The 57,293-nt window shown below is 43.8% G+C and overlaps 3 protein-coding genes across 11 annotated transcripts; 1 reads left to right on the top strand and 2 right to left on the bottom strand.

The window, feature by feature from the left end:
• Nucleotides 1-2,414: 2,414 nt before the first annotated feature.
• SDHAF2 (succinate dehydrogenase complex assembly factor 2) lies at nt 2,415-26,372 on the bottom strand. Of its 2 annotated transcripts, XM_064287965.1 has the most exons (5): nt 26,220-26,372; nt 25,206-25,429; nt 25,012-25,121; nt 19,302-19,446; nt 4,976-5,083 (listed from the first exon to the last, which is right to left on the bottom strand). In XM_064287965.1, exons 1-5 carry the CDS (start codon nt 26,253-26,255, stop codon nt 5,056-5,058), a joined length of 543 nt encoding a protein of 180 aa, XP_064144035.1. In that variant the 5' UTR covers nt 26,256-26,372; the 3' UTR covers nt 4,976-5,055. The 2 variants fall into 2 exon arrangements, with proteins under 2 accessions (XP_010597421.2, XP_064144035.1); XM_010599119.3 differs by lacking the exon at nt 19,302-19,446 and having other exon boundaries at nt 2,415-5,083; nt 26,220-26,364.
• Nucleotides 26,373-26,377: 5 nt separating this feature from the next.
• On the top strand, nt 26,378-52,352 carry CPSF7 (cleavage and polyadenylation specific factor 7). 6 transcript variants are annotated; one of them, XM_064287962.1, is made up of 11 exons: nt 26,378-26,480; nt 27,101-27,209; nt 32,885-33,103; nt 33,944-34,047; nt 34,410-34,582; nt 37,242-37,397; nt 37,614-37,656; nt 38,362-38,480; nt 40,682-40,850; nt 41,498-41,665; nt 45,987-52,352. In XM_064287962.1, the coding sequence occupies exons 2-10, from the start codon at nt 27,156-27,158 to the stop codon at nt 41,658-41,660; spliced, it is 1,200 nt and encodes a 399-aa protein (XP_064144032.1). In that variant the 5' UTR covers nt 26,378-26,480; nt 27,101-27,155; the 3' UTR covers nt 41,661-41,665; nt 45,987-52,352. The 6 variants fall into 6 exon arrangements, with proteins under 6 accessions (XP_064144032.1, XP_064144029.1, XP_064144031.1 ...); XM_064287959.1 differs by having other exon boundaries at nt 37,242-37,656; XM_064287961.1 differs by having other exon boundaries at nt 34,410-34,555; nt 37,242-37,656.
• On the bottom strand, nt 51,766-55,885 carry TMEM216 (transmembrane protein 216). 3 transcript variants are annotated; one of them, XM_010599122.3, is made up of 5 exons: nt 55,772-55,885; nt 55,066-55,167; nt 54,472-54,564; nt 52,150-52,351; nt 51,766-51,874 (listed from the first exon to the last, which is right to left on the bottom strand). In XM_010599122.3, the coding sequence occupies exons 1-5, from the start codon at nt 55,782-55,784 to the stop codon at nt 51,859-51,861; spliced, it is 426 nt and encodes a 141-aa protein (XP_010597424.1). In that variant the 5' UTR covers nt 55,785-55,885; the 3' UTR covers nt 51,766-51,858. The 3 variants fall into 3 exon arrangements, with proteins under 3 accessions (XP_010597424.1, XP_010597422.1, XP_010597423.1); XM_010599120.3 differs by lacking the exon at nt 51,766-51,874 and having other exon boundaries at nt 51,936-52,351; XM_010599121.3 differs by lacking the exon at nt 51,766-51,874 and having other exon boundaries at nt 51,936-52,351; nt 55,758-55,872.
• Nucleotides 55,886-57,293: the final 1,408 nt, after the last annotated feature.

Genomic DNA, 57,293 nt, shown 5'->3' on the forward strand with positions numbered 1-57,293 from the left:
AGGATAGTTTTCGTGTTTGGAGACAGTGTAGCACACCGTGCCTAAGAGCATGGGCCTTAGAGGCCCGCCCACTGCCTGGCTTCAAATTCTAGTACCACCACTTCCTGTCACTTTGAGCAAGGAACTTTCCTCATCTGTAAAATGGGAATAATAATTGTACTGATCTAATAGTGTTGCGTGAGGATTAAATGATAAACCAGTTGCCAACCGAGGTGATTCCAACTCATGGTGACCCCATGTGTTTCAGAATAGAACTGCTTTGGGTTCTACTAGGGTGTTTGGTGGCTGTTATCCTTCAAAAGTAGACTACCAGGCCTTTCTCCCAAGGTTCCTCTGGGTGGATCTGAACCACCAACCATTCATTTGAGGCACCCAAGGACTCCTTGGATTAAATGATATAATCCATGTAAAGCTCTTACAATGCTGGGCACCCAGTAAGCAAACAGTAAATGTTAGCTGTTATTCCCATGAAGGGCTACTACGGCACCAAGTACTGTGCTGGGCACTTTATATGCATTACTTAGTTGAATCCTTAAGCCCACATGTAAAGCTGGGTTTCTTTTCTTTCTACAGATGAGAAAAAGGAGCACAGAGTGATTAAATAACTTGCCCAAGATCACCCAGCCGATCAATGGTAGATCCACTATTCTAACTTAGGCCTGATTCCTCTCCATTTCTCCTAGACGTGTGTCCCAGGGTATCTCCACGCGAACATTTTTTATTAAGCACTAGCTAAATAACCTGACACAGTGGCTGCAATGACAGGCTCAAGCACAGCCAACAACTGTGAGGGTGGTGCAGGACCGGGCAGCGTTTCCTTCTGTTGTTTGTACATGGGCATCGCTAGGAGTTGGAACGGACTCGACAGCACCGAGTAACAATAATAATAACCTGAAATATCCTGGAAAACAAAGCACCGTAATGTCATAATTTGCTTTTAAGAACTACAGGTTGTAATGTACTAAAACAAAAAACAACTCAAATCCGTTGCATTGATTCCAACTCATAGTGACTCTATAGGACAGAGTAGAACTGCCCCATAGGGTTTCCAAGGAGTGGCTGGTGGATTTGAACCGCCGGCCTTTTTTGATTAGCAGCTGTAGCTCGCCGTAGATCTTAACCACTATGCCACCAGGGCTCCTTGTAATGTGCAGTTAGATAAAGTGGTATGTCACATTGCCCTTTAGAAACACAACATTCTTCTCTTTGGCAGGAGTTCCCGGATTCGGACAAGACCTGGGAGCCAGCAAGACTCTGGCTCTTTTTTTGTGATTATTGGTAGTGAGTTATTAGACTTCTCTATGTGTCTTCTCCTTTGAAGCCTGACATTGTCTTGGATAACTTAAGCTTTTCTACAATCCACCCTAAGGGACTGCTAACAGGTTTCTTAAAGCTGCAAAGAGTACTATCCACCTTAAGCCACCTGTCCCACCAGCACCATTTTACCTGGGCAGGTTCTCACAGTTCCTCATTCCCAGAGGACTCATCCGGAAACTACGGTGGCTTGACACACAGCTGATCAGCATCATCAACTTGACATTGCAGGACGGTGAGTCCACCGTTCCCAGATACTACATGTACGTGCTAATAAGGGGGGCCGTCTGCTCAAAGCCCTCCTCATTAGTACATCCATGTAGTATCTGAGGAGCCCTGGTAGCACAGTGGTTAAGGGCTCAGGCTGCTAATCAAAAGGTCAGCAGTTCAAATCCACCAGCCACTCCTTGGAAACCCTATGGGGCAGTTCTACCCTGTCCTGTAGGGTCGCTATGAGTCGGAATCAACTTGACGGCAATGGGTTTGGTTTTGGTTTGGTTTGGCCTGTTCAAAAGGCTCACAGACCTGCCTTGCCATTTAAGGCAGCTCCAGCTTCCTCATCACCAAATCCTGCTCTCCACATCTAGCCACGATAGCAGACGGACTGAAGGACAAATTCAAGAGTCTCAACTATCCCAGCGGAACCTCTTTCCCTGGTGATGTTTGAAAATATAACTAGACACGCGCTGGTGCAGCCCTGGTTGGAGCCATGAGGCCAGCCGACTTCTGGATAATGCCCAAAGCTAGTGAGGGGTGCCACTGTGATGACCCCCAAGAAAGATGCTCCACTTAGGGCACAGAGAGCTTAGGCCCACAGTTAGATTTATGATGGTGAAGAGAAGACGCGATAGGAAGAGAACAGCCGAGACTGACCCAGTTTGCTGCGTCATAAGGGCGCCTGTGCAATGGGGCTCACGAGACCACTTCGGACAGAGCAGGGCAGAACCAGACGCGTCTGCCTGGTGCGGGCTGGGAACGAGATCAGTGAGCAGTGAAGTGTCAAGGTGAAAGGAATGAGTCTAGCTTTGACTCATCATGGATCCTTGGGGGCTGCTGGCTCTCACTACATGTTTATTAATTCTAAAAAAAAAACAAAAACACTGCGGCCAGCCTAGTTTTATTTCAGGCCTAATAAAGGGAAAAACCGTTTACATTGCACCCCTGGGCCTGACACTCAGCAGCTGAAGTAAGCGAGATTCTTCACTTTCAAAGATAACACAAGCCAGCAGCCTGGGAGGAAAACATTTCCTTCAGAAGTAAGCCATTCCCAGGTGAAAGTGGCAGCCGTGGAACGTTATGTTAAATAAAGCCAAAATCAGGGTAAGAAGGGATCTAACCCTAGACCAAAAAAAAAACAAGCCCAAACTGCATACTTGGCTACGGGGACTTATTGCAACATGCTGAGAATAGAGAGGTGAGCTGTGGGCCGATTCGTGTGCCCGTCACAGAGCCAGATTTCTATATATAAACATATATATATACATATATATATATAAACCCTCTGCCTGTTTAACATCAGAGGAGGCCTGAGAGAACAGCCAGGGTGGCAGCTCGTCTGCCCTGCTTCTGCCTCCTGATTCTCACCCCATTCCTTGCTTAGGTGAGAGTGCTACGGATTTTTCCATCAAAGGTCTTGCCACCACCGTCTGTTTTCTCCCTCATCTTCAATGGCCAGTAAGACACTCCATGGTTACTTCAATGGGCTCCGTTTTCCTGTCTGCAGATGTGACTGCCCTGCATGGCTAGCATGACTTCACTGACACGCCAGGCAATGTGGGTTAGGAGGTGGGCGTTAACCTTCAGGCCAAGGCCGTGACCAAACACTGACATTCAATATTACCGAGTGCTTACCGTGTACTAGGTGCCATGTGAGAGCTGTGTGCTCTTACCTCATCTGATCTCAACTGCTTGAGAGAGGGGAGCATTCGTACCCCCATTTTATAGATGAGGAAACAGAGGCTCACATCAGCTCCAGCCGAGCCAGATCTGAACACTTAATGAGTCCCCTGCCTTGCTTCTTGACTTATGAAATCCACGCTGGGTGACCAAGTTCACACCTGCTCACTTCAGGAAGCACCTGGCAGCTTCTTACCCTCTATTTAATGCAGAGGTCATGCCTCACAACTGTCAAGTTTCCTTGCCCTAACTTTTCCCAGCATAGATTTCTACTAAATGCCCAACAATAAAGGTAGTGTGCTCCAGTAGAAAGTTCATGAGTGCTGGAGGCAGAGAGAGCTAGATTCTGGCTTTCTGACTAAACAGCTACATGGTGTTAGACAAATTAATCTCTCTGAGCCTACTTTCTCATCTATGAAGTAGGCATAACACCACTCCTCTGCAGAAGCGCTGTGAGGATACAACGAGATAATATAATAGAGGTTGGTTTTCTTTCCTTCCATCCTTAGCCAGGACCCAGGCGGAAGCTCGGTGGGAACCCTGTAGCTCAACACTTGAAATGTGCACTTCCCCATGCGTGCAGCTTCTCTTGTGATCGCCGACCCCATGCTCATCGACCTGGCCTTCCTTCATTGGTCAACACTGTTAGATGCTCCTGGCCCAGCCTGGTGCCGGACTGTTCTGACTAGGCCGGATTACAGCTCTGAGGTCTCTAGCGAGACCACCACTAGCCACACAGAAGTGTTCTGGTACTAGGGCTAAACACTTCCAACTAATTCATTCTGACATATTATTTCTTACGTGCTATTAGTTTGTCCACTTAAATAATCGTGATCAAACCCAAACCCACTACCATCAATTCCAATTCATAGTGACCCTACAGGACAGAGTAGAACTGCCCCATAGGGTTTCCAAGGAGTGGCTGGTAGGTTCAAACTGCTGACCTTTTGGCTAGCAGCTGAACTGTGAACTACTGTGCCGCAAGCGTGCCAAACAATTGTGAAGTACTACAGAAATATGGAAAAGGTTTCCTACAGTGCTATGTGGAAATAAAGCCTATGACTGTGACCTTGTAGAACTTAAAAAACATGTGACTATGGAGTCTACAAGCACAGGAAATATTAAAATAATTATGTGTGAAGGCTGGGAAATTGTGAATTTCTTTTTTTCAGTATTCTTTAACACTGTTATCTTTCAATCTGCAAAGTGAACATTTTAAAGAAAATCCGATGGTGAGGATGCTGGCTGGTAAGCAGCGTGCCCACACTGTTCCTGCTTGCTGCTCTCATTCTGCCTGCTGCGCCTTTGAGGGATTCAGCTCATGGGGGTTGGCTCGGCCTCCTTGGCAGAGAGGACTACACAGGGTTGAAGCGGGGGATTCATTTAGGCACAGCCCTGGGCTGCTTGGGGATGCTTTCCAGGCAGCACAGCAGCCAGCAGCCAGCTGCCTCATTTTCCTGAAGGAGCCAACGCGATCACTTTCCCAACAGCGCCCTCCTGTGGCAGAGGCCTGCAGAGCCCGGAGCCAGATAAGGCAGACAGGCCAAGCACGGGGGCAACACCAATAAACCACCTTTGAGGCTCAGGGGTGAACGAGAAAAGTTTTTGAATGAGTCACACTGAACATTTACGCGTCCTGGGTGGGTCGTGGGTCTAAAAAGCAGCAGTAAGCAAAGGCCAGGATCTATGAGACACAGGTAGGATCCAGGGACTGAGCCCCACGCCAGGCTGTGGTGAGCAGCTCAACGCGGCTTTTCAAAGAGGTACTCCAGATCTGGGGCACGCAGTCTCTGCTCTTTGTTTTTGTTTTTCACAAAGTCTCTCAGCAGCACCAGGACTTCATTTTCAAATATTTCCGGGGCTGGTTTTTTTTCTATAAGAGAAGAATGGGCAGAAAGAATTATGTCACAGTCAGTCAACTCTCAGTTACAAGGATCCTGAAACTTGAACTTGCAACTCTGGCCTTGGCCAAGAACCACACATGAATATATAGACCTTCTCTGTTCTTGCTGTAAATCTACATGTCAGCCTATACTGGGGTCGGCAAACTACAGCAGCCTGTTATTTGTAAATAATTTTATTGGAACACAGTCGTTCCCATTCGTTTCTGTATTGTCCACGGCTGCTTCTGTACTACAACTACAGAGCTGAGTAGTTGCTAGAAACCATGTGGAATCAGGTTTAAAATACTTACTCTTTGGTCCATTATGGACAAGCTGGCTGACCTCTAGCCTGTACAATCTTGGCTGTACTGCTTTGCTCAGCATTTGGCATTTCAGTGATTTTCCATGTTTTGTGTTTCCCTCTCTTGGTCTATAAATTTCCAGAGGAAAAGTTCTATCTCTTTTATCAGTTAGAGTTCCTTGGATATAAATGACAGAAACTCCAGTAAACTTAAGCAAAAAAGAATTTACTGGAAAGATATTAAAGGCTCACAAAACTGACAGAAACCTGGAGAACCATATTTGAAATGGACAGACAACAAAGGCCCCAGAGAGCAAGGCAAGGAGAACACCAGCCTCAGTCGAGGCGCAAGGCGTCTGGGCAGTATGCTGCTCACCTCCAACCTTTCCTTCTACCCCGAGACACTCACTTAAGATTCAAATCCCAGCATCCCAGTTAATTGGCCTAATATCCTGTTTAGTGTTTCTGTTCTACCTCCTAGTTTGTTGTGTAGTGCTTGGGGTCTTAAAAGCTTGGAAACAGCCATCCCAGGTACACTAATTAGTCCCTGTTTGCCCGGAACAACAGAGGAAGGAGAGTAAGGCTAGGAGGAAGACATGGCTAATTATCTCCATGAACAACTGCCTCCTTTGCCATCAGACCAGAAGAACTGGATGTAGACCAGCTACCATTACTGAATATTTAAAAGACTACAGAAGAATCCTGATCAAAAGGGGGAAAGTGCAGAATAGAATTTTAAATTTTCATGGAACCCAGACTTTCTGGAGTCACTGAGGATAGATGAACCCTCAAAACTACTGTTATGAGATAATCTTTCAAGCTCCAACCCAAAATACCCCCTGAAGTCTTCTTTAAACCAAACAATAGTTTAACTTAATTAGTAAAGAATGTCTGCCTTGAGCAGTATGCTCTTTTAAAAGAACTATCTATATGGGATCAAACTGACAACAGCAACTTGAAAAGTTAGACAGGAAGCTTAGAGGACTGTGAGATTACGTCAATGGGGAGGACGATTCTGAACAGGAAGGTGAGAATAGTCGTACCACCGGAAGAATGCAATCAATCTCACTGAACGGTACATATATAAATTGTTGAATTGGTGTATGTTCTGCTGTGTATATTTTCAACAACAAATAAATAAAATAAATCATTAAAATAAAAAAGGCTCATCCCAAGCAAAGCCTTCCACTGGGGAAGCTTAGGTAATGTGCTCTGGAATCACCCTGCAATCAAGACAAAATACAATACTAGCAGAGGGAATTCCTCAGAACAAAACTGGACTCTCCCTCGCTTGGCACAGGGCCTGGCATCTAGTGGGACATTCTTTTTTTTGTAAGGATCAAAATAAGATCAAGGAGATTTAGGCCTCTCCAGGGTGTAGAAAGCTAGAGAGAGCATTGTACTCACCCTACAAGAAAAAGCCAGGTAAACTACACACATCATGACTTTTCTTGAACTCATCAGAGCTGAGGTCACAGGGCAAAGGAGCAGAATGAAATCTAGGGAACGAGGCTCCTAGAGGGGAGACCAGATGTGAGCACTCGCGCATCGGTGACAGGGCACGGCAGGAAAAGCCACTGGGCACCATATACATGGGTATAAAGAATTCAGCTAAAATGTTTAGTGAATTGATAAAAGCCAAGTGCAGGCTAGCATGAGAGTGTAAAAGCCCTGGGACCCACAGATGAAAGGGGAGTTCGCCTCCCGTCCCCCAATTCTTCTCCACAAATGTGCACCAGGCATGCTATTGACAAAGTCGGGTGCAAACCAAGAGAGGAGGCTAAAGAAAGCCTCCCTCAGTGATGCAGACCAGGAGGGACCAGCCCCTGCTGCAAAAGAAGCAATAAAGCCCAGCCCAGACCCTTCTTCTCTACAGAACAAAAAGCCTCAAATATCTGGGTATGTCAGCAATCCCTGACTGCCCCTAGGGCACAGGAGAGGATCCCTTTGGGCCAGTGAGAGGGTAAGAGGAACATCTTCTCCCTCCGTGGCAGGAGAAGGAAACCATCCCAAGCAGAAACCATCAGAGGTCTCCCACCACTAGGATAAGGGGCCCTGGTGGCACAGTCGTTAAGCACTTGACTGCTAACAGAAAAGTTGGCGGTTCAAACCCACCTTCCGCTCGGTGAGAGAAAGACCTGGTGATGTTGGTACCGGCACAGTGACAGACACATAGGCCAATGGAACAGAATTGAGAACTGAGTCAGAAATCCATCCACCTGTGGACAGCTCATCTTCAACAATGGGCCAAAGTCCATTAAATGAGAGACCGTCTCTTCAATAGCTGGTGCTCGCAAAACTGGATGTCTATCCGTAGAAAAATGAACTGGACATATATTTCACACCAGACACAAAAACTAACTCAAAATGGATCCGAGACCTAAATATAAAACCCAAAACTATGAAGATCATGGAGGAAAAAATAGGGACAATGCTAGGGGCCCTAATATATGGCATAAATAGAATACCTAACATAACCAAAAATGCACACACAGCAGATGAACTAGATAAATGGAAACTCCTAAAAATTAAACACTTATGCTCAACAAAAGACTTCTCCAAAAGAATAAAAAGAGAGCCTACAGATTGGGAAAAAAAAATTTGGCTACGACATATTCGCCAAGGGTCTAATCTCTAAAATTTATAGAAAACTTCAACACCTCAACAATGAAAAGACAAACAATCCAATTAAAAAATGAGCAAAGGATATGAACAAGCACGTCACCAAAGAAGACATTCAGGCAGCTAACAAACATATGAAGAAATGCTCGCAATCATTAGCAATTAAAGAGATACAAATCAAAACTACAATGAAATACCATCTCACCCCGACATTACTGCACTAATCCATAAAAAAAAAAAACCTCAAAAATAACAAATGTTGGTGAAGTTGTGGGGAGATTGGAACTCTTATACACTGCTGGCGGGAACGTAAAATGGTATAACCACTATGAAAAATGATATGGTGCTTCCTCAAAAAACTGGAAATGGAAATAGCATATAACCCACCAATCCCACTCCTAGGTATACACTCTAAAGAAGAGCTGTGACACAAATAGACACACGCACACCCATGTTCATTGCTGCACTGTTCACAAGAGCAAAAAGATAGAAATAACCTAAGTACCCACCAACAGACGAATGGATTAACAAACTGTGGTACGTACACACAATGGAATACTAAACAATAAAGAACAATGACGAATCTGTGAAACATCTCACAACACGGATGAATTTGGAGGACAATATACTGAGTGAAATAAGTCAATCACAAAAGGACAGATATTGGATGGGACCACTATTATAAAGATAGAACAAAAGGTTTACACACAGAAAAACAACAACAACGACCCTCTTCGATGGTTACTGGGGAAATTAGAGGGGGTGGGAAGGAAAATTACCAAATAGAAAAGACACATGTTAATACTGTTGAAGGGAAGGGCACTACGTGATACGGGATAAGCCAGCACAACATGACCAAGGCAAGAGAGGACGCTGAGGGACCACAAGAATGAAGGGCAACTATACAAGGTCGCTAGGAGTCAGAATCAACTCCACAGCAAGGATTTTTGGTATCGTAACTACTATAGCATAAATAATCCTGCAACAATAGTATTAACAGTAACTTACTAACGGATGCACAGATAGATAGACATGCCAAGAGATGTGAGATGTGTGAGGGTATAAGGGACCACACCCACCGGCAGACACAGGTTTGATGCTAGATATTTCTAAATACATGACTGTAGGTGCTCCTTGGAGCCCTGGCGGCACAGCAGTAAAGAGTTCGGCTGCTAACCAAAAGGTCAGCAGTTCAAATCCAACAGCCTCTCCTTGGAAACCCTATGGGGCAGCTCTACTCTGTCCTATAGGGTCACTGTGAGTTAGAATCGACTTGACAGCAACAGATTTGGTTTTTTATAGGTGCTCCTCATATGTTACTATAGACAACAGAGCACGCAGGTGGCATAACCAACCATCTCACAGGATGAAGTTCCTTGCCTCGGAGGCAAAGGACCGTAGATTTGGGGAACATCTATGTCAACTGGCAACAACATAATTCGTAAAGACAATGTTCTGCCTCCTACTTTGGTGAGTAGCATCTGGAGTCTTAAAAGCTTGCGAGCAGCCATCTAAGATACAACTATTGGTCTCTCGCCATCCAGAGCAAAGGGGAGTGAAGAAACCAAAGCCTCAAAGAAGCAGTTAGTCCAAAAGACTAATGGACCACATGAACCACAGCCTACACAACCCCAAGATCAAAGAACTAGGTGGTGCCCAGCTACCATGACTGACCGATTGGACTGGGATCACAACAGAGTGTCCTGCACAGAGCAGGAGAAAAAACAGAGAACAGAAAACCAAATTCACAAAAAAGACCAGTTACTGGTCTGACAGAGACTGGAGGAATGCCTGAGACTATGGCTCTAAGATACTCTTCTGACCTGAAACTGAAGCCATTCCCGAAGACCACCTTCCAGCCAAACAACAGACTGGTCCATAAAATAAACTAACACCACAGAGAAACGTGTTCCTTAAAACAATCTATACGAGATCAAAAAGACATTTGAGCGTTACGCAACAACAAAGGACAACGACGAATCTGTGAAGTATCTCATAACATGGATGAATCTGGAGGGCACTATGCTGAGTGAAGTAAGTCAATCATCAAAGGACAAATATTGTATGAGACCACTACTGTGAAAACTCACAAAAATGTTTACACATAAAAAGAAACAATCTTTGATGGTTACCAGTATGGGGAGGGGTGAGGATGGAAAAACACTAAAAAGACAATAATTAAGTGGTAACTCCGGCGAAGGGTAAGACAGTACACAACACTGGGGAAGCCAGTACAACCTGGAAAAGGCAAGGTCATTGAAGCCCCATAGATACATCCAAACTCCCTGAGGGACCGAATTGCTGGGCTGAGGGCTGTGGGGACCATGGTCTTGGGGAATATCTAGCTCGACTGGCATAACACAGTTTATAAAGAAAATGTTCTACATTCTGCCGTGGTGAGTAGCATTTGGAAACCCTGGTGGCGTAGTGGTTAAGTACTACAGCCGCTAACCAAAAGGTCAGCAGTTTGAATCCACCAGGTGCTCCTTGGAAACTCTACGGGGCAGTTCTATTCTGTCCTATAGGGTCACTATGAGTCGGAATCAACTCCACGGCAGTGGGTTGGTAGTGGGAGTAGCATCTGGGGTCTTGAAAGCCTGTGAGGGGCCATCTAGGACATTCCACTGGTCTCACCCCCTCAGGAGCAAGTAATAATGAAGAAAACTAAAGATACAAAGGAAGGATTAGTCCAAGGACTAATGGACCACATCTACCATGGCCTCTACCAGCCTGAGTCCTGTACAACTAGATGGTGCCCGGCTACCACCACTGACTGCTCTGACAGGGATCACAATAGAGGGGCCCCGACAGAGCTGGAGAAAAACGTAGAACAAAATTCTAACTCAAAAAAGAAAGACCAGACTTGCTGGCCTGACAGAGACTAGAGAGTCTCTGAGAGTTATGGCCCCAGACACCCTATCAACTCCGTAACGAAGTCACTCCTGAGATTCACCCTTCAGCCAAAGATTGTACAGGCCCAAAGAACAAAATGAGACTAAAGGGGCACACCAGCCCTTGGACAAGGACTAGAAGGCAGGAGGAGACAGGAAAGCTGGTAAAAGGGAACCTAAGGTTGAGAAGGGAGAGTGTTGACAAGTTGTGGGGTGGTTAACCAATGTCATAAAACAGTATGTGTACTGTTTAATAAGAAACTACTTCTATAAACCTTCATCTAAAGTACAATTAAAAAAAAAAAAAAGGACAACATTTGCCCGAAAGCAAATATAAGAAGGCAGGAAGGGGTAGAAAATCAGGATGAAAGGAAATAGTGAACCCAGAACAGAAATGGGGAGAATGCTAACACATTGTGGGGAATGCCACTAAGGCTATGAAACACTTTACGTACAAACTAACAAATGGGAATCTAATCTGTTCTTTAAACTTTTACCTAATGCACAATTAAAAACAAAAATAAAGAAATTAAGCCTATTTTCCACTTAGCAAGCAGCATAGCACTGGGGTATTTTGCCTCAGAAAGACCCTCTGAAAACCCTTCTTTACAATTAAACGATTTCTCAACATCATCACTCAATGACTTGACCAATGTTCCTGACAGAATTTTCTTAAAAAGCCACATGCATGTCAATAATACACTAGAGGGTCTTCACAGATATTAAAAAAAAATAAACTATCTTTAAAAAAAAAAAAAAAGACCTGGTGATCTGCTTTCCATAAAGATTACTGCATAGAAAACCCGCTGGGGTGGCTCTACTCTGTCACGTGGGGTCACTCTGAGTCTGAATTGGGTCACTGGGGAAGCCTCACCTCTAAGACCCGGGGCCACAGGGCCTGCCTAAGACTGAGGCTAGACCAGGGTAACAGAATGCCCTCCCAGCCTGTACCCAGACTAACCTGAACCCAGATGAGCCAGGACTGAGTGAGAAGCAACAGGAATCTCCAAGGGAATGACAAAGGCATGGAAAGAGAGCCCCTCAGAGGCCCAGAAATACACAGAAGGTCTAAAACCAGTGAAATTATCTTTCAGAAATACAGGTTAAATAAAGACTAATACAAAAAACAAAAACCTGAAGCTATAAGAAGTATTCAAAGAAGTTCTTCAGGCAGAAGGAATGACACCAAAGAGAAACATGAATCGAAATAAACAAGGATCTACAGAAATAGTTATTTTAAGTTGCTCTAAAGATAAATGACTGCCCAGAACAAAACAGTAGTAATGCTTTATGGTTTTACGACATGGGTGGAAGGAAAAAGTCCGACAACAGCAGCACAAAAGACGGGAGGGAGGACTGGGCTATACCGTTGTATAGTCATTACATTATATGTGATGCATATAATACTACCTGAAGGTGGACAGAGACAAATTAAAGATGCGTATTCTAAACCCTAGAACAACCAGTAAAAAATAATAAAAAGAAGTATAAATTATAGGCCAATTAAAAAAACAACACTGCCATCAAGTCAATTCTGACTCATGACGAACCTACAGGACAGGTTAAGAACTGCCCTTTAGGGTTTCCAAGGTGGTAAATCGTTATGGAAGCTGACTGCCACATCTTTCTCCTGTAGAGCAGCTGGTGGGTTTGACCCACTGACCTTTTGGTTAGCAGCCACTTCGACCACTGTGCCGCCAGGGCTCCTAATAAGCCAACAGTGGGACTAAAATAATAAAAAATACTAAATTCAAAAACACACAGAAGTAGAGGAAAAAGGAACAAAAAACAGATGAAATAGAAAACAAACGCATAGTAGGTTTTAGTCCAACCACATCAATTGAAAGACTATCGGATCAGATAAAAAAAGCAAGACCCAAATAACTATATCCTGCCTCTAAGAAAGTATGTTAAATATAAAGGCACTGAGAGGGTCGAAGTAAAAGGATGATGTGTAGGCAGACTTCCTGATGGCTCCCAGTGTTTTCCACTCCCCTGGGGTACATGCTTTGCATCATTCTCAGAACTGTGAATATGACAATTCTACTCCCATGATTAGGTTACGGTATATAGCACTGCTGACCTCATGACAGGGAAATTATTCAGGTTGTCCTAACCTAATCATACGAGCTCTTTAAAATCAAAGTGTTTCTCCAGCTGGTGGCAGAAGGGAAAACCAGACAGATTTAAAGCATGAGAGGGGCTTCAGGTGACTGAGGATCTCTGTCGCTGAGATGGAGGCGACCACATGGCAAGGATCTGAGAGTGGCCTCTAAGAGCTGAGAGCGTTCGACAGCTAGCAAGACCACGGGAATCTCTGCGCCATAACTGCAAGTAAACGAATTCTACTAACAACAAAAATGAGGTTGGAAGTGAAGTGAACTCCTTCCCAGAGCCTCCACATCAGAATGCAGCCCAGCTGACATCCTGATTTCAGACTGTGAGATCTGGGCAAGGCTTCCGATATACAGAGCCATGAGCTAATATTTGGTTACCTAACACTACTAAGTTTGCGGTAATTGGTTACATAAAAATAGAACATTAATACAGATGGAAAAACACGTACTATGCAAACACTCATCAAAAGCAAGCTGGAGACACTTCAGAACAAAGAATAGTATCAAAAGAGATGGGAATTATATGATAATAAATGAGTCAATTCATCAAGAACATAGAATAATCCTAAATGTGTATTTACATAACAACAAAAATTCTAACCACATGAAGCAAAAAGGAATAATAGACAAACCCACAGTTATAGTCGGAAACTCCGATGCTTCTCTCTCGGTAACTGACAGAACAAGTACACAGAAAACCAGTAAGAATACAGAAGACATGAGGAAAAACAGCAACCAGTCTGACCTCGCTGACACGTAACAACACTTCACTGCCCACAGCGCAGAGCACAGATCATGTTCAAGTGCACAGGGAGCATTTACCAAGACAGCCCACATTTCAGGCTGGAAAACAAACTGCAGCAGATTTAAAAGAACTGAAATTACATAACATACATTCTACGATCACAGTGAAATAAAACTAAAAAACCACTAACAGAAAAATATCTGGAAAATTCCCAAATATCTGAGAATTAAACAATACACTTCTAAACTCCTGGTTCAAAGGGGAAGGCACAAGGGAAACTAGACAACATTTTAAATGGGATGAAAATGAAAACACAACATCAAAATCTGTAACATGAAGCTAAAGCATTGCTTTGTGGGAAAATTTATAGCATTAAATGCTCATAGTAGAAGAGAAGGTCTCACTCCAATCTATGATCTGAGTGTACACCTCAAAAATTTAGAAAAAGTGGAAATTAAACCCAAGGGAAGCAGAAGGAAAGAAACAAATGAATAGAAATCAATGCAATTGAAAACATAAAAATACAGAAAAGTTGGTAAAATCAAAAGCTGTATGATCACACCTATGTGACATTCTGAAAAAGGCAAAACTCCAGGCACAAAGACCAGCGGTTGCCAGGGGCTCAGGGGAGAGCCAGTGGGAGGGATAAACAGGTGCAGCACAGGCGCTTTTCAGAGCAGTGAAATTACTGTGTATGATACTGTAATAATGTATACCTCACACGTTGTTGTTGTTAGGTACCCTCGAGTGGACTTTTGACGCATAGTGATCCCACGTGACAGAGTAGGACTGCCCTGTAGGGTTTTCTAGGCTGTAACCTTTATGGAAGCAGATCGCTGCATCTTTCTCCCATGGAGCCACTGGGTGGGTTTAAACTGCCAACCTTTTCGTTAGCAATCGAGCGCTTAACTGTTGCACCTCTGGGGGTCCCTATATATGACATTATGCATTTGTTAAAACCCATAGAACTGTGTAACACAGAGTGAGCTAATGTAAACTATAAATGTTAGTTATTAATGTATCAATATTCATTCACCAATTGAAACAAACGTATCACACTAATGCAAGATCTCAACAACAGGGGAAACTGTGTACAGGAGGAGACGGATACATGGAAACTCCGTATACTTTCTGCTCAAATTTTCTGGAAACATAAAACTGCTCTAAAAAATAAAGTCTATTTGAAAAAAAGGAGGGACACGATTAACAGATTCTCAGGCCTTAAAACAATAAGGGAACATGATGAGCAATTTTATGTTCGTGTGAAATGAGCAAATTTATTGGAAGACAAACTACCAAAGCTCACCCAAGAAGGAAGAGACAACCTGAATGGTCCGATATCTATTAAAAAGCACTTGGCTATTCCAGTGAGTCTGCAAAACCTGAGTCCTCCATAAAACCACCCTTACTTCAGACATCACCCCCAAGTTTGAGAGCCCCCAAGTCATCCCATTTCTGACCAGCTGACTATAAATTGTGGGGTTCCCATGACCATCTTCAAGTTCCATAATTAGCTAGAACTCAGGGAAGCACTATACTTACAGTTTTATTATAACAAAAAGATACAAATCAGAGCCAGCCAAAAGGAGACTCACGGGTGACGTCTGAAAGGGTTCCAAACACAACACTTCTGTCCTCCTCAGGGATGCGTTACCCTTTTGGCACTGAAATGTGACAATACTCAAAAGAATACTGCCAACCTGGGGAGTTTGCTGAAGCTTCAGGTTTTTATTGTGTGGGCTTCATTAAGTAGGCAAGATGGATTGAATCGTTTGCCACATGGTATAATTTAATCTCTAGCTCCGCTCTCGTCCCTGGAAGTCAGAAGTGGCTCAAAGCCCCAACTCTCTAGTCACATGGTTGGTCTTTCTGGCCTGGCCAGCTCCCATCCTGAGTCATCCGTTTAGCATAAACTATGGAGTGACCCACCATGAGTCACCTCATGAGTCACCTGTTAGCATAAACTATCAGCTGTGGTTTGAGGGGCCCACCATGACACTCCTAACATTCCAAATTCCAAGGGTCTAGAGAGGACACCTCCCAGGCGCCAGGACAATGACCAGACCTCTTTTTGAGGTAGGCCAAATTCCTTACTACATAACTTTACAGTTAGTAACTTCCAACACAGAAAATACCAGGTCCAGATGGCTTCCCTAGCAAATTCTATCAAACGTTTAAACAAAAAATCGATACAAATTCTACACAACTCTTCCAGAAAATAGGAGAGAGTGCTTTACGACTTGTTGTATGAGGCCAACATTATCCTGATCAAAACCAGATAATAACATTACAAAACTATATACCAATTCCCTCATGACTATAGACATGAAAATCTTCCACAAAACATAGCGAATCAAATCTAGCAATATATATCAATCATGACCATGTGGTGTTTATCCTGGGAATGCAAGGTTGGTTCAATATTTGAAAATCAATCAGTTGATAATTCATCACGTCAAAAAACTAAAAAAAAAAAAAAAATTCTATCAGTAAAGAAATGGTCATCTGAACATCGGTGGTGCTGCGAGCTGCTGTCGCACGGAAAGCACTTGGCAAAATTCCACATCTGTTCAAATAAAAACTTTCAATATACTAGAAATAGAAGAAAATTTTCTCAACCTGATAACAACTAACCTATAGCTAACATTGCACTTGATGGTGAAAGAGTGAATACCTTACTCCTAACATTGGGAACAAGACTCTCACCACTGCTATTCAACATCATACTGGAGGTCCTAAACCAAAACCCAAACCCGTTGCCGTCAAGTAGATTCCGACTCACAGTGACCCTACAGGACAGAGGAGAACTGCCCTGTAGGGTTTCCAAGGAGCGCCTGGTGGACTTGAATTGCCAACCTTTAGCTTAGCAGCTGTAGCTTTTAGACAGCGCAATAAGGCCAACTTAAAGATATAAAGGGCATACAGATGAGGAAGGAAAGAATAAACCACCTTTCTTCACAGATGACACAACTGTCTATGTTGAAAGTTCAAAGAATCTATAAAAAAGCTTCTAGAACTAAGTGAGTCAAGGTCAGTATTAAAAAACTAATTGTATTTCTACATTCTAGTCATGAACAACTGGGAAATGGAAAAAAAAATTTAAGTACTATTTACGATAGCACCAAAATATATGAAACACATAGCTAAAAATCTAGCAAAATATGTTGAAAATTGTGGTAGGCAGACTTCTAGGATGGTCCCCAATGATTCTGGCCTGCTGGTATCATATCCATGTGTAATCCCCTCCCCTTGAGCATGGACTGGATTGATTCTAACCACTAGACTTTGTGAAGATGATGGGGTACCACTTCTGTGATTAGGTTATGAGACTGTGACTTACACTTGCTAGCCAACTCTCTACTGCCTTCTTGGATTATAGGCTTTGATGTCATAAGCTGTCATGTGGGAAGCCCATGTGTCAAGGAATGGAAGGTGGCCTCCAGGCAACATCCAGCAAGGAGCTGAGGCCCTTAGTCCAAGAGTCTGTGAAGAGTTGAATTCTGCCAACAGAGTGAGCTGGGAAGGCTATGCCAGCTCCCATCCTGCATCATTCAGAGTTCTTATTTTTTCAGGAAAATAGCCCTTCCCAATGTGTAGACTTGGTAAGAAGATAAATCTGTTTGCCTGTCTTTATATTACATAAACAGAAAGGTCCCTAGAAGCTTCTTTCTCCAGACAATGCTTCTTAAGTTTTTAGATGAGACTACGGCCCCTGGGCTGAAACTTTGATTGCAACCTCATGAAAGATCATGAAGCAGAGGACCCAGTTAAGCTATGCCTGGATTCTAGACCCACAGAGACAGAGGTAAGTGTACTGTTGTAAACTGATAAGTTTTGGGGAGATATGTTATACAGCAATACATAAAACACTGATATCAAAGGAGACCTAAATAAATGAAGAGATATATTCAAAGATTCAAAATTAAGAATCTTCTAAATTTGATCTATTGGTCTAACACAACTCCAACCAAAATCCAAGCAGGACTTTTTCCTTTCTTGGAGAAATCGAGCAGCTGATTCTAAAACTTATAAGGGAAGGCAAAGAGCCAAAACAATTTTGAAAAAGAACGAAGTTGAAGGACTCACACTACCTGATTTCAGGAATTACCACAAAGCTACAGTAATGCAGACAGTTCGGTATTGGCAAAAGGACAGACACATAGGTCAATGGAACAGAACAGAGTCCAGAAATAGGCCTGCACATATATGGTCAACTGGTTTTCAACAGAGGTACAAAGACAATTCAATGGAGAAAGGATAGTCTTTTCAACAAATGATGTTGCAAAAATTTATACCCATATGCAAAGAAAAGGGACTTCAACCCATCCCTTGTACCATATACGAACAAATTAACTTAAAATGGATCATAGGCCTAAATGTAAAACCTGAAACTATAAAATTCCAAGAAAAATCTTTGTGACTTTAACTTAGGCAAAGAGTTCTCAGACACAACACCAAATGCATGATCTATTAAACAAAACTGATAATTACACTGCATCAAAATTAAAAACTACTCTTTAAAAGACAGTGTTAAGAAAATGAAAAAAGAAGCCACAGACTAGGAGAAAAAGTTTGCAGACCATGTACCTGATAAAGGCCTTGATTCTAGAATATAGTAAAAACACTTAAAACTCAGTAATAAGAAAACAAACAACTAAATTTAAAAGTAGGCGGTGAACTCACCCCTTCAGGAGCAAGGGAGAATGAAGAAAACTAAAGATACAAGGGAAAGGTTAGTCCAAAGGACTAAGGCACCACATCTACCACGGCCACCACCAGACTGAGTCCAGTACAACTAGACGGTGCCTGGCTACCACCACTGACTGCTCTGACAGGGATTACAATGCAAGGTGCTGGACAGAGCTGGAGAAAAATGTAGAACAAAATTCTAACTCAAAAAGCAAAGACCAATTCTTTGATGGTTATGAGGGGGGAGGGAGGGAGGGTAGGAGAGGGGTATTCACTAATTAGACGGTAGATAAGAACTATTTTAGGTGATGGGAAAGACAACACACGATACAGGCGAGGTCAGCACAACCGCACTAAACCAAAAGCAAGTAAGTTTCCTGAATAAACTGAATGCTTGGAAGGCCAGTATAGCAGGCGTGGGGGTTTGGGGACCATGGTTTCAGGGGACTTCTAAGTCAACTGGCATAATAAAATCTATTATGAAAACATTCTGCATCCCACTTTGGAGAGTGGCATCTGGGGTCTTAAACACTAGCAAATAGCCATTAAGATACATCAATTTGTTTCAACCCACCTAGATCAAAGGAGAATGAACACCAAGGACATGAGGTAATTACAAGCCCAGGGGACAGAAAGGGCCACATAAACCAGCGACTACATCATCCTGAGACCAGAAGAACTAGATGGTGCCCGGCTACAACTGATGACTGCCCTGACAGAGAACACAATAGAGTACCCCTGAGGGAGCAGAAGAACAGTGGGGTGTGGACCCCAAATTCTCGTAAAAAGACCAGACTTAATGGTCTAAGATTAGAAGGACCCTGGTGGTCATGGCCCCCAGACCTTGTGTTGGCCCAGAACAGGAACCATTCCCAAAGCCAACTCTTCAGACAGGGATTGGACTGGACAATGGGTTGGAGAGGAATGCTGGTGAGGAGTGAGCTTCTTGGATCAGGTGGACACTTGACACTATGTTGGCATCTCCTGCCTGGAGGGGAGATAAGAGGGTAGAGGGGGTTAGAAGCTGGCGAAATGGACACAAAAAGAGAGTGGAGGGAGGGAGTGGGCTGTGTTATTACAGGGGAGCAATTTGGAGTACGGAACAAGATGTATATAAGTTTTTGTGTGAGAGACTGACTTGATTTGTGAACTTTCACTTAAAGCATAATAAAAATTAAACAAAAAAAAAAAACAGACCAGACTTGCTGGTCTGACAGAGACTGGAGATGGCACCGTTTCAGCTCAGTAATGAAGTCACTCTAAGTTCACCCTTCAGCCCAAAATTGGACAGGCCCATAAAACAAGACTAAAGGGGAACACCAGCCCAGGCGCAGGGACTAGGAGGCAGGAGGGAACAGGAAAGCTGGTAATAGGGGACCCACGGTTGAAAAGGGAGAGTGCTGACATGTTGTGGGGTTGTTAACCAGTGTCATAGAACAATGTATGTACTAACTGATGAGAAGTGTGTTCTGTAAACCTCCATCTAAAGTACAATAAATTTTTTTTAAAAAGGAGGGTGCAGAGACAAACAACCCAATTAAATAAAAGGGGTGTGTGAAGAGACACATCACCATGAATGACAAATAAGGACTTGAAAACATGCTCATTGTATCAGTCATTAGGGACAAGCCCATTAAAACTACAGGGATAAATCACTACAAACTTCTTAGAATGGCTAAAAAAAAAAAAGAACAAAAAACCTGATAATCCCAAATGCTGACAAAGATGTACAGCAATGAGAAGTCTTAAGCCATTGCTACTCAGCTAATTTGGAAAACAGTTTGGGACTTTCTTACAAAGTTAAAGACATACTTACCATATGACCCAGCAATCCTCCTAAGTATTTACTCAAGAGGAAGAAAACTATCTTCACAGAAACCTCTACATAAATGCTTACAGTGACTTTATTAATAATCACCTAAACCCAAAAACAACTCTAATGTCCTTAAACTGGACAACGGATAAACCAACTGTGGTACATCCAAATAACGGAATAATGACAACAAAAAACAATAAATTATTGAAGGGGGAACAGATGCTGTCAGCCCCAAAGAGTTACAACCAGAAAGGGCTAGATAAGTGCTACCAACTGATTCCCTTAATGTTAGGGACTGAACTGTGTCGCCCAAAAGTATGTGTTGTAAATCATAACCTCTCTGCCAGTGGTTACAATCCCATTTGGGAAACAGTTGTCTTTGTTATGTTCATGAGGCAGGATTAGCACAGGGTGTATCCCGGGGCAATCTCTTTAGAGCTATAAAAGAGATTAAACAGAAGCTAGGAAGCAGAGATGGGGAAGAGAGATGCCAAGCACATAAATACTGCCCAGGAGCATAAGCTCAGAAGAGATAAGGACCTTCCTCCAGAGCTGACAGAGAGAAAGCCTTTCCCTAGAGCTGGCGCCCAAATTCAGACTTTTAGCCTCCCAAACCATGAGAATAAACTTCTGTTTGTTAAAGCCATCCACTTCTGGTATTCCTGTTATAGCAGCACTAGATAACTAAGACACCTTCCTTCTGATGCCCTGAAAAATTGGCAGTACCCTCTCCCAGCACGAGGAGAGGAGCTCCATTACGATCTTCCATACAAACATTCTTAACAGATGGAAAAGAAAGTGATTTCTTCTTAGGACCTGGGCAACCGAGTACAGCAAGGGAAACGTCTACCAGGCCCCAGCCTGATGACACTAACGAAATGCAACTTATTTTCTTGAATTCTTAATTTTAGGATGGTCCTCCTAAAGTCCTACCTTCCAAGAGACTGCTCTGTGTAAGAGCTGAAAGCACCTGCTAACTAGTATTCTGGCCACCTGTAAATTACCACCACTCTGCAGCATTCAGATTTCTTATTTTTTCAAGAAAATAGCCCTCCCCAATGAGTAGATAAGGAACCCTCATGGCACAGTGGTTAAGCACTTGGCTCCTAACTGAAAGGTCGGCCCTTTGAACCCACCAGCTGCTCTGCGGGAGACCCTGGAAACCCTATGGGGCAATTCTACTCTGCCCTACAGGGTCACTATTTGTCAGAATTGACTCAATGGCAGTGACTTTGGTTTTTGGTTTAATGCGTAGGCTTGGTAAGAAGGAAATCTGCGTCTCTTGTCTTTGTACCACATAAACTGAAGGGCACCTAGAAGCTTCTTCCTCCAGATGCTTTTGCTTATTGCAGCGGAACAGCTAAGGGGCAAACATATGCACTGAACTCAGCCAACTGCACTTTCTCTTCAGGGATTTTTATCCTTGGCTGGATAATTTACTGTCAACTTGACATCCTCATCAAGGAGCCCTCGATGGCACAGTGATTAAGCACTTGCTGCCAACCTAAAGGCTGGTGGTTAGAACCCATCAGCCGCTCTGTGGGAGAAGGGTATGGCAGTGTGCTTTGGTAAAGATTTACAGCCTTGGAGACCCTGTGGGGCATTTCTACTCTGTCCTACTTGGTCGCTATGAGTCGGAAATGACTCGAGGACATAGGCTGACATTCCCATCACTTTTTCAAAGGAAGCCAGGAACTGTTTTACCATATCCTTTTCCTATCTGACTCCATGTTAGAATCTGCCAATGAGAGACACTCATGTGAAATTGTAATGGGAAAGAAGACAGGCCAATATTTTCTGGAGGCAACTACAGATACGTGAGTGAGCAGACATGAGGTTCAATGCAGTTTCCAGGCAGGTCTTTGAGACCCACCCACTTTAGCACTGTAGACTGAACAAGTTTTACCATGTGAGAACTTGAAATGCATAATGGCTTGAGATTCACAGCAGCTTCCAGGTAAGCTCTTAAGAACTACCTACTTTGCTGCTGTAGGCCGAAATTGCCAACAATTAGCTGGCCGTCGCTCGCCCAGCTTTCCAATGGCTGTTGCTGTTGTTAGGTGCCATCGAGTCGGTTCTGACTCATAGCGACCCTACGCACAACAGAAAGAAACACTGCCCGGTCCTGCTCCATCCTTGTAAGTTGTTGTTATGCTTGACCTTATTGTTGCAGCCACTGTGTCAATTCACTTCATTGAGGATCTTCCTCTTTTCCGCTGACCCTGTACCTTGCCAAGCATGATGTCCTTCTCCAGGGACTGATCCCCCCTGACAACATGTCCAAAGTATATAAGACTCAGCCTTGCCATCCTTGCTTCTAAGCAGCATTCTGGATGTACTTCTAAGAGAGATTTGTTTGTTCTTTTGGCAGTCCATGGTATATTCGATATTCTTCGCCAATCAAAGGCGTCAATTCTTCAGTCTTCCTTATTCATTGTCCAGCTTTCACATACATATGATGCAATTGAAAATGCCATGGCTTGGGTCAGGTGCACCTTAGTCTTCAGGGTGACATCTCTGCTCTTCAACATTTTAAAGAGATCCTTTGCAGCAGATTTACCCGATGCAATGCGTCTTTTGATTTCTTGACTGTTGCTTCCATGGCTGTTGACTGCGGATCCAAGTGAAATGAAATCCTTGACAACTTCAATCTTCTCTCCGTTTATCATGATGTTGCTCATTGGTCCAGTTGTGAGGATTTTTGTTTTCTTTATGTTCAGGTGCAATCCATACTGAAGGCTGTGGTCTTTGATCTTCGTTAGTAAGTGCTTCAACTCCTTTCCACTTTCAGCAAGCAAGGTTGTGTCATCTGCATAACGCAGGTTGTTAATGAGTTTTTCTCCAATCCTCATGCCCTATTCTTCATACAGTCCAGCTTCTCGTATCATTTGCTCAGCATACAGATTGAATAGGTGTGGTGAAAGAATATAACCCTGACGCACACCTTTCTTGACTTTAAACCAATGAGTATCCCCTTGTTCTGTCCGAATAACTGCCTCTTGATCTATGTAAAGGTTCCTCATGAGCACAATTAAGTGTTCTGGAATTCCCATTTTTCGCAATGTTATCCATAATTTGTTATGATCCACAGAGTTGAATGCCCTTGCACAGTCAATAAAACACAGATAAACATTCTTCTGGTATTCTCTGCTTTCGGCCAGGATCTATCTGACATCAGCAACGATATCCCTGATTCCACGTCCTCTTCTGAAACCAGCCTGAATTTCTGGTAGTTCCCTGTTGATATACTGCTGGAGCTGTTTTTGAATGATCTTCAGCAAAATTTTTCTTGCGTGTGATATTAATGATGTTGTTCTGTAATTTCCATATTCAGTTGGATCATCTTTTTTGGGACTAGGCATAAATATGGATTTCTTCCAGTCAGTTGGCCAGGAAGCTGTCTTCCGTATTTCTTGGTTGTATTAAAACAAAAAACCAAACCTGCTGCCATCGAGTCGATTCCAACTCATAGTGATCCTACAAAACAGAGTAGAACTGCCCCATAGGGTTTCCCAGGAGCAGCTGGTGGATTCAAACTGCTGACCTTTTGGTTAGTAGCCAAATGCTTAACCACTGTGCCACCAGGGCCCCAATGGTTGTATTATGACCCTTCACATTCAGAACCTATAGAGTGCCTTCTGTTTTCTGACGCAAATATTGAGACACAAATACAGGAGACCCAGAGTATAGCAAAAATGGATGTGATATCCCTGAATGTCCATTCTCCCCGTTTTCATTGATGGTGGAATCCCTCAATTTAGGTGGCAGATGGTCCTGGAATAGACTGTTCTGTTGCTTCTTTATGGCTAGGTACAGCCATGTGGCTAAGCTGTGGCCAACAGAAAATAAGTGGGGGTACAGTGTACAATTTTCTCACAGGCAGTCTTAAAGAACAGGGCACGCTCTTTTCACTTTTCTCCTAGATCAATACGGACGTGACAGATAGTGCTTCAGCAGCCATGTCAGACCGTTAGGTGGAAGACACATGCTGAGGATGGACAGGCAGCACATCAAGAGGAACCTGGGTCTTACAACCTGTTGAGCCCTTCTCTGAGCTTTGGACTGAATTTATGAGGAAGAGAAATATAACTGGGTCTTGTTTAAGCCATTATTGTTTTGAACGTTTTTACTCGTAGCCAAAGCAAATCTTAACTACAAAAACCCCTTTGCCACTGAATTGGTTCCAACTCCTAGTGACCCCATAGAACAAAGTAGAACTGCCCCATACAGTTTCTAAGGCTATAATCTTTACTGAAGCAGACTGCCATGCCTTTCTCCCATGGAGTGGGTGGTGGGTTCAAATCGCCGGCCTTCTGGTTAGCAGCTGAGCGCTTAACCACTGTGCCACCAGAGCTCCTTAATCTTAACCATACACAGTTAGAATTCACTCTTCGCAAAAGCAGCACCAGAGCAAGAACACTGTGGAGCTCTTCCTATGCACTTATAGAGCTGTCTGGTTCCAGTACATTCCCAGTTGATTCTTCTTCAGCCTTGTATACTGTGAGCTTCCCAAACCCTTCCACTAAAATCCCTTTTTGCTTAAGTTATGTTTGTTACTTGCAAACAAAAAACCGTAACTGCTAAAACAAATTGTGCACACTTCGGGAAGACTGGAAGAGCGTCTGGATTGAGTGTCTATCTTATTAACGAAAAAAAAATTTCCTCGGAATGAACTCCAAACTCGAAGCACTCCAAGTCATCCCATTTTCACATTATGCTCTTTATCACGCCCAGTACCTGTGGCCCAGTAGTAAATATCCCAGTCATTACTGGGCTCATTAATCAGGCGATCATAGAGGTTCAGCTGCTTCTCTGTCATGCGGTGCAGATGTTCTTTAGCAAAGAGGCTAAAAACGAGAAAGAAAGAAAAAGGCATTGAAAAGGCTGTCTCTAGTCAAAAAGAAGTGACACCAGGACTCCTATTTCCTTACCTTAGCAGAATGCAATTCTCCAACATTCCCCTCTTTCTGCTCTCGTAGAGCAGGCGGGCTCTTTTGGTTTCTATAGATTCATCAGTTCTCTCCTGCCATGGAGGCAAAGGGATTTCAATCAAGTATTTTTGGGAATCTGTTGTGCTATCACCTCTGTAAAAGCGTCTCAACGATTTCATGCTGAGCACAGGAGATGCTAGGTTGCATCTTGACAGAGCAAGCACCTGAAACAAAAAAGGGCTACCGTCACTACTATTCACTCAACATTTACCATATTCTAAGTGCATTCCAAACCAAACCTACTGCCATCGAATGGATTTCAGAGCCCTGGTGGCACTGCGGTTAAGTGCTCAGCTGCAAACCAAAAGGTCTTGGTTCGAACCGATGAGCCGCTAGGAGGGAGAAAGACATGGCAATCTGCTTCTGTAAAAATTTACAGCCTTGGAAACCCCATGGGGCAGTTCTACCCTGTCCTATAGGTGACTATGAGTTGGAATCCACTGGACCTTAACACGTGTTTTGGTTTTATGGTGTGTATTCCAGCCACCTGACTGTGTTAAACCCTGAGGATACAGAGATCCAAAGATGACATGGTCCCTGATCCTCTAAAGGCTGTCTAATCCTCCAAAAGCTCCCAATGGACAGATGGGCACAAAACTATCAAGACACGATGTGAAATCATAATAGACATTACAGAAAACTTTAAGTACAGGGAGAAGCAGCGCCCTGAGGCGGTCGGGCTGACTCTGCTTGGGAACTAAATGACATCTGAACTGGGTCTCGCACGATGACCAATCGGTCAAGGATATTATGGGAAAAGCACACGGTGGACTCACGAAAGGGTGGAAGTAACCTCAATCTCCTAAACTGCAGGATCGCTCTTCCCTTGGGTCGGCCCTTGGCCTGGCTAACGGGCTGCTGGGCCCTCCCTGCGGTCGCCGTGACTGCGGAGAAGGACAGGACTCAGCCACCGCTGCCGCCCGCCCGGAGCCCGAGGACCTCCGCTCTTCTCACCCGCGCCAGAGCCGGTAACACGGTGGTCACTGCCATATCTCGCCTAGCCCGCACCGGAAGTCTGCGGCCGGGTTACTTCCGGGAACCCCGGGGCTACCGAACCCGTGGACTCCGGCTCCCGGTCCGAGCCGGAAGACGCGTCCCTGCGTACGACGGAAGTGACGGCGCCGGTGGGGGGGGGGGCGGGACCTGAGGCCGAGAGAGGTTCGCGCGCTTCGGGCCTAGTCCGGACTCGCCGCCGCCGCCGCCGCCATATTCCCGGTAACGGGGGCGCGCGGCCGGGGGCCGGCTGGGCCGGAAGAGGGGTCGGGGCCGACGCCGAGGCGGGGTGGGGGTCGGTGGAGCCTGCGGAGGCCGGAACCGGCGGCCTGAGGAAGACGCGGGGCTCTGCGGGAGGAGGCCGCGGGCGCCGGGCCGGCTGTGTGGGGAGGCAGTGGGGCGGGCCTAGCCGGAGGGCGAGGACGGGCCCGGGTGGGGAGCCGGAGGCTGGAGGCTGTGCGGATCCGGGCGGCGGCGCCGGGCCCGCTGGGGCCGACCCGGGCCTAGGCAGGTGCAGCGGGCGGGGGCTGCGCGCTTCGCCGCGGCGGTTCTTCGCAGCGCGGTCCAAGGGCCTCTAAGGAGCCGAGGCCTGGACTTCCCGTCCAGCCCCAGGCTGCTGCGGCCCCGGCGCGGCCTAACCCGGCTCGGGTCCGAGGGTGATGAGCGGCGAGCCCCGGCGGCCTGGGCGAGCGGGGGCGGCGCGAGGCCGGGGGCGGGGCGGGTGGGGCCGAGCTCAGGCTGCCGGGATGCTGCGTCTCTGGAGACGGGAGATTGGCAACCACTGCCCTCCCATCCCGGGACTCTCATGCCTTCTAATTTCTGCCCTTTTCTGGATACCGCAGTGGCATCTTTCTTACTTCCTCCGTTCTCCGGGCTCGAGATCTTCCTGCCGGAGCCATGTCAGAAGGAGTGGACTTGATTGATATATACGCGGACGAAGAGTTCAACCAGGTGAGGGGGTATCAGGAACATTGTGATTGTTCTCATCATTTTAGGAGTCACTTCCAGCAAACTTGCGGAGGTTCGAAGCAGTGGCAGTCCTTGGGGACTTGCTAGGCCTGAACATTCCTCTATCTGGTGTTGGGAAAAAGTTACTAAAAATGAAATCTACTCCCAATCCAGAAAACTTCTCCACAAAAATAGAAGAGAAAGAAAAGTTTGATTGTTGAATAAGTGTTAAACCAGAATGTGATGCCGAGGCATAAAGAAATCTTTTGTGTAGCTGAATGGATATAACTCATTACATTCATGTTTAAAACAAAATTACTGGCTTTATAATATCTCTGCGGCAAGATACCTAAAATTATGCTAATCTCCTTCCAGGAAACTGCGAGGTAGGGGTGTACATTTTCTTGATGAATACATTTCAAAAAGATAGTTCCCAGGTCCTTAAGGAAATATCCTTCGTTCACAAACGTTTCAGAAAAACAAAGATTTTGCCTTTACAAGTTTATCTGAAGTGAATTCTGAAAGAATGGGAGAAGCCTCTTTCCTAATTTTCAACAAGGGGAATTAAAATCTCTTATTTTCAATTTGTATTTTTCCTTACACAGGTCTAAAGTTTTCTCCCTTGCGGAGACCTTCAAGACTACTACTCAGCGCTCTGCTTTATGTTGATCTGAACCTCTAGACTTAACTTTAAAAACTTTGATTTAAGAGCAAATAAAGATCAGGCTTAATTGAATGGTGGATCAACCTGCGGAACATGCTCCCTCGGAAAGCCACAGTTGGCTGTGAATCTTCTCAGAGACTAACCACATTTAAAAATTGGGGTTGTGTTGGCTGTAATCTTATGAGGACAATGTTGATATCTGTTTTATTGCAATTTTCTCGAACTGCATCTGGAGAAAGGTGTAGTCTCCAATCCCCCACAGACTGGTGCAAAAGCATAGTATAAAACAGATATTTTAACATTTAATTTCATCTCAGTTCCAGTTGTTCTACATTTTTCTTTTTTCTACAAGTAGCTTGACTCTGGTCTTGGGAAAACTGTAGGCATTTCGGTGTAACAAATTTTATTAGGAGGGGAAGGGGGAAAAGCTGTTGAACACACCAGTTAAAAAACAGGTGTAGACTTGCTCATATACCCTAAATTGGTTTCTTGGTTTCAGTGTTTTTATACCGAAGAACATTATGCAAAAGATTTCTCCCTCTTGAAACGATAATCGTATATTCAGTTCAGTTCTGAAATCTTGAGGCCAGATCTCAAGAATGCTCCAAAGTTTCTGTTTAAAACTTAACTACTATATTGCCTGGATTGTTTTCAGCACCATTCTACTTGGGAGAGCTGATTCTTCCCATTGTCGTCTTCCAGTGGGTGCATATAAGAACCTAGAAAGAGATTAAAAGAATGGATTAGAGGAGGCAAGTGCCCTGGTTAGGCCCTGTCTTTGAAGTGAGGCAGCCAAGTTGATATATGCTATTTTTTTCAGTTGGGGCCCTGGTGGCAAGGTGGTTAAGAGCTTAGGTGCTAACTGAAAGATTGGCAGCTTGAATCCACCAGCTACTCTTTCGAAGCCCTGTGGGGCAGTTCTGTTCTGTCCCGTAGGGTCGCTATGACTTGTAATCAACTTGACAGCAACAGGTTTGGCTTTTGGTTTTATTTTTTCATTTAATATAAGTTTACATTAAATTTTTTTTTTAATGCATTGTGGTTTTTTAACATGGAGATTCTAAAACATACACAAAAGTCAAGAGAATAGTGTAATCATCTCTATGCATTACACTTTACCCATTATACATTTTTCTATTTTTTTATTGCAAAACTATACATAAAATGTGCCATTTCACCTTTTTTTTACATGTTCGATTCAGTGGCAGTTATTTTCGTGTTGTGCAACCATCACCATTAGCCATCAATTACACTTTTTGATGACAGCTTTCTGTTGTATCCTTGGGTAACCTGTGGAGTTATCTGCATGTGGCTGCTAATTGCCTTAAATACATAGAAAAAAAACTCAATTTAAAAAAAAGTCAATTATTTATGAATAGAAAGAAAGATTTAGTGTAGTAATTCTAAACCATTGCTTTCTTGAGTTTTCTGTATTCCTTTGAATCAGACTTCTTTTTGCAAATTATGGTTTGTTTAACAAGATAGCAAGAAAAGAAGGCTCTTAATTTTCTCACCTGTGGGTTGGTAGGAAACCCTGGTTGCAGTATGGTTAAATGCAATGGTTGCTAACCAAAAGGTCAGCAGTTCGAATTCAGCAGGTGCTCCTTGGAAACTCAATGGGGCAGTTCTGCTGTGTCCTGTAGGGTTCCTATGAGTCAGAATCGACTTGACGGCATTGGGTTTGGGTTTTTTTTTTTTTTTTTGGTGGGTTGATAATGCTGCTGCTTTACTTTGGGAAATAGGCAGAACAGGGTCCTTGACACAGGTCTAGCCACATTCTGAGAAAATGATATTTCATAATCAGTATAACTTGCAGGCAATAGACAGGACACAGACCTTGTCCAGTGGTCACTGCTCTATCATGGTAGAAGTTATTGGCCTCAACAGTTTGTTCTCGAGTCTCTTTAATTGTAAAGGGCTTTTTACAGGTGTAAGGCTAATGATGGCATGTGGAGCTCAGTAGGCAGTAATTCCAGACAGGCAATATTTGATGCTGAGCAGGTTGAAGAAAACGTAGATTTTGAATGCTTTCTACCTTGTGGAAGGTGAGGGAAGAGTGCTTTATTCCTCATACAAACAAGTTAATTTTTGGCAAAGCTGGTTTTAGTGTCATCTGAAAGCTACTAAAGAAATGATAAAAGCTTTATCTCGCTAGGATTGTTAGAAACAGGTTTAGAGTGAAGGCAGCCAGTACAGATTGAATTTGAGAATGTTTTAAGAATGGTATTGATTCACTCTAAGCTGGCCGATGCACAAGAACCCTCATCCCCTCACGAGTACTTTGCTCCCCAGGAAGAATGAAACGGCGCCCTATGGTGGTGATTCCCTGGTCTCTTACAGTGCGTAATACAAAAGCCTCTCTTGCAGAACTGCTTTACCGCTGTTACCACGGAGTCCTGGGATTCACAACTGCTTTCTTGGGCTGAGAAGAACTCTGGAAAGGTGGCTTAGAGCTGCCAGTCTACCGAGTGTTTTGCCTGTGTTCCTTCTCGTACTGAGAAAGGCTTCGCGTAGTATGCCCAGTCTCCTTCCTTACTAACATCAACAAATATTTATTGAGCTACCTGTATTTGCCAGCATTGTACCAGCGATGGTGAGATAAGAGGGGGGAAAAAATGGAACCCCGTACTCAAAGAGGTTCCAGTCTTTTGGGTGAGGATGATGAACAGTGACAATGCAGAGTAACAAGTGCAGTGGTGCGTAAAGAGGGTGTGAGGTGAGAGCTGTGGAGATGGTGGTTATAAATCTAAAAACTCTAATTGAGCCTATATTACAATTAAAAGGAACAATGGTATTAAATAGGTTGCTTTGATAAAGATAAGTCCTACACTGGTTACTTCCCTGGGTCAAATACCAGGGGGAACGAGATGGGGGTAGGAACGTTGAGCATAGTGGAGAAGATCTTACTTAAATTCAAAGTCATGTTTAAGTTCGTTTTTAATGAGCAGCAGGAAGCTTTGTGAGATAATCACAGTTCTTCTGGGGCTACTACTAAACACAAAATTCTTCCTGGTATATTCATTCAGCATTGTATATGCATTTTCTGCTTAATCTTCCTGGAATGAAGCCCTCAACAACAATGAACGAAAAACAATGTGTCTTTTTCTGAATTTCTATAATTAGATTTGTTTTAACCTAGTCCATCACTGAATAAATCACAAACTCGGCCTCTTACCTGTGTTTCCATCTTAACAGATGGACAGTGAATGTGCAGCCCCAGCAGATTTAGATCCAAGTGCGATTTGGTACCTCGTTTCCTCAGGAGAAGTTGCAGTCAGCCCGCCCTGTGCATCAGGCGCGTTCCTACCACTACGGCCCCGAGAAACCATTCGAATATTGTGAATTTTATATTCGTTGAATCGTTCTATGTTAAAGTGGTATTCCATACACCAGGGTCCTCCAGGATTGAGTATCACTTTTTCTCAGGAGCCCTGAAATAGTAGATTGATCGCCTGGGCTTACAGTGAGGGGGATTTCTTTATGTGTATGGCCCCTGAGCTGTCAGGATCGGCATGTTAGTTCACCACCCAATTATCAGTGGTAGTTTCTATATTACAACTTTCAGGACACACATCTCTGAATCATACTGTGTAGCAGGAATCCCAGCATGGTTGCATTGGTTATTCAAGATGCTGTATTTTTTCAGTTCCAGTTCAAAATCTTTGATTTAAAAAAAAAAAAAAAACGTGAAGTAGTGCTCTCTAAGGACTAGAGCATTGGTTAGGATTAAGTGACTTCAAGGACCCTTTTCTACTTCAGACCACAGATCAAATCAACATGCCTAGTACATGACTAGATAAGTGATTTATCTAGCATTGTGATGGTTTAAATATAGCGTGTGACATATTTTATAGGGATTGTTGTTGTTGTTAGGTGCCATCGAATCGGTTCCAACTCATAGCTACCCTGTGTACCCCAGAATGAAACACTGCCCAGTCCCGCGCCATCCTCACAATTGTTGTTATGCTTGAGCCCATTGTTGCAGCCACCGTGTCAGTCCATCTCGAGGGTCTTCCTCAACAGTAGGTGAAGCTGTAGGTTCCCTAAAACACTTTGAACTTCTAAGAATGCTGATTGTCATTTTAGCAGCACCATTCCTTAGTACTGTTTGAATGCTTTGGAAAAATACTTGTCTGATCCTTGAAATAAAAAGATCTTTCAGAGATGATATTGCAAAATCTGAATCATAAGTTCCCTTTATAGTAGGTCATGTAGTTTTAGGAGTTTTTGTGTATATTAATGAACATGTATCATAACGTATTACAGCTGGAAGTTATAGTCTGCATACGTTCCAGAATACACATTTATTTTGTAAATGCTTACTGTGACACAGCTTGGCTTGTGGGTGTTTGTCCTGTTTTCTACCCTTATATTTTAGTGACCTTTGCTTCTTTTTGTGTATCATTGGACATCTCTGGTATTGCTCAAAGATGTCTTCTATATACGTATCATGGTAATGTACTGGGTCTGGATGTCACTGGAGAAATGGAAGGGGAAAAGTCCCCAAAGTTATTCCCTTCTTTTTTATTGCTTTTTATGTTTTCTTGACATTTGTTAGAAAGATGAGATTGTGTACTGCGAGCATCTCTTAAATTTGGAAAGAGCATAATCAAGTAATTTAATTAAATAGCATAATGAAAATGTATTTCATTTAGGTATCTGAGATGTGGTCTATAGAAGCTGACCTCATTGATAACAGTGGCACCTGTGTCTCATTATGTATTCTTAGTTTGCTTCCTTAATCCTTACGCACCTTTTGATTCTCACAGGTGCCTAAAGCTAGAAACATCCAAGACTGCTAAGTGTTGGGCAAAAAACCTACATAAGTATAATTAAATGATACAGTTTAAACGGGGAAGTTTTTTTTAATCTAGTTTCCTAGAGTAGGGCAAGGATAAGGATATATTGTTTTACAAAGTATTTAATTGTATGGATTCTAAGTACACTAGAGTGAAGTAGAGTGAGCAAAGTGAAAGGTTTGCAAACCCACTTTTGCCAACCCCTTATCTCTTAGGATCCAGAGTTCAACAATACAGATCAGATTGACCTGTATGATGATGTGCTGACAGCCACTTCCCAGCCCTCAGATGACAGAAGCAGCAGCACTGAGCCACCACCTCCTGTGCGCCAGGAGCCGTCTCCAAAGCCCAACAACAAGACCCCTGCAATTCTGTACACGTACAGTGGCCTTCGTAATAGACGAGCTGCTGTCTATGTGGGCAGCTTCTCCTGGGTGAGCATGGGCAACCAAAAACGCTTATGGGTGGGCTGGAGGGAGAGTGCTGGGAGGTGATGGCATTTTCAGAAACCACGTTGTTGCACTGTTTTGTGCTCTGATGGGGTTGGATTTCTTTTTCCTGGGATCAGGTTGGATTGATCTCTGAAAGAGAACTATCCTGAGGACGTACTGGTGCCGAAGAAAGCAATGATTAAGTGGGTAGTTGCTTTTTCTGCCATATTGTTACTGCCCCTGACCCTGGGGCTTTATGTCTAGCAGGGTCATCTGTGGGACGAGATTTCAGAGTGAACACCTTGAACTCTTGGTGGTCATTAGATGGTCGTGTGATAATGGTGGGTGACGGGGACCAAAGACCTTGCTAGCTCTAGTGCACTCTGGGTAGGTGGTGACTGTTGTTCTGCAAAAGTTATTGTATAACATGTTTTGGGGCTGGTGGTGGGGGGTGGTTTTCCAAATTAAGAAATGTGTATACTGAAAGTTTCTGGCAGTGGTCTAGTCTGGCCTATCAGATCAGTAATTTAAAGCTACTAATAATCAGTGTTGGAATTGATGACCAGCCAGCCCACATGGCAGTCAAAGTTAAATAGATTTTAATCTTCTTAATTTCTAAAGATGGGGGTTGGGAAGGAGGTGGGTGGGTTTCAGATTCTTTATTGATAGTGAGAACAATAAGAAAAGCCTGTGCCAATCGAAATCTTGGGGGCTTTTGGATTTCCTATGGGAGGCCACATTGTGACTAGATCTTAGGTTTTGGGGAAGGATTTGGGTCATTCTGGGTGGGGGGAAGCTTTGTAGCTCTTGACATTTCTTCCTTTTCCATCTTGCCGGCCCCAGTGGACTACAGACCAGCAGCTGATCCAGGTTATTCGCTCAATAGGAGTCTATGATGTGGTGGAGTTGAAATTTGCAGAGAATCGAGCAAATGGCCAGTCCAAAGGGTGAGGTCTGGATTTGAAAAGCCCCTTTTAGTTTGTAGCCATTGGGATAACAGATTTGCACTATATTTTGACCCTGGTTTTTATCCTTCTCACCCTTGGCCCATTTTACTGCCTTGGTTTTGGCAAAGCATATAGCTGCAATGTAGTGGAACGTTCAGCCATTGGGGGGCAAAGGAAACTGATTTTTAATTGCAAGTAAGCAGAAAGATTACAGGCTGATTCCTGTTTGTTGTAGGTTTGTGTGTGTTTTTATTAGTAGCAAGATAGCCTTTGGTTTACCAATTTTCACTAAAGTGGAAGAGAATGTTTCATTCTCTCAGTTGTCTTATAAAAGATCTTATTTTTTCTTTTGCCTCCTCAAGGTATGCTGAGGTGGTGGTAGCCTCTGAAAACTCTGTCCACAAATTGTTGGAACTCCTGCCAGGAAAAGTTCTTAATGGCGAAAAAGTGGACGTGAGGCCGGCCACCCGGCAAAACCTGTCACAGTTTGAAGCACAGGCTCGGAAACGTGAGTGCGTCCGAGTCCCAAGAGGGGGTACGTGGAGACCATCTGTATGAAAGGGGGGAGGTTTGTGGGTTTGTTTTCTGTGGCGTAGGCTTAGCCTACGATGTGGGGGAGGGTGGTGGTGGTGGTACAGGTAGTAGCATGGTTAATGTGTAGGCCAAAATAATGAGGCTTGTATAGAAAGAAGAACACAGCGCTGGGCGTTAGGTAGGTCAGGTTGTGGCTCAACCATGCCACTAACCTTGAGTGAGTCACTTTACTGATTAGAGCCTGTTTCCCCACCTGAATTAGACACATGATGGCTAAATCCCTGTCAACTCTGAGTTCTGTGTTTCTATCTAAAAATCAGTGTATGGTGAACGGACTTAACTGTAACCCATTCTACATTATAACTTAGAAATAGTTGACATAGAAAGTGGATGTCTCCATAAATTATCAAGATGTAGCCACCCTAAAATGTAACTAACGTAAAGATAGTTGCAGTCTTGTCATAAATGTACATTGGAAGTGTGGTCTGCAAGGAATCAACCAAAGGGAGAGGTGGAGAATAAGAATTTAACAGTGTTTCTCCAGCATTGTCCAGGGGAAAGCGCGCCCTTTGAATTACTGAATATTTTGGTCTGCTTGGCAAGTATTTCCCATTAGTAAAGAAAGTTGCATCCTACTACCTTAGCTTGATGATAGCACCCCTTAAGTTCATCTTACTCCCCTTATTCTGACTCTACTCACCAAGCAACCTTCTGATACTCATTTGGTTTCCCAACTAGGCTCTCCTACTGGGAAGAGAAAGCGCTGACCAGCCGACACAAGTATTCCGGTCTGCTTGGCAGTTATATTTCTCATTGTAAATTAATAAATCGGCATTCTGGTTTATGAATCAGTGTCTTGTGAGTTTGGTTAGCCTGAATCAATCTCATAGGGTCCAGTCATCCCTGGTGAACTGATAAAACTTGAGTTTCTGAACCTGCGAGACCTAAGGACCAGACCTTGAATTGTCCAGGCCTCACGAGGTGCAGCCTCCCGGCAAGACCCCGGCTGAAACAGTCAACCACCTTTACCTTTCTGTTACTACAGTGGGGAGGTGGCAAACCTTCGTCACCTACATTCTGTGATTGCTTAGGTCCTGCTCTCAAAATGATGCCCTGTATTGATCGGGTGTATGCCCAGGTGGCAGTATGGCCAATTCTTCCTCGCAGAGCAATAACCGTTCTTTAGCTAGATTGAGAGCCTAGATGGGTGTGATGTGAGCTCCAGACATATACTTTTTTCCTTGGCAACTTCAATTTTCAAGTTCCTTCCGTTTGAGGGTCTTTCTATTATTCAACCCTCTTATTTTCCTGCCTAAGATGTATAATTTTGTATTGGTTTGGGAGTAGCATTTCTACCTCCACTCTCCTGTTTACTTCTTGGTGGTACCTGGGCTGAAATGATGGTGGTGACTGTTATTTTTCTACTGTGTCACATTGATGGACTTGGGCTCTGTTAGTTAATTTGCTAAGTATAATGGATGACCTTTCTTTGCTTAAAAGTGGTTGCTACTCTTGGGACTTGTAGCCATAGACACAAAACAGAACCCTTGCAGATGTAGGAATGCTAACAGGTAAAGTGGTTAACTTTCAGAGAGTCACACTTGCCTGACACCTCTTCTTTCTTCAGTCTGAGAGACCCCTGGAAGTGAAGAATAAGAGCATGCTATGATAGGCATTGGCCAGTAGTGTAGTAGAGAAACCAAGGTGGATGTCAGGGTGACTAATTCCACCTTATGCTTTAATCAGGACTTGGGATTGACTAACGAGTTTTAGGTTGTAGAACACTCTTCTTTCCCTCCACACTTATCTATTAATGGCATCTTTCTGCCTCCAAGGTTTCCAGGGCCCTGTGATCATGTTCATCGGTTAGATTCCACATTACAGGCTTAGAGTAGACTCTGAAATTGGAGAGAGGGAACATGTTTACTCAAGTGATGTGACAACATCAGAAGCCAGGCTTCCAGCTAGATACAAACGTGTTGAGCCGTGTTGTGCGCACCATCGTACTAGCATACTATGATGGTGTCCCCAGTAGACTGCCTTGTGGGGTGGAGAGTCTGGCTGTTGAAATGTAGTGGGAGTTCCCTAGATTTGAGACATGTTTTCTACCTAGGAGTCCCTGCGACAGCTGCATGCCATCTGCTCCTTCTGTGGGCAGATCTTTTCTTGGCTTCTTTTCCATTTTCTCTTTACCTCTCACTTATTCTCCAATCTTTTCATGTGTGTGTCTTCCCTACTCCCTTGGCCAGTTTTTATTTGTGGATGCAGGAAGTGTCATCCATACCCCGTGTCCTCCTTGCCCCAGCCCAAAATTCTCTGACCACAGTGCTGTGGCAAGTGTGCAACAGGATAGAGCCGATTAGTGCCAGTCTAAGGAGAGAGGCCCTGAACCTGTATCAGGAGATGTGGCAGGCACTTTGAGAGTGCTAGAGGAAAAGCATACTTTGACATAAAAGATTTAGGGTGGTATTGTTTTCTGGGTCTGTAGTGTAACTGACCTGTTCCCTGAGGCCAAAGAAAGGGCAGTAGACGATTTTGCCTTCTTTCTCAGCTACCGCAGTCACCTTTCTCAGTATGTTATCAGATGACTGTTGCTGAAGCATGAGCTGGTTCTGTGTCTAAAGCCTGGGCAGTAACATCAGTTCTGTTTTGCTCCATAGGAATACCTCCACGGGCCCACTCCCGAGATTCTAGTGATTCTGCTGATGGACGGGCCACACCCTCTGAGAACCTTGTACCTTCCTCCGCCCGTGTGGATAAGCCCCCCAGTGTGCTGCCCTACTTCAATCGCCCTCCTTCAGCCCTCCCCCTGATGGGTCTGCCCCCACCCCCAATTCCACCCCCACCACCTCTCTCCTCAAGCTTCGGGGTCCCTCCTCCTCCTCCTGGCATCCACTACCAGCATCTTATGCCCCCCCCTCCTCGATTACCTCCTCATCTGGCTGTACCTCCCCCTGGGGCCATCCCACCTGCCCTTCACCTCAATCCAGCCTTCTTCCCTCCACCAAATGCCTCTGTGGGGCCTCCACCAGATACTTACATGAAGGCCTCTGCGCCCTATAACCACCATGGCAGGTAAGAACTATCTTGTTGCTTACATAGCTGAGCTAGAAATACTCGGGTTGACAGTGGGTTAAGCATTTTTGTTCTCCCTGAGGAAGTAAGCACTGAATTCTTACGTTTCCCTGTGGGATCTCTGTTGTCATGGTGTAGAGTCCTGGGAAATAGTTTACCATCTGTTTGTGAATGTTTTTATTTGGTGTTTTGTGTGGATCATACCCACACGACTCAAACCATGTCTTTCATAGCCCTTTTTAAAGAGGCTTCGTGAAACCGCATGCCTTGAGTGGCTGTTAAGAATGCAACAAATGTCTAACACAGTTGGGTCATGCCAGAATTACAAAAGTATATGACATAAATACTGTCCTTGAAGAGAACATAAACACACAAAACATGCAAACAATCTGAGAACCATTTAAGACATTATACAGTAGAGCACAATTAAATAATGGTACTGTAAACCCAAAAACCAAACCTGTTGCCATCAAGTTGGTTCCAACTCATCGTGACCTCCTCCACAGGCTTTTCTTGCTGTAATCTTTACAGACACCATTCACCAGGCCTTTCTTCCAGAGAGCCGCTGGGTAGGTTGGAACCACCAGCCTTTAGGTTAGCAGCTGATTACAAACCACTTATTCTACCCAGGGACCTTAACAGTACTATAGAATATAGTAAAGATAAGGCGTATGGGCAATCAGGAATGGTATTATCTCTTCGCAGCCGAGATTCGGGCCCTCCACCATCTACAGTGAGTGAAGCGGAATTTGAGGAGATCATGAAGCGAAACAGAGCGATCTCCAGCAGTGCCATTTCTAAAGCGGTATCTGGAGCCAGTGCAGGTAATTCACGCTTACCCATGCTGCCTTCCCCTTACTTTGATTTTTTCCGTCGTTTTGTCATTTCTATTGGCAAGAAATTCAACAGAATAAATTGGAGCACTGTTAAGATTCTCAAGAGTGATGTATTTTGGAGAGCAATATGTGACCTGATTTCTTGGCTTTTGGGAAATTTTGGTGTTTTAAACTGTTTGGTAGACCTGCCCCATCAAAACCAACTTGGTGTCTAGAATATAATTAGCAGATATCTTTGGATTTGTAGTATTTGTTGCAGAATGAAATTCCTTCCTCGTGTAGATCTTGATCTCAGTGTAGTGCCTGTGTAGTGGGTCCAGTGCCAAGTATAGACCACGGTTTTTTAGGAATGATGGCTCAGCTAGATCATGGTTTGATATGAAGTCTGAGTTACATTTGGGAGCCTAGGCAGAGCTGATGGCCTCCTCCATGTAGTCTGTCCTAGAAAGAGGCAAGTCTGTTGGGCATCATCATAAGGCTTAAACCCTTAAGCTAACTTTTGCCCTGCTCTCAGTATTAAGTGGGCAGAACCAGAAACCATGATTCTGAGAGCCCTAGGCACAAAATGTTTAGTTCCCAAGAAAAGAGAATGTAAGAAGTTTGAGAGTTCCAGTCCAGGTCTCACAGTATGACAGTAGTCATATTCAGTTCTTACTTCCTGTGAGTTTTCCGCCTCTTACGTGAATTTAAATGCATGTAGATGATCAGATCTCCTAAGAAATAAGTTAACCCTAAACATTATCTTTTGATATAATTTCTCATCTTTGGCTGTAAAAGTTGAAACCACAGAATAAATTAAAGACAGGAAGTCTGTGTTCTTTTCAGAAATTTTTTTTTTTTTTTTTGCCAGAAAACCTTCATTGACATGTGAGTGAATCTTTGTAAATTAAAAAAGTAATTAATATATGCTCATTGTAACAAGTCAGCTATTCAGAAGAGTATGATAATCACTGTTTCCTCTTCTCTACCAATCCCTTCACGCCGAGATAATTAGTAACAGAATTTTTATCCCCCCCCCCCACCCCTTTTTGTCATTCAAACTACAAATATAGAGTGCCTCCAAAACAGGGAAAAATTCCCGGTCCCTGTGGAACTGATGTCCTGGTGTTTCTGAACCTCCAGAGGACCGTGGAGTACCTGTTCTTATTTCCTTGCACAGAGGAAGCTGCCACTCTTCATTTTCACTGGGTTCCAATCCAGATTCATGCTTTCCATGCATTGTCTTCTGTCTATAATGCTCTTGATTCAGCTTGGAAAAGCATGGTATAAGCACTCAGCCCCTGGCCCCTATCCTTGCGTCAGGCATCGGGAAATGAAGGAGCTAATTCTTGATGACATTTTTTTAAATTATGCATTATTATATTTACATCTGTTGTGTATGTGCACACACATCAAATTAAAGATGAAATATATATTGGTTAAAATATGTATTTAAAAATTCCGACATAAAACTATGTAATATTAAGAAATGAAAGTCTTCTACATATACAAGGACTGCCAACGAGACTGCCTTTACTATATAAATAAATGTTCTTCTAGATTTTTTAATGCATGTAACATAATTTTTTTTTTTTTTTACCAAAATGGTATACTGCTTTGCAACTTGCTTTTTCAATTAATATATTCTGGACATCTGTTACATCGATATATAATAATACCTAGCATTCAGTGAGCCCTTATTGTGTGCCTGGCACTGTGCTAAGCACTTCAGATGGATTACTTTGTTTACATATAGATTTACCTCATGCTTTTTAACAATTGTATAATGTTCTGTAGCACCAGTGTTCCATAACTTTTTATATATAGCCAGACTGTACTGAAGGAACTTAACCTTGTCTCCAATTTTTAATGTAATAGTGCTGAAACAAACTCTCTTAAACAGAGGTGCTGGTAAACAGACGTAGAAAAATTTTAGTAGAATTGCTGGGTAGAAAGTATACACATTGTTTTAATAAATGCCAAATTGCCTTTGGACTATAGTGTATCACTTTATACATCTTGTAGCAGTACCTAAAGACATCTTTCTGATTCTAGACCACTGGGGTATAGGTGTCATCCAGTTTTATACCTATCACTTCTGCCTCATCCATTTAGTTACTCTTCGTTTATGTCTTTCTGGGTTCTCCTTTTGGCTCAGTTAGTTTACTGTCTCTGCTCATCCATGGCCTCTCCCATCCATCCCCCACTAGGGGATTACAGTGACGCGATTGAGACGCTGCTCACAGCCATTGCTGTTATCAAACAGTCCCGGGTCGCCAATGATGAGCGTTGCCGTGTCCTCATCTCCTCTCTTAAGGACTGTCTTCATGGCATTGAAGCCAAGTCCTACAGTGTGGGTGCCAGCGGGAGCTCTTCCAGGTGAGTTGATGATTGCTTCATTGGCCTAACAGCCCTGATTAGCACTCTTCCAGGATTGGTAGGGGGAGGAAAGGAGTCCAGGGTATCTGGCAAGGACCTGGCTGAAAGAGTGTACCTGGCCCTCATAACTTTAAGAAATTAAACACTTTCATTAATAAGTATACTGTCAGCAATATATGTTGGGTGAGGCTGTGAGCTCATTTAGGAAAAAAAAAAGACTTACAAATAGTTACGAACTTGGGCTTTGAAGCCACACGGGCTTGGATTTTAACCCCAGCTCTGCTGCTGACTACCTGTATGACCTTGAGGAAGTCCCTCAACTTTCCAAGCCTCATTTTCCTCTTATTTAAAAAAGAGACTATAGTAGTATTTATCTCATAAACCTGTTGTAAAGATCAGGTGAGATAATGCATGTAAAACTCTTAGCACTGTGCCTGGTACATAATAAGATCTCAACAAATTTATCTGTTAGTATATTCCCAAGAAGGGACTAGTCCTCAAACAGCTAACATTTTCAAGACAAATGGGTGTGTGATAGAGTAATAGAATAGTAGTTTAGACAAATACTGGAAGACACCAAAGCACAGAACTCTCTTGGAAAGAAGGTGGTAGGCCCTCTGAGTGAGGCTGAAGGATCTTCCTATTAGGAAAAGACATCGGTCCCGGGAGAGGTCACCTAGCCGGTCCCGGGAGAGCAGCAGGAGGCACCGGGACCTGCTTCATAATGAAGATCGGCATGATGATTATTTCCAAGAAAGGAACCGGGAGCACGAGAGGCACCGGGATAGAGAACGAGACCGGCACCACTGAGAAAGGTGGGACTCCCTATTCCTGGCTCGTAGATGATCTTTTTATGAAAGAAAATAGACAGTGAATATTTCTTTTTCTCTTTAAAGCGAATAAAGGGGATGGGAGGATTTTTGGCTCAGGTAACTGAAAGTTCAGGAGGGCAGATTTCTTGCATGTTTGTTGGGAAGCTCACTGTTAGATGGATTTGAGATTAAACTGTTTTACTTGTTTCGTGACTGCCTGAACCTGGTTTCTGAGCAACATCATGGCATCATAGCTGAGAGCATGGAGTCTACAGGCAGATAACAGAGTTCAAGTCACAGCTCCTCCCCTTGTAAGCCCTATTACCTTCTGTTTCTCACCACCGCATCTGTAAATGAAGATAATAAAAGCAACTGTCTCATTGGGCTACTGAGTATTCAGTGAGATAATCCATCTAGAACATTCAGCACTCATAGTGCCTGTCACACAGTAGGCTCTCCATAAAGACTAGCCATTGTTGTTATCAGTATTACATCTCAACCCCATTAAACTTTCAAGTAAAAAGAAAATTGACCAAGACACAAAAGACATTGCCTCCTTGTTTTGATTGTGCAACATGAACGATTTTGAGTAATGTCTATTAAAAAGCTTGTGAAAATTGGAATACTTTAGACAGAAAGGAGAAAGTGATCTGAAAATTATCTTTAGTAGCTTTAGAGACTGTGTGGAGGATAATTAACTTCAAAGAAAGGATTTTTTGTTTTTGAAACTTTTTTTTTTTTTAAGCAAAAGCAGGAGTGTTGGCAATGATACTTATATTAATTCAGGCAATTGAAAAGTTGAGTCAGGGCTAAGGTTAACTTTAGGCTTGAGTGGCTCCAGGGGCTCAGCTGTGTTATCAGGACTTAGTCTCTGCATCTCTCAGCTGTGCTGTTCTCTGCTGTTTCCCTTCTCAGGCAGGCTCCAGATTATGTCTCTCCAGGTTACATCCACCAGCCTAGGAATCCCAACTGAAAGAGAGCTTGTAGCAAAGATTGTTTATAGTGAATAAGCAAGAGCAGTTATTGACTCTCTTTCTGTGGGGATCTTTAAAAGTAGGCCAGACTCTGGCTAAGATGGTCTGTTTGTGGTTCCTAGAGGTAGTTGTATGACCCAGATGACTTTGGGGTCTCGTCTCAATTTTGTGGTTGCACGCTTGTAAAGTCTCTGGGAATCCCACTCTTCTGTTTCACATCAAGTGTATTATGAAGAGATCCTTGGTGTTTTACCAGTTTGATCAGTCTGGGGTAGTGGTAATTAAGAAGGAGGGTGAGGAGACCCTAGTCCTGTTTGTGTATCTTTATCGGTGTGGAGTGGATAGATGGATGGCTGGATGAGGAAGGGAAAAGAAACCCTTCCCACCCCCGCCCCCTGTGATTTCCCATAGTTCATGGGATATAGCTAAACTATACACAGTTGGAAAATTGTGCAGTGTTTTGCCTAGTGACAACCTACTAATGAATATTTTCTTATTCCCATTACACTGTTTAGCTACTGCTGTCCACTCTGTTTGGCATTATCTGCCAAAAACTTAAACAGATTTATAGCTAGGAATTGTTTCTGACTTCTGGAAGGCAAGTGGGGAGATGAAAAGTTTACTAACATTTTTTACCTGCTTCCTTTTCCTCTTCTTAAACCTTTCATTTATTCCACAAAAATCCAGAGTGCTTGACACGCTTGAAATCTAGGATAACTCATTTAGAATCAACAGGCTGAGTGAGTTTGGGAGATGTGCCCACCTATCCAGGCTTATTGGACGTACAGACTCTAGTGCAGATGGGACCCACAAGTATCTTTGGCCTAAGTCTTCAGGAGCAAGGAGTAGGTAGGTCTTTGGTCTAGTCCCATCTCTCTAGCAGTAGCAGCATTTCACTTTTCTTGTTTGAGCTAGCAGAGATGCAAGTATTGCTTCTGGGTCCCACCCCACCACCCTAGTCCTGTAGCCTAAGGTCTTTTGGGGTTAGCAGGGATAACACGACCAGGGAGGTATTGACTGGTCCATGTAGAACATGAATCAGTCTCCAGTGCCACGTTCGGTTGTCATTGGAACATGTAACTACATGTCACAGTTCTTGTTGGCCTTGCTCCTGTAGTCTTTTGACAGGGAAATTGCCAGTGAGATCCACAAATCATCAGTATTTTGGAGATTAAGCATCTCAACCTGACACTTGAGGTGTCACACTGCATTGCTTTTTTCAACCCGTAAAATGGGGCTGCTGCTTCCATTATGAGGGTGATTCAGTTTGGATAGCTCTAGAAATCCTGTAACCCAGTAGCTCCCAGAAAAGTTATGACTAGTGTGGGCCTCTAATAAGATGAAGAAAATGAATTCTGAGTCAGGTTTTCCACTTCCTACTTTTCCTGATCACCCCTTATATATTTTGGTTGTTATTTGTCCTAGAGAAGAACTAAATCAGACTCCCCCAAAATTTCTGACATTCTCATCCAAAGGACTCTTCATTCCATATGTAGTTACCAGGTTGTTGACTCAGGTTTCACGCTGGGGAGATGGTTCATTGGCCTCACTTCTCCCAGAACCTAGTTTTGTGAGCTCTATGTACAGCGACCTTTACGATAGAAAATAATCATATTTCTATTATGTGGACAGGTGATCCCTGAGAGTGAAAGGTGTGTTTTGTCCAGAGGCAGCAGTATAGCAGCAACCTCTCTCTGCTCTCCTTCATGATAGAGGCCGCCTCTGGGGCCTGAAGCCAGACTGGCCTCTGGAGGAGTCTGTACTTCTGTCTGATCTCAAGCATTATCACCTAAAATGTAGTCAGAGACCTTGAAGAATCGGCCTGCCAACTCTGCTGCAGGTTACTTCTCTGGATGTACTTGTTATCCTCGGTGTCATACGTTGTAGGGGCAGGTCAGAGTACCTCTCTTCCAGGGTATGTATGTGTGTTCTTTGGAGTTTGAGGAGATTCTTAGGTCATCTGTGGCTTCAGCATTTTGTAGTCCTCGGCTATGTCAGTTGTTTCATTATTTTAGGATATTACCCTCCCCAAAAGAGTTATTCTTACCCCATTCCTATCCTTCCGATCCACTGAAAACTGAGCCTTTCAAAACCTGATCTTGTCCAAAGATTCAGAAGCCCTAATGGTAGGAAACTGAGAAAATGGGACAGATACTCTTCCTCCTTGGGTGTTAAGGGGAGCCAGCAAGGCTGTTAACAGTTTCTGAGGACCCCACATTGAAAATACTCAGTGCCATTTCAGCATGTGGATGGATGGGGCAGCATGTGGCTCTCTTTTTTTCTTGGATAGCTCCTCCAGTGTGTGCCTTTTATGAGGCCTCTTCACAGAAACACGTGTACAAAGGCTGGGTGTTTGTGTAGGCTGCAGTCAGCTTGGGCTTTACTAGAAATTCTAAGCCTACATTTAATTCCCACTTTTCTTTTGACTTATAACTTGTATTTAATATAGGATCACTGTTAGACTGACCAGGTCCATAAGTTTAGTGGAGATGTGACAAATAGCTCAACAGTCCCTTACTGTTGGGCAGAAGTTCTTAATTCTGTTTTTAGGTTTCTTTGATGATGACTACTGATTGTTTCCTTTCACTTCCATGCCATGCTCTCTCTCCTGGCCAGGCTACTCCTGCCTGGTATTAGTACGCTTTTTAGTCCCTGATTCACAGCTGCCACCTGGGGATTCCCAAGACTTAAAATCTCTTGAGTTTAGTATAACTTAGGATAGCTCCGCTGTGCGTGTGTGTGTGCGCACACATACCCTCAAGGACGCTGCTTGGAATCTGTTTGAACGAGGGCTTCTTGAAAAGGAAAAAAGTTCAGGCATTTGCTCTGTGAGTGAATGCTCCCTGCTAGGGCCTCTTGGATGTTTGCGGGTTAAGTGATTCGGTTATGTACACACTTGCTTTCTTACCATTGTACCTCCCATTTCCAAGACTTAAGGTAAGCTAAGACTCTCAGAGCAGATTTGCTGCACCTTATTATTTAAACTCACCATGTTACCTTGTAGCAGCTTTTCTTGAAATGTAATAATAGTTCCCATACTTTTCCAGCAAAAGTCTTTTCAATGAGATTGCTTTCAGAGACCTCATTTCACGGTCTGTGTTTTTCTCCTAATCTTAAAAACAGACGTTGTTGCCACTTTTCCTCTTCTCACTGCAGGGCAACTACTGCTTTTTCAGAACATCCCAGACAGTCCTGCTCCCTTCTGTCCCAGGCTTGCATGCTCCCTCACTGTCTACATCCCCTACTTCTTAGGTTGTAACCCTAGAAAATGCCGGTGTATTTTATATAAGCTGCGTTAATCAGAAAGTAACCTCTAATTTGTTTTCTTTCTTCTGATGTTCTCGTTGCAGGAATCTGGTTGGAAGCAAAATTTTTTTTAATGGACTTGCATCTCCTCACCTCGATCAGGACTGAAGGACGGAGGCCGCTCCACCCCTTCCCCTTCTTCCAAGCCCCTAACTCCTTCCAGACACCCAAGGAATACCCTCTGCCCCACAGGATTGAAGTTTGCTTGGCAGCCCTCCCAACCCCACACCTTATATTTGCCAGGGGAAAGAACCTAAAGACTTTGTGTGGTTGGGAGGGGTGGCAGACAGGAAGAAAACGTGTCCGGGCCCCTGGTCTTCATAGAGAATGGTGCTTTGTCCAAGGAAATGTAGTTTCTGATTCTCCAGGAACATTTCAGTGGTGAGGCTGATGGGAAGGCTTCCTTCCCAGAGAAAATCGATCCTTCATGTGTGGTCTAGGAGAGTGACTGGGTGTGCCAAAATACGTCCAGAGTCCTGCCCTCAGCACTAGATTTGATGGGGCCAAGAGGGTCCAAACCCCTTGCTAACATACCACTTCTGTTTAACTCTTTACCCTCCCAGCCCTTGGAGGGACCATGAGAACAGAAATTACCTGATGAAAAGCTATTTCTGTTCTTGCTTTTCCCTCTCACATATTGATGGTTTATTTCCCTGACCTCCCAGAGGGCTGAACTCTTGCAACTCCCTGCCACCCAGCCTCCTCCATGGACTTGCCCTCCTAAACAGAGAAGGCCTGTGAAGTTGCTTTCTGCTGGGGAGCCTGGCAGAGCCAGTTAACACTCTGCTGCTTAGTGTTTGGTTTCCTCCTGCAATAACCAGCTCTATTAGCTAGTCCCTTTCCTTGGGGCTTTTCCATTTCACACACGGAGCCCTCGTCCCCAAAAGGCTGCTTCCTTGTTTTAGAGGAAGGTACTGCCACTGGGAGATGGGAACATCAGGACCTCAGCAACGAAGAACCTTTATGATGTACCAGGAGTGGGGAAGGAGGCAAGTTGGGCAGGATATGGCCTACTTCCATAGGCTTTTCTTTTTCAGGTTCGAGGTAAGCATGGGCTTGCATCTCCTAGGTACATACTTTTACTTATTGTGATTATGGGATAACCTGGCACTTGGAGGCAAGTAAAGTCACAAATTTGGTGTCTCTACACCTTTTGACTTTTGACTTAATAGCGCCCCTTGCCCTGCCTGGAGGTACTTCTGCCTCTGATAAGGAGCAAGGAAGAAGTGGAACCTGACTTGAATGAACTCAGCTCAGAGTTCTAAGGACCACCACTCTGGGGGCCGTTTTCTACACAGGCAAATGGAATTGCTTTTCCCTTAACATCCAAATTGTGATGTGGTTGCTGCTGAAGGAAGAAGCAACAACAGGGTCCTACAGAACCCGCGGGGTGATGCTACTGCTGCATGCCTCTGAGGGAATATGACATCTAACGTGAGACCAGATGTGGCACATGAGACGTAGGGTCACTGCAGAGAGACCCTTTTGGCTCGGGGGAGAGACTGGATTGAGCCCTTCCTCTGTTCCCAGTATGTTCTGACACAGCCCTCAGTCAGTCACTGAGGGATCCCCCAGGGTTGGAGAGGCACATTCCCTTGGGACAGAGGCTACAGGTGGTAGCTTTTTTCCTGTTCCGCAACCCCACCCCGACCTCCACTTCGGAACACGGCACCCTGCCCATCCAGCCAAGTGTTAAGATGTGCTCATCCCTGCGAGCAGCTCGGGTGTCTTTTTAAAATGTAGAGAAAACCAAGTAAGGTGACAGTTTAAGGAAAAAATATATAGAATACCAGAAAAGCCGTTTACCTGGAGATTTTTTCTCCCCATTTTTTGTTTTGTTTTTACTCATGACATAATTTTTAGTTTTATTTCCTGATAGCAAAAGGGAAAAAAAAAAAAACCCAACCCTGAAAAAGGCCAAGGCCCCGTCCCCCTGTTGTCGGTGATTTGTCTTTCTGATAGGTTGAAAATTGTGTAATAAACTTGATGACGCTGTCAATCTTTTATACCGCATTATTTTTTTTCCTTTTGTAACAATATTTTTTAAATAATAAATGGGGTGTGAGCTACTTTATGGATTCTGCATTGAATAGATTTGTTGAGGTGAGCTGGAATCAACTCATGACAGCGGGTTTAGTTTTTTTTTTGTTTACGGGGCAAGGGCTGATGTAGTGGCTGCAAGATGGGAGTGAAACCCTGAGTTCTTAGCTGGAGCTGTGTGTCAGGCAGTGAGTGTCGCAGCCTGTAGTAAGCCTTCCAGGAGACCTCTAATGCAAACCTTTGGAGGTGCCCTAGGAGGTTCAGCTTTTTTTCCTTAGCTATCTAAACAGCCTGGTTAAAAAAACTTCCCTTTACCCTTCGAGATTCCTATGACTTACTCTCAGAGCAAAGTTCTACCTTGTACAGTTCAGTTTTGCTATCATCAAGGAAGAAAATCCTGATAGGAGTTAGAAGACCTGAGTGCTACTGCCTAGTTCCACCATCCGTCTTTCTAACCATGGGCAAGTGATGCAACCTCACGGTCAGTTCATCTGTAAAGTGAAAATAATAGCTCTTCTGCCTTCCTCACGGAATGTTTTAAGGATCAGAGGTAACAAATAGCAACATGTTTTGTAAACTGAACGGCTATGTAAATATGAGAAGTACTGATAAGAAAGCTTAGTACAAGTGTTTTCCAGGGCAGTCTCTTTGGGGTTCCAGAAAAGCCCCTGGCTTTTTGAAGAGCCAGGTGAACAAGAGGGTTAGATGATAAGATACGAGCCAGGGACCAGAAGATGTGTACTGGGGCTAAAAAGGCAAGAGCAGTATAAGATGACATAGCTGTTACTGGAGGAGAGGGTCTGATGATGTGACACTTAAAGGGAGGGAGGAAAAAATAGGTGGAGTGCATTTTCAGAACTAATGTTCGAGTTGAGGTCCATAGTCACCTGCATCTCGGTTATATTCCACGCTTGCTAAAATCCCTGTTCCTGGGCTGAATCAATCTCTACTTAAGCCTAGGAATCTACCTTTTTATGACCCAGATGATCTTTGTAAGCTGACATATGAGGAATGCTAGTTTAGACAGAGAAACAAATATTTTGATTTGATCTAACCAGTTCCATGGTGGTGTAGAAAATGAGTGAACGTTGGGTTACCTAGTCTAGGTTCTAATCTCGACTCTATTTCTATGCTGAATGGTCTTAGATACATCATGTCTGAGTCAATTTCCTTCCGCCTCATAGGATCATGGTATGGATTAAATCACTCTGCCTGGCACTGGATGAATACAGTCCCTGACTTATGATGGGGTTCCATTCTGACAACCCCGTGGTAAGTCAGTTCTGAGATACGTTGAATACCTTTTTTTTTTAGTTTTCATTATTATTGCCTGTTATACAGCAGTGTTTTGAACAGTAAATCGTAACGTTGAGCATCTGCAAGTGAACATGTGAGAATGGCAACATCAGCAAATTAAGCACAGCAACATGGTATGTAGTACTTATTACTAACTATAAAAAAAACTATAAGATGTATCAAAAACAAAACCAGATTCCTCTCCTACAAACGGTGTTAGGGAATGAGTTGTGCCCCCGAAAATAATGTTGAATTCCTGGCCCTTGTACCTGTGGATGTCCTGTTTGGAAATAGGGTTTTCTTTGGTTATGTTAATAAGGCCATACCAGAGTAAGGTGGGTCCTAAACCTAATCACTCCTGAGCTATAAAAACAGCAGAACACAAACACCTGTGGTGGTGGGAGAGGGGAAACACAATGGAGACAGATGCATTTACAGGCCAGATATGCCAAGGATTGCTGGCAGTTACTAGAATTTAAAATAGACACAGAAGGACCTCCCTCTAGAACCAAACCCCGAATTCACACATTAACCCTGAAATACTAACTGCATTGATTTCCATCCTCCGCTGCCTCAGTATCTGTTTTATGACGTTCTCTCTGGTGTAACTAACTGCATCCACGAAGGGGGCTCCAGCAAGTATCAGAAACAGACATTTATGGAGCCACCCACAGGAAGCACAATGCACTAAGCTTCCACATAAGCAAATGAGACGACTGCTAATCATATCTTCATTTTTAACTATTCATCTTCAAGTGGTATCTGTTGAGAAAAGAATTTAAATAAGCTAGACTGAGACTCGTTAAGGCAAGGTTTCAAGCTCCAACTGAGTAACTAGCTGTCAGATGCTATTTTACTTCCTCATTTCTAAGCCTGTGAAGTAGGGGGTTAAACTTAGTTGATAGCTAAGGTCCCTTTGAACTCTTAACGTTTAGATTTTATAAACCACCTTTAAACTTCCAACTGGGTCTCCCATTCATTTATCTGTGTTTCTGGGAAGGTGACCTTAACCACTGAGCCTCTAAATGAAATGAGAGGGTTTGGAGAATGGGTTCCTCTCCAGCTGGATGCCAGTGATCAAATCAGTGTGTAAAGCAGCAAAATATCAGGTATTAGTGGGATTTGTGATTGAAATACCAGAGTTCCTATTGGATTTTTTGTTACTTCATGTTTGATTAGACTTGTCTATGAAATATTTAGACAGACCCCCAAGGATGACTAGGAAGCAAAGGCACAGTAACGTCAGAAAATAAGAAAAAGCGCAAGTGCTTTGGATGGTGGAGACCTTCACTGGATGAGAATGAGTCTAATCACAGAAAATAAGCAGTGATAAAAACCCACACAGAATGATGAAAGATGAATTACTTTTTACTCTGAGTAGAAGCAGACAGCCTAAGATTCATCTGACAGCAGAGAGAAGGCTTATATGGCTCGAGGTTTCTCCTAAAGGGGATTCTGCCATGACTGCTGGTGGCTTCCTGGGGCTAAAAAACAAGTGACCACCTACCGAGCAAGGCGAGGGACAGCTTTAAAGATGGTTACTTGGAGAAGAAAATAGATAATCATCTAAGGCAACACTTCTCCAGCTTAAAAAAAAAAAAAAAACTACATCCCCCTTTTATGTTAACTTGAAATTTTAAAAGAAATATAAATTTAAAAATGTGACTAAAAATAGCCAAAATCTGATAAGTTTAGAATATGCTTCCAATTACACAAGCCACCTTGAAAAGGAGCTGACAATTTCTCTATAAAGAAATGAGAGAGAAGACACTGACATTGGGGAAGAGGTGGAGGCCGTAAGCAGACTTTTGCAGAACGACAGACCCGAAGAAGATACGGAGGTTGGCTGTGCTTTTATGCGTTAGTTCGGGCTGCAGCCTGGAGAAAAAAAAGTTACCTTGATCACTGCCCTTCTGTGTCTATACTGTGTAACCAGCCCCAACCTGAGAACAAACTGCTGCCAGTCTCTACCCTCTCTTGGAGTGGATGAGATTCTAGGGAACAGAGCCATAAGGAAAAGGCTGCAACCCCCACAACAGAAAATACGTATTTATTATAAAATAGTTTGTTTCATGATGAGAGTAGAAAAATAACACTATATCACCTACTAAAAAAGTTCTGGAGCTCAGTCTCTGAGGACTGGGACAAGAGGCTGTTGATACACTCTGGGAGCACACCATCGTGAGGCTCTCCGTGCTGACACGGAACAGGTCTGGCACAGCACGTACGGGGAGCATGTGGCTTAGGTTCTGCTGGAAGCGTGAGGAGCCCATATGGTTCACACAAGATGCTCTGGCCACAGTGGTCAAAGAGGAGACCTTGAGGTCAGCAGGGAACTGGTTCTGAGAAGGGCCAGGATGGGGATAACCTTGCCCATCCCTATACCAGAGTATAGAAGAGTCTGCTGATGGTCCTGGTTTAGAAGATGGTGCCCAGTGGCCTTATGCTTGGTTTGCTGCTCAAATGTCTGTGTTGAGGAAAAGCAGCCTTTCCCAGGACAACTTGACCCACCAATTCCCATGGTACCGGAAGTATGTGTGGTGTCAGCCCATGAGGGCTGCTGGCTGAAATTTTTGTACTTCAAATCCTGTCCATACTGATGACAGAAAGAAAGAAACAAAATGTTAAAAGACCAGTGGAAAAAAAAACAACTGGCCGGAGCTGTTCTAAGTTCCACATCTTTTGGCCCCCAAGAACATCTTCCCTAAGCAGGTTAACCATCTGAGTGAGAAAGGCAGTCCCATAGACATCACTTTGCCCCTTAAAAGCTGTCTAGACCCCTCAGGCTTCAGAAGTACAATGGATCCCCCTCTGGGATGGGATAGGAACCTAACCCTCAGAGGACAGGAAATGGACCCTCCGCAGCAGTACCTGGAGAGAGCAGCCAGGGTGAGCACCTCAAGCAGCAGCTCTGAGCCACAGAAGAAGAGCAAGATGCCATTCATGATGGCTTCCAGGCGGAGCACATAGGTCTGCAGCAGCAGGTAATAGGAGGCCATCGTGGCTGATGGGAAAGTCAAGGCCACGCTAATACCAAGTGGCATCTTTCGTTGGCAGAGGTTTCCCTTTGTACCTGTCAGATAGAGCCCATGGAGTTACCTCCAGGTGGCCTGCTTTCCCTGGCCTTAGAGGAAAGGTGGGTGGGGGGCGTGATGGACTGGCAAGGCAGAGAGAAATGATCCTAGTGGGGATGTGGAGATTTATAAATGGGGTCCCACTGTACTAAACTAGCAGCTTTGTGGGAGTTACAGGATTGGAATCATTCCCTCCAAAGGTCCTGCTTCCAGTCTGGCTCCCACTCAAGGGACAATGGGATCTTTATTTAGGAAAAAACTTTTTTTTTAATTTTTATTTAAATTATAAAAATAGTACATATATGAGGGGGTTAGAAGCTGGCAAAATGGACACGAAGAGCGGAGGGAGAAAGGCTGTCTCATTAGGGGGAGAGTAATTGGGAGTATGTAGCAAGGTGTATATAAGTTTTTATGTGAGAGACTGACTTGATTTGTAACCTTTCACTTAAAGCACAATAAAAATTATATAAAAAAATAGTACATATATCACTGACAAATTTTTCATAGAAAATACAGGTCGTGAAAGGCCTCCATAATTCCACCCCCTGGAGACAGCCATTATTACACAACAAAGTATATTATTCAGATTTTTAATATGCTTATACTCACATATTACTATTTCTTATTATAAAAATAGAATCACTCTACATACTGTTTTGCAACTTAATTTTTCCCAGTTAATGTAAGTTAGACATTTTTCCACGTACATTCCTACCTCATTCTTTTTTAATAGCTATGTACAACTCTATTACAATCAATAGCATAATTTATTTAACTAATCCTATATTGATTTTTTTGATGTTTAGGTTGTTTCTAATGTTTTGATGTTACAAAATATACGGCAATAAAGATTCTCATAGAGATATCTCTGCACATCTGTGGAAGAGTGTTTGTGTTTTATTCAGTTGTAGAAGTAAAATTATTGTATCTAAGAATATTAATTTTACATGGTAATAACTATTACCAAAAAGGCTGTACAAATTTCTACTCCCACCTGTTAAAAAAAACTCATTGCAGTCAAATCAGTTCCAACTCATAGTGACCCTGTAGGACAGAGTAGAAATGCCTCATAGGGTTTCCAAGGAGTACCTCGTGGATTCGAATTGCAGACCGTTTGGTTACCAGCCGAACTCTTAACCACTACGCCACCAGGGTTTCCTCTATTCCCATGAGAGTGTATGAAAATACTTTTTGCCCACAACCTCCCTAATACTGGGTATTATAAATCTTTTTAATATGATGAGTGCAAAATGTTACCTTGTTTCAATTTGCTTTTTATTAGTGAGTTTGGGCATCTATAATTAGTCTTATTGGAATTGCCTATTAGAGGAGCCCTGGTACAGTGGTTAAGGCATTCGGCTGTTAACTGAAAGGTTTGCGGTTTGAACCCACCCACCGCTCCACGGGAGAAAGACATGGCAGTCTGCTTCCGCAAAGATTTACAGCCTTGGAAACCATATGGGGCAGCTCTACTCTGTTCTGTAGAGTCGCTCTGAGTCGGAATTGACTCAATAGCAATGGGTTTGGGTTTTTTGTGTGATCCCTCACCAGTTTTTAGAATTAGGTTGTCTTTTCCTTAGTGATTTATTTATAAGCATTCTTCATCCTTTGTCACGTGTGTTGCAGATATTTTTTCCTCAGTTTATGCATGCTTTAAAACTGTTTTTCAGGGATGAGATATTCTTAGCAATAAAGGATTTGCTCTGAATTTCTGAGGATATAAAACTTGTCCGAAAAAGATCCTTATTCAGAAAGTAAAGGGGATCTTACTTAGTATTGATCTGTGAAGGCATATAATGCCCTGGACATGGTGTTACAACCAGATCTATTCTCCCAAAGCCAACCAAGAAGAGAAACCTGGCACTTTTATAGTAGGCAGTTAGGAGGCAGTTATCTAATATCTCTTTCTACTGCCTACTTCTAGCCCTTCAGAGTAAGACAGGTAAAACTTGATCCAAAATATTTAGGCAGCTTAAAATGTCAGAGAGGAAGTAATGGGATATACCCCCAGATTCAATCTCTGGTTGTGAGCCTAGGTTATGTACTTTTTCTTGTTAATCAAGTTACAGATACCAACTCATCTCATAAGGAATGGAAATATTCTCTGGACAACACTCACCAAAAAACAGCCGAATAACTTCAATTCCAAGATAAACAAGGAGCATCACCACATCCAGTACTAGGTTGGCTGTTGGATATGGTAATAGGAGACCTGCCAACAGGAAAGCCAAAGTTACAAACAATACCAAACAGCACCCACAAGAACTGTCACACACTTGGAAATACAGAGAACATGAGTCTTTTCAGCTTTCCATGAACTAGTTAGTGAAATGTGGGCATTCTCACAGCTGTGGGTATGTTAACTCAGTGTGATTATGTCTGTCAGAGGAAGGCTCGTTATTACAAAAGTCCAGAAAGCCTGTGGAGACTGCACTCTGTAAGCTGATCTGATGTGGATGGGTCCACAGGCTGCTGAATCATGTCTGAGGGTCACCACAGGACTTAAAGTGGCGTTCAGCAAAAAGAGGTAATGGGGGAAGAGTCAGAATGGAGAAGACCACGTTTTCCAAACTCAAGATATTCTTGTTGAGGGGCTTCCTACTCAATCACTCTCAAGGAGGCCCTGGGTGGTGGGGACAAAAAGGAATGAAAAACGAGAAGGCTCTTGGTGGGAGTTGGTTCTGGGGTGAAGTGGTCAAGTGCCAAGCCTTACCTTTATAAAGAAATATGAAGAGTTCCAGCAGAAAATAGGTAGCATAATACCAGCCATTTAGAAAGAACAGGATTTCCAGAGTCGTGGAGGACAAGCGTTTACCTGAAAGATGAGCACAGAGGAGAAGGATGGGCGGGGGACAGCTCAATCTGTTTCTTACATGGCTCTGTGTCTAACTTGGAAAAAAAACACGGGATCGCTGCTGATGGGAAGGACCACTTGGAGCACTTCTGATTGCTGATAACGAGATGGCAGGGAATAGGGAGTGGGACGGGAGGGCGCTTCCTTCACTCTTCTTTTCTCCCTGGAATCACCGCCAAACTCAGCTCAGTTTTTTGCTTTCGGGAGTGAAAATCAAAAGGAGCCTCAGAGGATATTACAGTTGAAAGGCGCCTCTAAGATCTAACCTCCACACTATTCGGGAGGAGACGCTGAGGCGCACAGCCCAGCACTGGCCTGTTCGAGATCACACTGTGAATTACTGAGCCAACCTAGAGCAGCCCAATCCGAGGATCTGGGGTATTTGAGACCCACAGCTTGAGGCCTTCAGGTGGGGTGTGACTGCGAAACCCCGCTTTGGACATATGAGGAGCGACGTCCCTAACACTCTAGAGCAGAGGGTTTAGGCCGAGCCCTGGGAGAAGAGGGGAGGGCGGAGGAACGGAAGGAATAGGGACCAGCGACTCACACACCTCCGGGGTCTCACCTCGCGGCGCCATCTTCAGTCCCCATGGAAACTGCGTAAGCGGCAGGAGCCGCTCCCGGGGCAGCGAGGCGCGGCCGGAAGCGGGGGACGGAGCGGCCCTGGCTGGCTCCTCTGCCAGCCCGCCGTACTCTATGGTTGCCGGGGGCGGGCGTCTAGGTGCGGTCGGCGCATGCGCCGGGTCGAGGCCCGCGAACGACGCGAGGGCCGAGCTCGGCCGGTAAAGTGTCACCGAGGACAGCGACCGCCGGCGAAGGCGTCATCCGCAGGGCCCGAGGGACAGGGGCAGCTCTCGCCCCCAACTCCCCACGGGTTACAGTGCGTTGGGCTGAAGTGGCCACTTGTGACAATGTGGCCTGAGGATTGGCAAACAGGCCCTCGCCCCGCAGTTCCCTTTGCTAACAAACGCTGGAGGGCTGAGAGACTGCGCGGAGATGCTCTGTCCTGAAGTCACTGGACCAACACTCCAGTTTGATATTTAAACAAATTAAGTGTATTGAAGGCATGAACCCCGGGAGAGCATGCGTTCAGTTTGGCTGTAACGGTATGCTCTGCCTTACAGGCAAAACAGATTCAACGAGTGAGTGGACACGACAATTTCACATCAAAGCAATGGCGGGAAAGGAGGTGAGATTTACAAGGGTGCCAATTAACCGAAACTTTCTTTACATCCGTTTCTAGTCTGATACAGATCTCTCATGCTTGGTAACAATTTAACTAAGGCAATACTCCTAAAATGAAAAGTATAACAATTTCGACATGAAAGTGTAGTGATAGACCGGGCCAACTTAATTAGGATCTTTGGATACAGAGCTGACCATTAGTTAGGAAACTAAATAAACTGCTGATTCAGCTGAGAGAAAAGAGATAATGTCTAGGTGCTTGCTAGGGAACGTCTTTAAGGTAGTTAAAACAACGTATTTATCTGGCGGCGCTCATTTATTTTAACAACTCAATGGAGCTTTTTCTAAGGCCCGCTGCGGGAACACTCTTTACATAACAACCACCCCTGAGCTTTGTTTTTCAAACAGCAACTTTGACAGAAGCTGAATCAGGAGTGTAGAAGTAAAGCCCTCAATTTAATTTCTGAATGGAGCGCTTAATTTTAGATCTGAAATCTCCCCGATTAGATCTATCAGCACCTCGAAATGTGAAAGTTCCTTAGACAGGGTTTAGCATTGGTCTTTGGTGCGGCAGGATTATGTGCCAGGTGGTCAGAAGACAACGGGAGGAGTGGGAACTAGAGCCTCTTTCAAGGAACACAAATAAATAACATGTGAAGAGAAAATCGACTGCCATGTGACCCATAAGGTGCAGTGGGAGTTGAAAGGCAGAGTATTCCCAGGTGGGGATTGAAGGAATTTTATGAGATGGCTTGTGAGCTGTGTTTTGCAGCCTGACTATGATTTGGAGCTGTAAGAATGGGTTGCTGCAGTAATTCTGGGTAACAGGCTTTGAGTGGACTCAGGCTGACTTGGCTGTTGGCCTGTTGCCAGTCAGGGTCTGGCAGGAAACAACAGTGGCA

Source organism: Loxodonta africana, chromosome 7 (assembly GCF_030014295.1).
Source record: "Loxodonta africana isolate mLoxAfr1 chromosome 7, mLoxAfr1.hap2, whole genome shotgun sequence".
Lineage (NCBI taxonomy): Eukaryota > Metazoa > Chordata > Mammalia > Proboscidea > Elephantidae > Loxodonta > Loxodonta africana.

What these genes read in the sequence shown, in the direction of transcription:
- SDHAF2 (XM_064287965.1), bottom strand. Translation starts at nt 26,255, where the DNA reads ATGGCAGTGACCACCGTGTTACCGGCTCTGGCGCGG. An exon ending in TATTTACTACTGGGCCACAG is followed by an intron (nt 19,447 to 25,011) that starts GTACTGGGCGTG and finishes TCTCCCCTCCAG; the next exon opens with GCAGGAGATGCCAACATAGT. An exon ending in CTGTTCTGGGCCAACACAAG is followed by an intron (nt 5,084 to 19,301) that starts GTCTGGGGGCCA and finishes CTTCTCTTATAG; the next exon opens with AAAAAAAACCAGCCCCGGAA.
- CPSF7 (XM_064287959.1), top strand. Translation starts at nt 27,156, where the DNA reads ATGTCAGAAGGAGTGGACTTGATTGATATATACGCGGACGAAGAGTTC. An exon ending in GCAAATGGCCAGTCCAAAGG is followed by an intron (nt 34,048 to 34,409) that starts GTGAGGTCTGGA and finishes TGCCTCCTCAAG; the next exon opens with GTATGCTGAGGTGGTGGTAG. An exon ending in GCCAGCGGGAGCTCTTCCAG is followed by an intron (nt 40,851 to 41,497) that starts GTGAGTTGATGA and finishes TCTTCCTATTAG; the next exon opens with GAAAAGACATCGGTCCCGGG.
- TMEM216 (XM_010599120.3), bottom strand. An exon ending in CTTCATATTTCTTTATAAAG is followed by an intron (nt 54,565 to 55,065) that starts GTAAGGCTTGGC and finishes TCCTGTTGGCAG; the next exon opens with GTCTCCTATTACCATATCCA. An exon ending in AGTTATTCGGCTGTTTTTTG is followed by an intron (nt 52,352 to 54,471) that starts GTGAGTGTTGTC and finishes TCTATCTGACAG; the next exon opens with GTACAAAGGGAAACCTCTGC.